General features: G+C 37.6%; 4 protein-coding genes and 1 pseudogene across 4 annotated transcripts; 3 read left to right on the top strand and 2 right to left on the bottom strand.

Annotated features, from left to right (window-relative positions):
- Nucleotides 1-29,450: 29,450 nt before the first annotated feature.
- On the top strand, nucleotides 29,451-30,937 carry LOC107799703 (protein SHI RELATED SEQUENCE 3-like). The gene is made up of 2 exons (XM_016622843.2): nucleotides 29,451-29,876; nucleotides 30,484-30,937. The coding sequence occupies exons 1-2, from the start codon at nucleotides 29,597-29,599 to the stop codon at nucleotides 30,816-30,818; spliced, it is 615 nt and encodes a 204-aa protein (XP_016478329.1). The 5' UTR covers nucleotides 29,451-29,596; the 3' UTR covers nucleotides 30,819-30,937.
- A 14,737-nt stretch (nucleotides 30,938-45,674) lies between these two features.
- Nucleotides 45,675-51,403, top strand: LOC107799705 (DNA replication licensing factor MCM4). Its single transcript, XM_016622845.2, has 18 exons — nucleotides 45,675-45,860; nucleotides 45,958-46,617; nucleotides 46,706-46,834; nucleotides 46,922-47,003; nucleotides 47,833-47,965; nucleotides 48,064-48,135; nucleotides 48,275-48,394; nucleotides 48,473-48,586; nucleotides 48,729-48,941; nucleotides 49,026-49,124; nucleotides 49,213-49,373; nucleotides 49,542-49,638; nucleotides 49,728-49,889; nucleotides 50,036-50,116; nucleotides 50,199-50,277; nucleotides 50,692-50,828; nucleotides 50,924-50,977; nucleotides 51,057-51,403. The coding sequence occupies exons 1-18, from the start codon at nucleotides 45,824-45,826 to the stop codon at nucleotides 51,129-51,131; spliced, it is 2,505 nt and encodes an 834-aa protein (XP_016478331.1). The 5' UTR covers nucleotides 45,675-45,823; the 3' UTR covers nucleotides 51,132-51,403.
- Nucleotides 51,404-53,118: 1,715 nt separating this feature from the next.
- On the top strand, nucleotides 53,119-63,313 carry LOC107799704 (V-type proton ATPase subunit a2). The gene is made up of 18 exons (XM_016622844.2): nucleotides 53,119-53,502; nucleotides 54,480-54,524; nucleotides 55,809-55,931; nucleotides 56,006-56,113; nucleotides 56,240-56,350; nucleotides 56,424-56,597; nucleotides 57,252-57,389; nucleotides 57,875-57,982; nucleotides 58,161-58,268; nucleotides 58,509-58,657; nucleotides 59,286-59,439; nucleotides 60,548-60,708; nucleotides 60,817-61,023; nucleotides 61,154-61,337; nucleotides 61,423-61,503; nucleotides 61,588-61,781; nucleotides 62,367-62,426; nucleotides 62,708-63,313. Exons 1-18 carry the CDS (start codon nucleotides 53,353-53,355, stop codon nucleotides 62,910-62,912), a joined length of 2,460 nt encoding a protein of 819 aa, XP_016478330.1. The 5' UTR covers nucleotides 53,119-53,352; the 3' UTR covers nucleotides 62,913-63,313.
- Nucleotides 55,079-55,220, bottom strand: LOC142174018 (U6atac minor spliceosomal RNA; annotated as a pseudogene).
- A 925-nt stretch (nucleotides 63,314-64,238) lies between the features above and the next one.
- On the bottom strand, nucleotides 64,239-67,156 carry LOC107799707 (cysteine protease RD19A). Its single transcript, XM_075238081.1, has 4 exons — nucleotides 66,594-67,156; nucleotides 66,374-66,493; nucleotides 64,991-65,237; nucleotides 64,239-64,659 (listed from the first exon to the last, which is right to left on the bottom strand). The coding sequence occupies exons 1-4, from the start codon at nucleotides 67,059-67,061 to the stop codon at nucleotides 64,385-64,387; spliced, it is 1,110 nt and encodes a 369-aa protein (XP_075094182.1). The 5' UTR covers nucleotides 67,062-67,156; the 3' UTR covers nucleotides 64,239-64,384.
- Between the last annotated feature and the right edge of the window lie 4,933 nt (nucleotides 67,157-72,089).

The following is a 72,089-nucleotide window of genomic DNA, read 5'->3' as shown; positions in this document are numbered from 1 at the left end:
CCAATTAAATCAAGTCTTTCAAATAAATATCTTTCACATATAATTCTTCCAAAACTCTCTTTCAAATATAATATCCTCAAATACTATCTTTCAAATACAATTCTTTCATATAATACTTTCTAAATAAAATTCCTTTATTTCCTCAAATACTATCTTTCAAATATAATTCTTTCATATAATAATTTCTAAATAAAAATCCTTCCAAATAAATATTTTGAATATAATTCTTTCAATTAAGAAGTCACCTTGTGACACCTCATTTCAAAATCTTAAAAATACGGGTCTCGGCCCATTTTCATATATTTTCATGGCACTTCGTGCCCATATTTAAATCATCATGTTTTTCCGGAACCTCGTGCCCTCATTTCATATCACAACTGCACGGACAATTCACGTGCCAAATATCATTATCATTTACTCACAGCACCTCGTGCCCACATTTCATATCACAACTGCACAGACAATTCACGTGCCAATATTCTCATTATTTACTCACGGCACCTCGTACCCACATTTCATTTTATAATCCGCCTGGCAATAGCCACATGCTCTCAATTTCAACATAAATCAGATTGTTATCAATTTAGCAACAACAAGACAAATTGCACAAGGTATAAAATAAACACAATGCAAATCACAACATCACATGAAAATCACCATCACAATAACTCCACATCATCATATATCATCCCTGACAATAGCCACACTTATCTCTCCTATATCCACCTTTATCTCTCCTATAGCCACCCTTATCCCTCCGTCCTGACAATATCAATAGCCAACCTTATCGCTCCTATAGCCACCCTTATCGCTCCTATAGCCGCCATTATCACTCCGCCCAGACAGTATTCCAACAAATACAACTACAATGAAATGCCACCCTTATACCCATAAAATATCAACGGTGAAATTCCACCCTTATCTTCTCAAAATAAGAACTCACGTAACACACAATTTACACGGGAAAATATCATGGCAATATAACAAAATCAATTTATATCACAATTTGCCTAATGGCTACAACCAAAATTCCAAAGATACAACCAAATCAATTAATTTAACAATAAATAGTCGAAGGCTTCACACAATGTGTATAACACCCCAAAAAATAATCAACAGAGATAGAAATTACTCAGCATAAAGCAAAGCCTTCATTAATCCAAACTTAGATAATTAAGTTAACACTTCTTTTTAAACTTGCTTAATTAATTATTTGCATAGGGAAAATTCATATTGAAATTAAATTACAAGAAATATCAAACCAACCATACTCACGAAATTTCATAAATTTCCAAGTAACAATCACATCAAATTGTCATATAAAAACAAATTCAACAACAAGGATTTAGGCATGGCATATAAATGATTTAATAAATATCCACAATTACCCAATTTACTATACAATAATGCCTAACACTTTAATCCAATAAAATTTACATATATAATCCTGAGTGCGTACTCGTCACCTCGCGTACACGGCTTTTCATATTTCACAAATGGCACATAAGACTCAATGCCTAAGAGGTAATTCCCCCACTCGAGGTTAAGCAAGACACTTACCTTTTTGAAGTTAGGCCGATATTTCAAAATAGTCTTCTTGCTTGAATTGACCTCCGAACAACTCAAATCTATCCAAATTAATTGCACAACCTCATTAAAATTCATCAAAAATAATTTCGGATAATAATACGTCGACTTAAAAATTTATTCCAAAAAGTCAACAAAAGTCAACACGGGGCTTGAAACCCAACGTAATTTTCACCAAATTCGAACACCCATTCCGATACGAGTTCAACCATACCAATTTTATCAAATTCCGATAACAACTCGACCTCCAAATCTTAAATTTATGTTTTTAGAAAATTTTACAAAAATCTTGATTTCTTCCATTTAAATTCGAAATAAATGATGAATATAACCATAGAATCATGAAGTATAATCAATTTAGGATATAGAACACTTACCCCAATCCATATGGTGAAAATCGCCTCAAGAATCGCTTCAATCTGAGCTCCATAGCTCCATAGCTCCTAATATGTTAAAAATGGCTGAAACCTCGAAATATAGCTACTGCCCAGGTATTTACTCTTCGCGATCGCGATCGCGACCATTTGTCTGCGATCACGATGCATACCTCTGTGGCCAAAAACCAGCAACTAAAAATGGCCTAGAAATGGTTTGAAACCACCCTGAAACTCACCCGAGCGACTCGGTACCCCGTCTGAGCATACCAACCAGTCCCAATACATAACACGAATCTACTCGAGACCTCAAATCACATCAAACAATATCAAAACTCCGAATCACACCTCAAATCAAAATCTATGAACTTTGAACTTTCAAATTATATATCTTGTACCGAAACACATCAAATCAATCCGGAATGAATTCAAATTTTGCACACAAGTCATAATTGACATAACGAAGCTATTTCAATTTCCAGAATTGGATTCTGACCCCGATATCAAAAAGTCAACCCCCCGGTCAAACTTTCCAAAAATTCATCTTTCGCCATTTCAAGCCTAATTCCACTTCAAACCTCCAAATAATTTTTCGGACACACTCTTAAGTTCATAATCACCATACGGAGCTATTGACATCATTAAAATTCCATTCTGAAGTCGTTTACTCAAAAGTCAACTCTCCAGTCAACTCTTTTCATTTAAGCTTCTAAATAAGGATTGTTCTTTTAATTTAATTCTGAATCTTCAGTAATTCAAACTCGACCACACCCGCGGGTCATAATACATATTGCGAATCTGCTCGAGACCTTAAGTCACTGAACGGGGCGTAAATTCTTAAAACGACAAGTCGGGTCGCTACACTCGGGTCACGGCCATCAGTATCACAGCCACTTGGTGTAACGACCCGGCCGGTCATTTCGAGAGTTATAGCCCTATTTTCCCTATTTCTACTTCTTTTGTATTATTCAGATGTATTATGTTATATCGGGTTAGTTGGTTCGGGACCGGAGTGGTTTCAGAGTGAATTGAGACACTTAGCCTCCTAAATAGAAACTTAAGTTAAAAAAGTCAACCGGATGTTGACATGTGTGTAAACGATCTCGTATTTGAATTCTGATGGTTCTATTAGCTCCGTTAGGTGATTTTGGACTTAGGAGTGCATCCGTAATGTGATTTGGAGGTACGTGGTAGAATTAGGCTTGAATTGGCGAAATTGGAAATTTGACGATTTCAGTCGGCAGTGGAAAATTTGATATCGGGTTCGGAATGGAATTTCGGAAGTTGGAGTAGGTTTGTAGTGTCATTTGTGACGTGTGTACAAAATTTGAGGTCATTCGGACGTGGTTTGGTTGGTTTTGGCATCGGTTGCCGAATTTGGAAATTTAAAAGTTCTTAGGCTTGAATCTGACGGTAATTTGATGATTTGATGTTGTTTTGAGTGATTCAAAGGTTCGACTAAGTTGGTAAGTTGATATATGACTTGTTGGTATTTTTGGTTGAGATCCCGAGGGCCTCGGGGTGATTCCGGGTGGTTAATGGATTTATTGAAGTTGGAAATTGCAGCTGGAGCTGCTGCTTCTGCTATTTCCGCACCTGCGGAAGAAAGGGTCGCAGGTGCGAGGCCGCTGGTGCGCGTGGGGAGTGCATAGGTGCGGGAGACGTTGGGCCAAGGCAGGGAACGTAGGTGTGAAGAATTGGCCGCATCTGCGAGCCCGCAGGTGCGAGGCCTTGAGCGCAGATGCGGAGATGAGGCGTTTGGACTGGTTTCGCAGATGCGCACCTGGGACCGCAGATGCGACTCCGCAGGTGCGAGTAAGGGGTTCGCAGATGCGGAACCTTTGTGATTAAGTGAGTTGCGCAGGTGCGCACCGGTGTCCACAGATGCGGAAGCGCAGGTGCGAGAAAATGGCCGCAGGTGCGAAAAACCTAGGCAGAAACCATAAATAGAACCCTTCGCGAATTTTGGTCATTCTTCACAATTTCAACTCGGTTTTTGGAGCTTTTGGGAGAGCTTTGAAGAGGGAATCAAGGGAATTTCGTTGAAGTAAGTTACTTGAGCCCTAATACTTGTATATATGGTGATTTCCCATTGTTTTAATCATGGTAATTTGTGGAAATGAGGGGTTAGGGCTTGGAATTTTTAGAGAGTAATTTAAGGATTTGAAAGACCAAACGATGTCGGATTTTGATGAATTTGGTATGGTTAGACTCGTGAGTGAATGAGCTTTCTAGTTTTGTAAAGTTTGTCAGATTTTGAGACATGGGGTCAGGTTTGAGTCAATTTCGGGTTTGGGTCTAATTTTGAAGCTTTTCTTGTGGAATTCATTCAATTAGTGTATATTGATGGTATTATACTGATTGTGAATAGATTTGGAGCATTTGGAGGCCTAGTCTAGAGGCAAGATCATTACGGGATAGAGATTTTACTGGTTTGAGGTAAGTAACGATTGTAAATCTACTCCTGAGGGTATGAAACCCTGAATTCCGTATCATTCTACTATTTTGAAGTAACGCACATGCTAGGTGACGGGCGTGTGGGCGTGCACTGTTGGGGATTTGTGACTTGGTCCGTCTCGTAGCAACTGTAAAGTTGCATACTTTGTTGAAACCATTGATACTTATATGTTTTAGAAAGATTTTCTGTAAATTGGGCTGAATGCCATGTTTGGGCCTTGCGCCAATGCTGTTTGGACCCTTAAGGGCTGTTTCTTACCATCCTCTCACTGTTTTCGATTGAAAATCTATACTCAGTCATGTTTATACTTGTTTACCACATAACTCAGTTTTATGACTATATTTTGATGTATATAAATGCTTTGGGCCGAGTGCCCTGTTTTATTGAAATGCCCGAGTGGCCTGATTTGTGAGGATGAGTGTGGATCGGGGCTGCCCGCCTACAGCATACTTTATGACTGAGTGAGGCCGAGGGCCTGATTTGTGAGGATGAGTGTGGATCGGGGCTGCCCGCTTGCAGCATGCTTTATTATTATCGCACGTGAGTTGTCCGTGCAGATTATAGCGCTTGGGCTGAAGGAGCCCCTCCGAAGTCTGTACACACCCCCAGTGAGCACAGGTACCTACTGAGTGCGAGTGCCCAGTGTTGAGTAACTGGGAGGCATGAGTGATTGTGAGGTATGCCCGAGTGGCAAGAGTGATTGTGAGGTATGCCCGAGTGGCAAGAGTGATTGTGAGGTATGCCCGAGTGGCACGAGTGACTGTGAGGTTTTTCCGAGGGGGTGTATATGAGTGATGTTTTGCCAGAGGGGTTGTTTATGATTTCATCATTTTTGCTCACCTTTGCATTGAGCCTTTGTTGGAAAAACTGTTGGAAAAATATCTTTAAATGAGTTTCACTGGAACTAGGTTTAAGCGAGATGTTTGATTCAAATCCTGATTTTAAAAGCATGTGATATTTTACTGAGATTTCCTGATGAACGTTATATGCTTTATTGCTCGTCACTACTGTTCAGTCTTTATTTATTGTTGTTACTTACTGAGTTGGCATACTCACGTTACTCCCTGCACCTTGTGTGCAGATTCAGGTGTAGCTGGACACGGTAGCGGTTACTGAGTGTTCTGGTTGCAGATTTTCTTGGAGATAGCAAGGTAGTTATTTGGCTATCGCAGCCCCTGCTCTTCTCCATCTTATCTTCCTTTAGTTGTATTTAGCTATTTTGCGGGCTGAGTTAGCCTTGATATTGTTAGATAGATTGTAGTATATGCTCATGACTAGTGACACCCCAATGTCGAGCTTTTCTTTTCCGCAATTCTATTTTTCTTTGATTTAAACTCTTTAAATGGAGGTTTTATGTTAAATAACCTTGAAATTTTCTTTGAAATGAAAATATTGGTTTGTTTTGAAAATGAGTTGGCTTGCCTAGTTCCACGATAGGCGCCATCACGACAGGGGTTAATTTGGGTCATGACAGATTGGTATCAGAGCCTAGGTTACATAGGTCTCACGAGTCATGAGCGGGTTTAGTAAAGTCTTGCGGATCAGTACGGAGACGTCTGTACTTATCTTCAGGAGGCTGCAGAACCTTTAGGAAACTTCACATTCTTGGATTCTTGTCGTGCGAATTTGTTGATTCTAGTAATTAAACATATGTTGTTTTATTCTCTCACAGATGGTGAGGACTCGTACTACCTGTCAGGAGGGCCAGCCACCAGTACCACCAGCCAGGGCCGCGAGAGGCCGAGGCCACGGCAGAGGCCGTGGTAGGGGCAGAAGTGCAGCCCGTACAGCAGTTGGGGCAGTACCTACAGATCCACCGGTTGTCCCAGATCAGGACCAAGTTACAGTTGTTGATGTACCAGCTCAGGCACCACCTGTGCATATTGTGATTTCAGGCCTTCAGGAGGCCCTAGCTCAGATTCTGATAGCGTGTACTGGCCTTGCTCAGGCGGTCTCTATTTCGACGGCCGCAACCACTTCTCAGGCCAGGGGAGGAACTCAGACTCCAGTCGCTCGCACATCCAAGCAGGTTATTCAGAGACTTCAGACACCGAAGGCACCATCAGCCAAGCCGATTGTTGTTGCTCAAGATGATGTGGTTCCTGCTATGCCTGAGGATGATCAGCGTAGGTTGGAGAGGTTTGGGAGACTTCAGACACCACCTTTTAGTGGTACAGAGAGAGAGGATGCTCATGACTTTTTGGACAGGTGTCAGAGGATACTCTGTACTGCTGGTATTTTGGAGACTTGTGGGGTCTCATTCATAACCTTTCAGTTTTCTGGGGCTGCACTCAGATGGTGGGAGACTTACGAGAGGTGTAGGGCTGTTGGCACAACACCCCCTTACTTGGCAGAAGTTCTTCGTGGTCTTTTTGGAGAAGTTCGTGCCTCGATCCCGCAGAGAGGAGTTGCGTAGATAGTTTGAGCGGCTCTGCCAGGGTGATATGTCTGTGATGCAGTATGAGATGCGGTTCTCTGAGTTGGCCCTTCATGCTATCTGGTTGGTTCCCACGGACAGAGAGAGGATCATGAGGTTTATTGATGGCCTCACTTATCAGCTACAGTTGCTCATGACCAGGGAACGGGTTTCAGGTGCTACTTTTGATGAGGTAGTCGACATTGCTCGACAGATTGAGATGGTTCGCGGTCAGGAGAGGGTTGAACGGGAGGCAAAGAGGCCTCGTGGTCAGGGTGGATTCAGTGGTGCTCCTTTTGGGGGTCAGTTCCAGCACAATAGAGGTCGTCATTTCAGGCAGGCTCAGTCAGCTCGACCATTTCATTAGGGTGCATCATCTGGCCATAGTTCTCACAGTTCTCATCAGGGGCACTCATCACTTAGTGCCCTTCCAGTTCAGAGTTCGTCCCGTGCTCCACCTGTTCAGGGCTCTTCCATGCCAGGTTCTTCTACCGGTCATCCCTGTACTAGGGGTTCCCTTCAGTTTCCGCCGCCAGCACCAGGTAATTGTTTTGAGTGTGGGGAGCTTGGGCATATGTGGAGGAAGTGTCCTCGTCGTCATGGAGGTCCATCTCAGTAGAGGAGTCAGACTCCGACTACAGCACCATCCACCTCACTACCCGCTCAGTCAACTCGGGGTGGAGGTCAGTCAGCTAGGGGTCTCCCTAGAGGGGGAGGCAGATCAGGGGGTGGTCAGACCCATTTCTATGCTCTCCCTGCCAGACCATATACTATTGCTTCAGATGTTGTGATTATAGGTATTGTCTTAGTTTGCCACAGAGATGCCTCAGTAATATTTGACCCTGGTTCCACGTATTCATATGTTTCCACGTATTTCGCCCATTTTTTGGATATGCCTCGTGAGTCCTTAGTTTCATCTATACATGTATCTATTCCTGTGGGAGATACTATTATTGTGGACCGCGTATATCGGTCATGTGTGGTGACTATTGGGGGTCTGGAGACCCGAGTAGATCTATTGTTGCTCAGTATGGTTGACTTTGATGTGATATTGGGTATGGATTGGTTATCTCCATGTCATGCTGTTCTAGATTGTCACGCTAAGACGGTGACGTTGGCTATGCCGGGAATTTCGAGGGTTGAGTGGAGCGGTTATGTAGATTATGTACCAAGTAGGGTGATTTCATATTTGAAGGCTCAGCGCATGGTTGAGAAGGGTTGCCTATCTTATTTGGCTTTTGTGAGGGATGTTAGTGCAGATACTCCTGTCATTGATTCTGTTCCGGTGGTACGTGATTTTCCGGATGTATTTCCTGCAGACCTACCGGGCATGCCGCCTGACAGGGATATTGACTTTGGTATTAATTTGGTGCCAGGAACTCAGCCCATTTCTATTCCACCGTATCGTATGGCACTGGCGGAGTTGAAAGAATTGAAAGAACAGCTTCAGGAACTCCTCGATAAGGGGTTTATTCAGACTAGTATGTCATCTTGGGGTGCACCCATTCTATTTGTGAATAAGAAGGATGGTTCCATGAGAATGTGTATTGATTATAGGCAGTTGAACAAGGTCACAGTCAAGAACAAGTATCCTTTGCCTTGTATTGATGATTTATTCGACCGGCTTCAGGTAGCGAGGGTGTTCTCTAAGATCGATTTGAGGTCTGGTTATCACCAACTGACGATTCGGGATTTAGATATTCTTAAAATAGCTTTCAGGACCCGATATGGCCATTATGAGTTCCTGGTGATGTCTTTTGGGCTGACCAATGCCCCAGCAACGTTCATGCATTTGATTAACAGTGTATTCCAGCCCTATTTGGACTCATTCGTCGTTGTATTTATTGATGACATCCCGGTGTACTCTCGTAGCCAGGAGGAGCATGCTCAGCATTTGAAGATTGCATTACAGAGATTGAGGGAGGAGAAACTTTATGCAGAGTTCTCCAAATGTGAGTTTTGGCTCAGTTCAGTAGCATTCTTGGGGCACGTGGTGTCCAACGAGGGTATTCAGGTGGATTTGAAGAAGATAGAGGCGGTGCAGAGTTGGCCTAGACCGTCCTCAGCCACGAAGATTAGGAGCTTTCTTGGTTTGGCGGGTTATTACCGTCGCTTTGTGGAGGGATTTCCATCTATTGCATCGCCCTTGACCAAATTGACCCAAAAGGGTGCTCCATTCAGGTGGTCGGATGAATGTCCACAGCTCCAGTGTTACTTCTGCCATCAGCTTCAGGTTCTTACATCGTGTATTGTGATGCCTCGAGGATAGGCATTAGCTGTGTTTTGATGCAGGAGGGTAGGGTGATTGCCTATGCCTCGCGCCAGTTGAAGACCCATGAGAATAACTATCCTATCCATGATCTTGAGTTAGCAGCCATTGTTCACGCCTTGAAGATTTGGCATCATTATTTGTATGGGGTTCATTGTGAGATCTATACAGATCACCAGAGTCTGCAGTATCTGTTAAAGCAGAAGGATCTTAATTTGCGTCAGCGGAGATGGTTGGAACTTCTTAAGGACTATGATATCACTATTTTGTACTATCCGGGGAAGGCTAATGTTGTGGTCGATGCTTTGAGTCGTCGGGCAGAGAGTTTGGGGAGTTTAGCATATCTTCCAGCAGTAGAGAGACCTTTGGCATTGGATATTCAGGCCTTAGCGGGCCAACTTGTCAGATTAGATATTTCGGAGCCTAGCCGTGTATTGGCTTGTGTGGTCTCCAGGTCTTCTCTTTATGACCGTATCAGGGAGCGTCAGTATGATGACCCTCACTTGCTCGTTCTTCAGAACATGGTTTGGAGAGGTGATGCTAGGGATGTGACTATTGGTGATGACGGGGGTGGTGAAAATGCAGGACCGAATATGTATGCCTAATGTAGATGGGCTTCGAGAGCTGATTCTTGAGGAGGCCCACAGCTTGCGGTATTCCATCCATCCGGGTGCCGCGAAGATGTACCAGGATTTGAGGCAGCACTATCGGTGGAGGCGGATGAAGAAGGATATAGTTGGGTTTGTGGCTCGGTGTCTAAACTGTCAGCTGGTTAAGTATGAGCATCAGAGACCGGGTGTCTTGCTTCAGAGGTTAGAGATCCCAGAGTGGAAGTGGGAGCGGATCACTATGGACTTTGTAGTTGGACTCCCACGAACTTCGAGGAAGTTCGACGCTATTTGGGTTATTGTGGATCGGCTGACCAAGTCCGCGCACTTTATTCCAGTTGGTACTACTTACTCTTTAGAGCGGTTGGCTGAGATATACATCCGAGAGGTCGTTCGCCTGTATGGTGTCCCAGTTTCCATCATTTCAGATAGGGGTACTCAGTTCACATCGCAGTTTTGGAGGGCTGTGCAGCGAGAGTTGGGTACTTAGGTTGATTTAAGCACGTCTTTTCACCCTCAGACGGACGGGAAGTCCGAGCGCACTATTCAAATATTGGAGGACATGTTGCGTGCTTGTGTCATTGACTTTGGGGGTTCATGGGACCAGTTTCTGCCACTCGCAGAGTTTGCATATAACAATAGTTATCAGTCGAGTATTTAAATGGATCTGTACGAGGTTTTGTATGGGAGGAGGTGTAGATCTCCGGTTGGATGGTTTGGGTCGGGTGAGGCTAGGCTCTTAGGTACAGACTTGGTTCAGGACGTATTAGATAAGGTAAAATTAATTCAGGAGCGGTTTCGCACGACGCAGTCCAGGCAGAAGAGTTGCGTGGATAGGAAGGTCCGTGATGTGTCTTTTATGGTTGGGGAGAAGGTTTTGCTGAAGGTATCACCCGTGAAGGGTGTTATGAGGTTTGGGAAGAGGGGCAAGCTGATCCCCCGGTTCATTAGGCCTTTTGAGGTGCTTCAGAGAATAGGGGAGGTGGCTTATAAGCTTGCCTTGCCACCCAACTTGTCGAGTGTGCATCCAGTGATTCATGTTTCCATGCTCCGGAAGTATATTAGAGATCCGTCCCATGTTTTTGATTTCAGCATGGTTCAGTTGGAGGGTGATATGACTTATGATGTGGAGCCAGTGGCTATTTTGGATCGGCAGGTTCGAAGGTTGAGGTCAAAGGATATAGCTTCAGTGAAGGTGCAATGGATAGGTCAGCCTGTGGAGGAGGCCACCTGGGAGACCGAGCGGGAGATGAGGAGCAGATATCCACGCCTATTCGAGACTCCAGGTATGTTTCTGGACCCGTTCGAGGACGAAGGGATATTTAAGAGGGGGAGGATGTAACGACCCGGCCGGTCGTTTCAAGAGTTAAATCCTCGTTTTTCCCATTTCTACTTCTTTTGTATTATTCAGCTGTATTATGTTATATCGGGTTAGTTGGATCGGGACCGGAGTGGTTTCAGAGTGAATTGAGACACTTAGTCACTTGACCTATAAGTAAACGATCTCGGATTTGAATTCTAATGATTCTGTTAGCTCCGTTAGGTGATTTTAGATGTAGGAGTGTGTCCGGAATGTGATTTGGAGGTCCGTGGTAGAATTAGGCTTGAATTGGCGAAATTGAAAATTTGATGATTTCAGTCGGCAGTGGAAAATTTGATATCGGGGTCGGAATGGAATTCCGGAAGTTGGAATAGGTTCATAGTGTCATTTGTGACGTGTGTGCAAAATTTGAGGTCATTCGGACGTGGTTTGGTTGGTTTTGGCATCAGTCGCCGAATTTGGAAATTTAAAAGTTCTTAGGCTTGAATCCGACGGTAATTTGATGATTTGATATTGTTTTGAGTGATTCGAAGGTTCGACTAAGTTGGAATATTGATATATGACTTGTTTGTATTTTTGGTTGAGGTCCCGAGGGTCTCGGGGTGATTCCGGGTGGTTAACGGATTTGTTGAAGTTGGAAATTGCAGCTGGAGCTGCTGCTTCTGCTATTTCCGCACATGCGGAAGAAAGGGTCGCAGGTGCGAGGCTGCTGGTGTGCGTGGGGAGTGCGCAGGTGCGGGAGATGCTTGGCCATGACTGGGAATGCAGGTGCGAAGAATTCGCCGCATCTGCGAATCCACAGGTGCGAGGCCTTGAGCGCAGATGCGGAGATGAGGCGTTTGGACTGGTTTCGCAGATGCGCACCTGGGACCGCAGATGCAACTCCGCAGGTGCGAGGAAGGGGCCCGCAGATGCGGAATCTATGTGATTAAGTGAGTTGCGCAGGTGCGCACCGGTGTCTGCAGATGCGGAAGCGCATGTGCGAGAAAATGGCCGCAGGTGCGAAAAACCTGGGCAGAAACCATAAATAGAACCCTTCGCGAATTTTGGTCATTCTTCACAATTTCAACTCGGTTTTTGGAGCTTTTGGGAGAGGTTTGAAGAGGGAATCAAGGGGATTTCGTTGAGGTAAGTTACTTGAGCCCTAATACTTGTATATATGGTGATTTTCCATTGTTTTAATCATGGTAATTTGTGGAAATTAGGGGTTAGGGCTTGGAATCTTTGGAGAGTAATTTAAGGATTTAAAGGACCAAACGATGTCGGATTTTGATGAATTTGGTATGGTTAGACTCGTGAGTGAATGAGCTTTCTAGTTTTGTAAATTTTGTCGGATTTCGAAATGTGGGCCCGGGGGCCGGGTTTGAGCCAATTTCGGGTTTTGATCTAATTTTGAAGCTTTTCCTGTGGAATTTATTCCATTAGCGTATATTGATGGTATTATACTGATTGTGAATAGATTTGGAGCATTTGGAGGCTGAGTCCAGAGGCAAGATCATTGCGGGATAGAGATTTGACTGGTTTGAGGTAAGTAACGATTGTAAATCTAGTCCTGAGGGTATGAAACTCCGGATATCGTATCATTCTACTATTTTGAAGTGACGCACATGCTAGGTGACCGGCGTGTGGGCGTGCACTATTGGAGATTTATGACTTGGTCCATCCCGTAGCAACTGTAAAGTTGCATACTTTGTTGAAACCATTGATACTTATATTTTTTAGAAAGATTTTCTGTAAATTGGGTTGAATGCCATGTTTGGCCTTGCGCCAATGCTGTTTGGACCATTAGGGGTTGTTTCTTACCATCCTCTCACTGTTTTCGATTGAAAATCTATACTCAGTCATGTTTATACTTGTTTACCGCATAACTCAGTTTTATGACTCTATTTTGATGCATATAAATGTTTTGGGCCGAATGCCTTGTTTTACTGAAATGCCCGAGTGGCCTGATTTGTGAGGATGAGTGTGGATCGGGGCTGCCCACCTGCAGCATACTTTATGACTGAGTGAGACCGAGGGCCTGATTTGTGAGGATGAGTGTGGATCGGGGCTGCCACCTGCAGCATACTTTATTATTATCGCACGTGAGTTGTCCGTGGAGATTATAGTGCTTGGGCTGAAGGAGCCCCTCCGGAGTCTGTACACACCCCCAGTGAGCGCAGGTACCTACTGAGTGCGAGTGCCGAGTGCCAAGTGACTGGGAGGCATGAGTGATTGTGAGGTATGCCCGAGTGGCAAGATTGATTGTGAGGTATGCCCGAGTGGCAAGAGTGATTGTGAGGTATGCCCGAGTAGCACGAGTGACTGTGAGGTTTGCCCGAGGGGCTATATATGAGTGATGTTTTGCCCGAAGGGCTGTTTATGATTTCATCATTTTTGCTCACCTTTGCATTGAGCCTTTGTAGGAAAAATATCTTTAAATGATTTTTACTGGAACTAGGTTTAAACGAGATGTTTGATTCAAATCCTGATTTTAAAAGCATGTGGTATTTTACTGAGATTTCCTGATGAACGTTATATGCTTTATTGCTCGTCACTACTGCTCAGTCTTTATTTATTGTTGTTACTTACTGAGTTGGCGTACTCGCGTTACTCCTTGTACCTTGTGTGTAGATTCAGGTATAGCTGGACACGATAGCGGTTACTGAGTGTTCTGGTTGCAGATTTTCTTGGATATAGCAAGGTAGCTATTTGGCGATCGCATCCCCTACTCTTCTCCCTCTTATCTTCCTCTAGTTGTATTTAGCTATTTTTCGGGCTGAGTTAGCCTTGATATTGTTAGACAGATTGTAGTATATGCTCATGACTAGTAACACCCCGATGTCGGGCTTTTCTTTTCCGCACTTCTATTTTTCTTTGATTTGAACTCTTTAAATGGAGGTTTTATGTTAAATAATCTTGAAATTTTCTTTGAAATGAAAATATTGGTTTGTTTTGAAAATGAGTCGGCTTGTCTAGTTCCACGATAGGTGCCATCACGACAGAGGTTTGTTTGGGTCGTGACACTTGGGTCGCATCCAGCTATGTCACAATCACAGGGATTGCAACCATCTTCATCATCGACTCCATCTATTGCAGGCCTTCACCTGCGAGGCAGTAGCTCTGACTCGCCTACACCGTCTACACATGCCTCTGATACACATGTTTCGGATGATGACGACGAGGTAGTACATTATGATCGATATGGCAGGATCATCATAGTCCCTGAGGGTGATGGGTAAGTGTTATTTGTTATTTTTGCGTCTATTGATTTGTAACATTTTTACTAAGATATTAATGTATTTTTATTGTTAAATTGCAGGTTCAAGCCGGGTAATAAGACTACGAAGATAATCACCAATGCCATCAGAAAGCTTTATGATGGCCCTTATGCAACTTGGATTGATTGCCCATTCTCGCTGAAGGAGAAAATTTTCAATAAATTTAAGGTATAAATGTTCTTTTAAATAGTTTAATAATTTATATTTATGATGTTTCCATCTAATATTTAATTTTTGAAATATAGAGCAAATGTATATGGGAAGACCGCTATAGCGCGAAAGTGACTGCAAATTTTTATCATAAAGCTCGCAAGAGATTGGCGGATGCTTTCTCGGATGCTAGAAAGAAGAACAAGAGGCCTGGATGGTTACTTGAGAATTTGTGGAATGATTTGCAAAGGAAGTGGCTTATCGTGGAGTTCTTAGAGAGGAGCGAAAAAGGAAAAAAAGATCGCGCATCCGAGAAGGGATGCTCCTTGCACACTGGAGGTGCGATCAGCCTAGGGACAATAAAAAGAAGATTGGTACGTAATTGCTTAAATTATTTTACTTTTCTAAGTATATCTATTCTGTTTATTAACTAAATTAATTTGTTTTCAGGAAAAGAAGTATGGGTGTCCAATGAGCCATGATGAGCTATTCAAGGAGACGCATATTGTGAAGAAGAAGAAGAAAGAGGGGGATCAAGATAGGTGGGTCGAGGACCGGGCCTCGACTGCATATGTAAGCTTTCAATTTTCTTTAAGTATTATAATTTACTTTTATAAAAATTTTGAAATACTGATTTAATTTAAAATAATATAGGGTCGCTACCAAAGTAACGTGGAGGAATTCATCCGTAGTCATCTAATTGGGGAATCGGGTGAGCCAACCCAACCTTCGGACGAGGATGCTGAAAGAATATGGTTGGAGTCTGTTGGTGGTCCAAAATGGGGGAAGGTATACAGGTTTCCTACTAAAACATTCCATCGCTATAAGTATGGAATACAAGGAATAGGGACTTCCTCACAAGGAGAACAACTTAATAGGGAGAGCCTCTCCACTATGCGGGTGTAACGACCCGACTTGTCATTTTAAAAATTTACGTCTCGTTCAGTGACTTAAGGTTTCGAACAGCCTCGCAATATGTATTATGACCCGCGTGTGTGGTCGAGTTTGAATTACGGATGATTCAGAGTGATTTGGGACACTTAGTTCCTAAAGAGGGAGCTTAAGTCTTAGAATTTTTACTGTAGTCAGAACTATATGAAGACGACTCCGGAATGGAGTTCTGTCGGTTCTGTTAGCTCCGTATGATGATTTTGGACTTAGGAGCGTGTCCGGAAAATTATTTGGAGGTCCGTAGTGGAATTAAGCTTGAAATGGCGAAACTCAAAATTTTAGAAAGTTTGACCGGGGGTTGACTTTTTGATATCGGGGTCGGAATGCTATTCCGAGAGTTGGAACAGCTCCGTTATGTTATTTGGGACTTGCCTGCAAAATTTGACGTCATTTCGGGTTGGTTTGATAGGTTTCGGCACGAGTTTTAGAAGTTGGAAGTTTTTGAAGTTCATAAGTTAGATTTGTGGTGCGATTTGTATTTTCGGCATAATTTGATGTGATTTGAAATCTCGAGCGAGTCTGTGATATGTTATGGGACTGGTTGGCATGATTGGACGGGGTCCAGGGGGCTCGGGTGTGTTTTGGGGTGGTTTCGGACCAAATTGGAGTTGTTTGGACTGCTGTTGCTGAAGTCTGGTTGCCTTCTTCGCGAACGCGAAGGGAGTCCCGCGTTCGTAAAGAGGAATTTGAGGGGCTGATGATTTATCCTTCGCGAACGGTTCGCGAAGCTGTGAACGCGAAGAAGGAGCATGGCAAGCCTTTGCGAACGCGGCCCAGGCAACGCAAACGCGAAGAAGAAAGGAAGATAGGGGCCTGGGGTCATTTGGTCTTCGCGAAGCGTGGAACGCGAACACGAAGGAGTTGATCAGCTGGTCATCGTGAACGTGACGAGAACTTCGCAAACGCGAAGAGGAAATGATAGGGAAGAAGCAGTTGGCCTTCGCTCACGCGAACACGAAGAAAGATTGGAGGCAGCTGGATTTTTGGCCTTCGCAAACGCGAAGGAATGGTCGCGAACGCGAAGAAGGTGTATCTGGGCAGAATTAAAAGTCCCAAAAACGGGGGGTTTGAGTTCATAACTCAAAAATCAAAGTTGGAGCTCGGTAGAAGGCAATTTTTGGAGAGATTCTTGCGTGGGTGTTTGGGGCAAGTGATTCTTATCCAGTTTTGATTAATTTCCATGATTATGTCTTTGAATCCATCATTTAATTCGGATTTAATGGAAGAAAAATCAAGATTTTTGTAAAATCTTCCAAAAACGAAAATTTAAGATTTGGAGGTCGATTTGTTATTGGAATTCGATAAAATTGGTATGGTTGAACTCGTATCGGAATGGGTGTTCGGATTTCATGAAAATTATGTCGGGTTCCGAGAGGCGGGTCTCGCGTTGACTTTTGTTGACTTTTTAGAATAAATTTTTAAGTCGACGTATTATTATCCGGAATTATTTTTGATGAATTTTAATGAAGTTATACAATTAATTTGGATAGATTTGAGCTGTCAGGAGGTCAATTCAAGCAAGAAGGCGATTTTAGAACATCGACATAACTTCAAAGAGGTAAGTGTCTTGTTTAACCTCGAGTGGGGGAAATTCCCCTTAGGCATTGAGTCTTATGTGCAACTTGGGTAATTGAAAACCATGTACGCGAGGTGACGAGTACGTACTTGGTTTATATGTGCAAACCCTTGTTGTTGAATCTGTTATTATATGACAATGTGATGTGATTGTTAGTTGATTATTTATGAAATTTCGTGAATTTGCTGGTTTGATAATTATTGGAATTTAATTTCATTTTGGATTTTTCCCTCTACGAATAATTAATTAAATGATCTTAAGAAGGGGTGTTTATATAATTATTGAAAATTTGATCTTTCATGAAGACTTACTTTATGCTGAGTAATTTCTATCTCTATTGATTATTTCTGGGTGTTGTACACATTGTGTGAAGCATTTGGCTATTTATTGTGAAATTAATTGACTTGGTTGTAGCTTTGAAATTTGGTTGTGGCCATTGGGGAAATTGTGATATGAATTGATTTTTGTTATATTGTTGTGATAATTTCCCGTGTAAATTATTGTATGTGTGAGTTGTTATTTTGGGGAGATAAGGGTAGCATTTCACCTTTGATATTATATGGTTATAAGGGTGGCATTTCACTGTTGTGTTTGTTGGCTATTGATATTGTCTGGGCGGAGCGATAAGGGTGGTTATAGGAGCGATAAGGGTGGCAATAGGAGCGATAAGGGTGGCTATTGATATCGTCTGGGCGGAGCAATAAGGGTAGTTATAGGAGCGATAAGGGTGGCAATAGGAGCGATAAGGGTGGCTATTGTCAGGGACGATATGTGATGATGTGGGGTTGTGGTGTTGACAATTTTCATGTGATGTGATTTTCTTGTATTTATTTTTATACCTTGTGCAACTTGTCTAGTTGTTAGTAAATTGATAATAATCTGATTTATGTTGAAATTGGGAGCCTGTGGCTATTTCCAGGCGGTTTATAAAATGAAATGTGGGCACGAGGTGCCGTGAATTGTGATATGAGATAGGGATATTGGCACGTGAATTGTCCGTGCAGTTGTGATATAAAAATGTGGGCACGAGGTGCTGTGATGAAATGATAATGATATTTGGCACGTGAATTGTCGGTGCAGTTGTGATATGAAATGAGAGCACGAGGTGCCGGGAAAATATGATGATTTAATTATGGGCACGAGGTGCCGTGAAAATATAAAAATGGGTTGAGACCCGTATTTACGAAAAATATTAAAATGGGCTGAGACCCGTATTTTGATGATTTTAAAATGAGGTGTCACATGGTGACTTTTTAATTGAAAGAATTATATTCAAAATATTTATTTGAAAGGATTTTAACTTAGAAAGTATCATATAAAAGAATTATATTTTGAAAGATATTTATTTGAGAAAATTGTATTTGAAAAGATTTATTGAAAGAATTATATTTAAAAAATAATTATTTGAGAGAATTATATTTGAAAGAAAGTTATCTGGAAGAACTATGTGGATGACATTTATTTGAAGGGCTTGATTTAATTGGGTGTAATTGTGTTTATTAATTGTTGAGTGATATTAATGGTGTTCTTGTTGTCTGTTGTGCATATCACTGGTTGTTTTATCCTGCCTTTATTATTATTTGTTTCCTATTATTTTGTATATTATATTGCACAGGTTATTAGACTAGTGAGTGTCTTGACTGTACCTCGTCTCTACTCCATTGAGGTTAGTCTTGATACTTACTGGGCACCGCTGTGGTGTGCTCACTCTACACTTCTGCACATTTTTGTGCAGAGTCAAGTATTGAAGATAAATGACTTGAGCAGAGTTAAAGCGGGATCGTAAGGATTCAAGGTAGAGCTGCTTGATCGTTGCAGTTCCTTGGAGTCCTTTCATTTCATTGTACTGTTAACTTGTAATCAAATAGTATTGTATATTCGGTCCTCGTAATCTATGTATTCAGTTAGAATTCGTGACTCAATACTACCAGTCTTGGGAAGGTTGTATATTGTAATTATTTTTGCTGTTAGTTTTGGTTACTTATTTAATTTTAAAAAAATGGCTTCAAAAATGCAATGAAAATCGGCTTACCTAGTCTTAGAGACTAGGTATCATCACGACTCCTGTGGTGGAATTTTGGGTCGTGACAGCGGGAGACAGTGACAAAGCTCACATCCGAGCTAGAAGCGTCCAAGGAAAGAGAAAGGCTTAGAGATGCTCAATTCCTTGGCATGCAAGCTTAGATCAGAACTCTCCTATCTACTGGAGCTTTTTCGTTACCCCGATCTCGTGAGTCATCTTCATAGGGTCGACCTCCACGTGGACGTTCCTCCCGTCCTCCCTGTGATCGTTCTTCCCGTCCTCCCCGTGATCGTTCTTCCCGTTCTCCACAAGACCATTCTCTATACCGTCTTGTAAATGAAAGTTCATCAGACGATGATGATGATATTGTAGAAAATACCTCTTGACTTTTATATACTTTGAACTAGACAAATAAAACCAGTTTTGAACTAGTTGTAATTAGTTTTAACTTGGTTTTGAATTTTTATGTTCAATTGAACTTTAATTTGTTAGTTTTAAAGTATTTATTGAATGTTTTGGTTGTTGTATTGTTGTTGTTGTTGTGTTGTTGTTGTTATTGTTATAATTCAGTTATTATTAGGTGTATTGGTATGCTGGCAGGTGGTGTAGCTGCCCAAACAGGCATTTTATGCCAAAATTAAACCCAGAATAACCGACCAAAGTTGGTCAGTTTTTAATTTTAAAAAAATTATTCTAAAATACCGACCAAAGTTGGTCGGTTAATGAACATTGAATTCCCAGAATTCAACATTACCGACCAACTTTGGTCGGTATTTTGTCTGCACTGTTGAGGTTACCGACCATAGTTGGTCGGTAATGTTTAATTTTAATTATTTTACAAAAATATATATATATTCAATTACCGATCAAAGTTGGTCCTTTTTTTATTTTATTTTAATAATTAATAAAAAAATATAATTTAGTTAAACCGACCAACTTTGGTCGTAAAATTAAATTAATAAAATATATTTCCAACCAAAGTTGGTCAGTAAGTAATTAATATTGGCAGATGGTCGTTTTAAGCTACCGACCAATGTTGATCGGTAATTTTCGACTAACTTTGGTCGATAATCCATTCCGACCATCAAAACACCGTCCACACCCTAATGGTCGCATTTTGGTCAGTAATTGGCTATAACCGACCAACTTTGGTCTTTTTTTGGGTCCGTTTTTAGCGTATTTCTAGTAGTATTTTATTAAGGGGCTCGTACTTTAATATAATATAGATATATATATATAAATAGATATATATAAATATGATAAATTGTAGTTTTTTTATTTATTGCGTAATCCAGAAAGAGCAAAAAGTTGTAGCAAATTTAATAGTAAAATCACACACTTATTTGGTCTAGAACAACATGATGAGCCAAATCTGGTGTGCAATCTTTAACTTGAGTTTTTGCACATTGATTAAACATTGATTGTAATTAAGTAAAGCAATCGTTATAGAAGAAAAAGAATATTATTTTTATAAAATAATAAAAGAAGAAGAAGAGTATTGCATAGAAAAGTAGAGCGGGAATTCTTATGGATTTTGGATTAATTACAATAGAATAAAACTCCTCTATTTATAGGGAAAAAGTAACTTAGCCACAAAGTAACAAACCCTAAAATCTCTCTAAAATATAGACATTCACCTTAAATATAATTCTATTTATAACACTCCCCCTTGAATGTCTATTCAACAAATAATGTGTCTCGTTAAAATCTTAACTAAAATAAAATCCGTTGGGAAAAAATTCTAGTGAAAGAAAAAGAGTACACATATCTAACAATACGTCTTTTGGTTGTCTCGGTAAAAATCTTGCAAGGAAAACCCAATAGAACAAAACCTTGTAAGGAAAAAAGAGTACAACGCGCATTAACTCCCCCTGATGAGACAATCAATTCACATTTTTGAACCTTCGCATTCTAATCTTGTACACCATCTTCAAAAGATCGTTGGTAGAGATTCGATAAACAAATCAGCCATATTAACTTGAATGAATATATTACAAATTGAAATCATCATTGTTGATAGATATATAATGTCTTCATATAAAGTCGTGGAATGGCTTTTCAATATCTCCATAGAGGTATTCTCGCTATCACATTATCATGCTTATAGTTATAGCAAGATACATATGTGCACAAATTGCACTTGGGATGTGGTACTTCAGGACTAAAAATTGTATATGCTTTAAGCGATTTAAATCTTCAGGGATTGTCACATAAGTATAGTTAAATAAGCCATATAAATAGACTTTAGATGCATATCAAGTTTTCATGTCATGCCAGACATATAAGATAAATAAAAGTAATTGCACACGTCATTGGCTTTATACTTAAGTGTTTTCATGTCTTTCATATGAAACCAATTCTATTCAAATTTGTCTATACGCTTTAAGCGTACCGTAGGCTTTGTCCTTCGAGGACTTATTATTCTAATATGAGTATTTGCAATGATAATATAGTTACTTTATTTGGGTCAGCAAATGCGTCTAGCATGCTTTGCAATATATTGCAGATGAATTATCTTTTTATGAACTTCAAGTTCGTATTATCTTATTCGAGGATCTAGATGTACAAATGATAATTCATTCCACGTAACTTTTTCTCAACTATTTATCATGTCTCCCTCTCATGTTAGAAAAACTAACTTGCTTCCTCAACATTGGAAACCCACCTTTGTGCGTTATAGTGTTAATCAAAATATACACCGCACATCAACAACAATAAGATGGGATTATTTGATTTCTGACCCTGAACCACTTGTGAATGGAGAATGTAATATATAGATAACTTTGTTCTCATAAGCAATAGTTTAGCTATTAAGTGGGGGCAATCAATAAATCATTTTGCTAAACCAACTGGGTGTAAACCAACTTATCAAGATGAACTTCTTGAATAGAAAATCTGAAAATTATGCTCTAAATTTAATTATTGAGCAACTTACCTCGCAAACACCAGGTTGCGGGTTAATAATAATTTTACATGTAACCATCTCATAGATGCATCTTATGTTGGTCTATTAATTAATGAGAACAAGCAACATAAGAGAATTCGTAAAACAAATTCTAGTTATTTAATATTTACCCATGTGAATTCTCTTTTATTTTTGCACATCATACTTAAATTAACATGGCTAATCCAATTATGCTAACTGAATAAATTATCAATACTGATAAACTTCAGGTTTATACCATGACGTGTGCAATTATCAATAAATTTTAAGTTTATTATTATATGAGTTTTTATATCAATAAACATCCACTTTATTATGTTATTCTTTTATTTGTGTAGTACAAACTCGAGAATAAAAGGGGTAGCTTTTCACATACATATTACCCCGTTATAAGTTATAGTAATAAAAGATATTAAATCTTTTCATTATTTATAGTCTCAATTTAACCAACCGCTTTCGCGACTACTTTAGAAACTCAATTAAGTTTCTTTCACACTTACTACAACATAATGCCATATTGATAATTAATTTTATTCCTCCAAAATAGTAATAATTGGCTCTTGCAGAGCTCTCATTTAATTTTGTACTACTACCACATATTCATCAACATCCATATGGTGAATATCTCTTTCAAAGAGAAAGTTATAACATTATGGTCATGGTTAAAATTATATGGAGGATTTGTTTGTTGTATTACTATTATCCATTAATAATCACATTTCCAAAGTATTTTGGCGTACAATAGGTACGCGGCCAATGACCATTCATGCCATAATAATGACATTATTTTCTTATATCATCTCAAAACTCCTTCTAGAGGTGAATGTGGTATATTCACTACCACTAATACGTCCATATTCTTCCAAGAATGAATATGTATTCATAAATCACATTTTGTCATATTCAAATTTTGAATGGACCATAATCATCTATATGTGCTTTACAAAATCTCATGTCAAATCGATGACAAACATTACTTTCACAGAGTAAAGGATTATTTTGAGAATCCTTATTATTCTCATTACCATAATGATGACGATCATAATTTCGTCTATTGCCACGTCCAAATTCATTGATACCTTCACGGTAATAACTTTATCTTTTTTGAGATTTATTACATATTGCTACCGCATTTTCATAAGGGAACGAGAGAATAAAGAAAATTCAATGGGACGGGTTTCGACTTCTTGTGCTCATAATCATACATGAATTTGATCATGGCAAGACATAGAAATTTTACCACTCCGGGTGTTATAATTTCTTACAAACTCTATTATAGTTATAATCAAAATTTATTGTCTTTGCTTGTATTTAAAATCAAATTATAGAATTTCAAGAATTTGAAAGAAAAAAATAAGGTAAAATACTTACCTTCATTCCAGAATTTATTCCTGAAGGAAGTTTATGCAACAATTGACAATTATTATGCTTAATATTATATATATAAGTTGAGCACCATGCATGTATCCCAAAGCCTGGTTGTAACGACCCGGCCGGTCGTTTCGAGAGTTATAGCCCCCTTTTTTCCCATTTCTGTTTCTTTTGTGCTCTTTAGCTATGTCATGATATACCAGATTAGTTGGTTCGGGTTCGGAGTGGTTTCAGAGTGAAATGAGACACTTAATCTCTTATCTGGAAGCTTAAGTTGGAAAAGTCAACTGGATGTTGACTTATGTATAAACGGTCTCGGATTCGAATTTTGATGATTACGTTAGCTCCGTTAGGTGATTTTGGATTTGGGGGCGCATCCGGAATGTGATTTAGAGGTCCGTAGTGAAATTAGGCTTGAATTGCCGAAAGTTGGAAATTTGGCGATTTCGGTCGGGAGTGAAAAATTTGATATCGGAGTCGGAATGGATTTTCGAAAGTTAGATTAGGTTCGTGGTGTCATTTGTGACGTGTGTGTAAAATTTGAGGTCATTCGGACGTGGTTTGGTAGGTTTCGGCGTCGTTGGTGGAATTCGAAAGTTTAGAAGTTCTTAGGCTTGAATCCGAGGGTAATTTAGTGTTTTGATGTTGGTTTTAGTGATTCAAAGGTTCGACTAAGTTTATATGGGGTTATAGGACTTGTTGGCATATTTGGTTGAGGCCCCAAGGGCCTCGGGTGTGTTTCGGGTGGTTAACGGATTAAGTTTGAAGTTTGGAGAATTGCTGAAGTTGGTTGTTGCTCGTGTAATCGCACCTGCGAGGGTAGGGCCGCAGGTGTGACGTCGCAGGTGCGGTGGGACTGACGCAGATGCGAGATTGTGTTGGACTGGGGAGAATCACAGGTGCGAGTGGGTGTGCACATCTGCGAGCCCGCAAAAGCGGGTAGGTGCCCGCAGAAGCGAAAGAGAGGAAGTCAGGAAGTGGCTGCATGTGCGAGATCTTTTCCGCACCTGCGAGGTCGCAGATGCGGATAGGGAGCGCAGGCGCGGAGTTGGTGATTTAAGTGATTTTCCGTAGGTGCGGAGGTTTTTGCGCAAATGCGGCACCGCAGGTGCGAATTCTGAGTCGTAGGTGCGAAAAGCCTAGGCAGAAACTATAAATAGAAGATTTCGCGAATTTTTGTTCATTTCCACCATTTTCAAGTTGGTTCTTGGAGCTTTTGGAGTGACTTTGAAGGGGATTCAAGGTTTTTTCAGTTAGGTAAGTTGCTTGAGCTCTAATACTCTTAACTATGGTGTTTTTTCGTTATTTTATCCTCTAATTAGTGGAATTTGGGAGTGAAAATTGGGGATTAGGGCTTGGAATTTTGGAGAATGTAATTTGAGGGTTTGAAGGACCAAATGATGTCGGATTTTGATGAATTTCATATGGTTAGACTCGTGAGTGAATAGGCTTTTGAGTTTTGTAACTTTTATCGGATTTCGAGACGTGGGCCTGAGGGCCAGATTTGAGTCAATTTCAGATTTTTGGCTATAATTTGGTATTTTTCTTGTGGAATTAATTCCTTTAGTCCATATTGATCGTATTGTATTACTTGTGGCTAGATTCGGGATGTTCAGAGGCCGAATTGAGAGGCAAAGGTATTCCGGAGTAGGACTTTGCTTGATTTGAGGTAAGTAACGCTTTCAAACTTGGTTTTGAGGGTTCGAAACCCCAAGTTATGTGTTATGTGATTGGTATTGAGGTGACGCACATGCCAAGTGACGGGCGTGCGGGCATGCACCATGACAATTATGACCTGGTGATTCCACGACACCGTTTAGTGACTTTATCCTGTTGATATCCATATTTTCATCAGGTGATAAAGTAGTTGAGCTGTAGATTGTGCTAGACATCATGTTTAGGCTTTGTGCCGGTATTGGTTGGGTCCTTAGCGGTCGTTTCTTGCTGTCATCTCACTAATTTCATTTACTATTTCATACTCAGTCATGACCATACATTTTTATATCATACCTCAGTCTCAGTTATTTATTTATTTATCATATTATTGTTCTGGGTTGTTTTCATGACATTGTGGGCCCGTGGTGAGAATTGAGAGGTTGATGACTGAGTGAGGCCGAGTTCCTGGTTATATGTGACAGTTATGGGATCGGGCTGCACGCCGCAGTGGTTATATTGATGATTATGATAACGCTTGAGATGTAGGAGCCCCTCCGGAGTCTGTAACACACGCCTAGTGAGCGCGATTGATATTATTGAGGGATGGATCTTTCTTGGACATGGATCTTATCTCAAGTACTTGATACCCGGAGATGGATCTTCTACACAGGGCTGGATTGGCCTTCCTCGGTACTGGGTGACTTATAGTCAGTGATGTATATGTTCTGGGATGGATCTTCCCGGGCCGTATGGGCCATATACAGTACCGAGTGGTTGGGCATTCGAGAGTGTGAGCACATGAGGCTGACAGCATGGTGCATCACATACAGCATGTGCATTGGCATGTAGAGATAGCAGAATTATATTCTTTACACTGTTCGGATCTGTCTCACTTTACTGTTTTGAGTTGCCTATTTAATTTGGAAGCATGCCTACGTTTCTGTTCAGTTATTTCTATTTTGTCTGTATCGGTTAAGTTCGTCACTACCTTTCAGTCCAAAGTTTGGACTTGTTACTTACTGAGTTTGATGTACTCACGTTACTCCCTGCACCTCGTGTACAGATCCAAGCATTTTTTGTCACGGCGGTGGTTGCTGATTGCGGCTTCAGAATTCGGAGACTACCAAGGTAGTTGCATGGTGTTCGCAAGCCTTGACTCTCCTCCTTTATCACCAGTTGTATTTTCAGTTTATTTCTCTAGACACTATAGTGGACTGTATTCTAAAGTAGACGCTCATGTATTCAATGACACCCTGGTTTTGGGCTGGATTGTATCACTTTGGGATTTTCATATGTTTTAAACAGTTTTTCTTTAATGTTAAATGCTTCCGTTAACGTTTTCAAACTTATTGTTGTTAGAGTTAGGTTATTGAGTTGAGGATGGCCTAGTTCCACGATAGGCGCCATCACGACGGTTGATTTTGGGGTCGTGACACTGGTGACCAAAGCAGATGCCTCTACTCAATTGGTTAGAGTTTTGTGTTGATAACATGTTATAAAACAATAAAAGAAGAAGAAGTAGAGTATTGAAGAGAAAAATAGAGTGAGAATTCTTATTAATTTGGGATTAATTACAATAGAATAAAACCCCTCTATTTATAGAAAAAAAGTAACTTAGCCACAAAGTGACAAACCCTAAAATCTCTCTAAAATATAGACATTCAACTTAAATATAATTCTATTTATAACAATTATTGCTTTGATTGTTTTATTTTTCTCTGTAGATATGAGTTGTAAGTTTGTCCAGCCTCACGGACCAGTACAAACCAACACTTTAAGCCAGCAGCCTAATTGAGATTAAATTGAAAAGTCTCGTTTTAAATGGATCGAAATAATGCTAATTTAACCCCGCTCAACTAGTGAAATGTATCGAGTTAGCATCACCAGATAAGTCCATTTCGACGGTTTTAAATGCTTTTAGTTTTATGGAAAATTAATAAATGACCGTTCATTCACCCGTATAAACTAAAATTAGCATGAAAATTTATTGTTGAATTTTTAATAAGGTGTGAATGAAAAAAAATACTTTTTGGGTGTCACCTCTTCATCTCACACTTTCATTGCTTATAAATTAGGATGTTTGTCCTCATTTGTATTATTTTTTGAAAATAAATATAAATGCCAAGCGTAATTTGTTACGTTTATTGAGTTCGATGCAATTTTGTAATTTTTATTACCAATACTACAAATGTTCCGTTTATTTTATTGCTTTATTTATTGAACTAACATTTTATCGTTTCTCTGATTTTCTGATTTTAAACACAAATAATTTAATGGATCTTGGTTGACAGACAACAGATGTCTCAAGTCGCAACCCTTCCCGCGCCCCTACAAGTTACATTATCAAACAAACACGTGGATAACTTAACCATGAAGAGAATGGTAATGGACCAATAATGTAGGCTACCACATTGACTCCCGTTTATCTATTTTTCTTGTGGTACCCATTGAAACCGAGCCACCGAATCAACCAAAAAGGAAAAACACAGAGAGATAGAGAACTGCCAAACTTGCCGGATCAACTAATATCTTTTGATAAATTAGGCTTTCTCAAATGCTACTTCCACCCACAATCGTTAGGTTCTGGATTCGAGTCACGCTGGAGAGATAACAATCTGGATTCGAGTCACGCTGGAAAAAATGTATGAAAACACTAAAAATCCTCTTAATTATGAGGGATTGAAAAATATATATATATAATATAAAAAAAAATATCTTTTGAAATTTCTTTTGCCAAAATATTTGACCATTTTACAGAATTTCATATAAACAGAGCTCAACTTAATTAGCACTAGATAATTAATTCTGCACTATCGTATCTCCCTTAATTGTCTATTATTATAGCTACGGCAATCAAATGGAACAAATTTGTAGTCATATATAGTTGGAGAGACATGTTTGTTAACCTCAAAACTCGCAATTTTGTTAGGAATGTGTTTATCTAGTTTTGAAGCAAAAACATGCTCCTTTAGCAAACCAACTAGCTAGCAGCTACTTGTTTCCCAAATTCTAAATGCCTTTTGCCCTATCCAGTTGTCTGGCTTTATCAAAGCAAACAACGAAGACTAGTGATGTACACATTCTATATACATATTATGTGAAAAAGAAAGATAGAGATAAATTAACGAAAATCCAAAAGAAGAAATGAGGGAAGGGTAAGTAATTAAAGATTTAGAGAGAAAATACACAACATGAAAAAGGAGGCTAAGCTTTCTAGATTTATATATATATATATATATATATATATATATATATATATATATATATATATATATATGAGTTAAATTAGGAGCACTACCAATGTCAAGAACTTTACTATCAGATTAAGTTGATTAGTATATAACAAAAAGTAGTTCTTTGTAGCAATCTAATATAGTAAGTTGAAAAAAATAGAGTAATAACATGTCGTAATTAAATACATAATTAAATATAATATTAAGTATCAAACTATAGATTTATTATTTATTCTCCCCGTTTGTCGTTAGTGCGGCTGGCAGATGGAAAGCAGGAAAGATCAAGGAAACTGAGGTTTTACGGAGTAACAAGGAGTAGTCCTCCTTTTCCTTTTCTTCAACATTTCTCGCTACTCATTATCACACCAAATAAGATAAGCAATACGGTAATTCACATAGAGCAGGTGAAATTCACGCGTCAATTGGTTTTGTGACTCTTAAAAATTTGTTTTTAGTTTTATGACTTTATCCCTTGTTTTACACATGAAAAATTTTCTTTTATTTGTAAAAGATCTGTCATATACACATAAAAAATCTAAAAAAATTATTTTCTTAATTTTAAATTTGTAAAGGGACAATGATATAAAATAACACGAAATTCACTCATCAGCTATTACATTATTTTCGGCAGCACTATTTGTAAGTTGTGTAATTAATATGGTTCTGTCCTTATCTTTTTTCTTCTTAAGATTATACTATCCTGAACAGTCAACAGTCAGTACTCAGTAATTATTTCTTCAACAAAGGAACACCCCTTGCCTTGGCGTCGTTACAACAGTGGGATATTAATTGCACCTGACTTGACCTAGATTTGATTCAGTAACTGTTAGCACTGTATTGTTGTAAAATGGCTGAATGAACTCCGAAGAGTGAAGGACAAATGATTCACACTGCAGTACGTGTACGTACACATAGCAAATTATTAAAATTTTCTTTTAGTTTCTTTTTCGGATTAAAAGGGGTTCCCATGAAATAACTACTAAAATTGTTTTCGTTTAGTCAGAAAATCACGGGTTCGAAATAGCCTCTCGTAGAAATACATGGCAGTACTACATACAATACACCTTTGTGGCAGGGTGATTTCCGGAATTCATAGTGCATACCTTTTTTTCTTTTTTGAATTAAAAACAAATTTGCTATTGGTGGAAAGGTGCCTGAAAAAAGCTAGAAAGGGGGAAAAAAGAATCCTCAACGCCCCCAACATATAGTACTCTAGAGCCATGAGCTCTCTTGGGAGGAAAAAAAAACAAAAAACACCAAAAAAACAAACGGACCTTCCCAAATTTAAGAACAGAAATTGGCTGAACAACATAGAATAATTCTTCAAAAGGAAAGCTCAAATGGTGAAATCAACAAAAATGAGTGTTATTCGGGAAAAATCAAAGAGGGTAATTTCAAGATGATGATGAGGGAAGTAGAATTAGGATCATCAAGTAGTAGGTGCCAAGATTGTGGAAATCAAGCTAAAAAAGATTGCACATATTTGAGGTGCAGAACTTGCTGTAAGAGCCGAGGGTTTCATTGCCAAACGCACGTTAAGAGCACTTGGGCCCCTGTATCCACAAGGCGTCCACGGCACCATCTTCACCAGCAGCTTTCCACTATTCAACAACAGCAATATCAGCTTCAAGCTGGGCCAAACCCTAATAAAAGATACAGAGAAAATCATGAAATTCAAGGTGCACTTCTAGTACTCTACTGTTGCCCCTTTTTTGTTGCTTATTTGTGCAGACAACATTTGAAACTCAAACACGGCGTAGGGCTCATACTCTTCTGTTGTCATCACAGACAATCTTTGATTACATAGTACATATATAGATCTCACACACTCATTGCATTTTGCTTGCCTCTTTTAAATCTACTATAGCTATGAACAGAAACTATGAAACCCTAGCTATTTGCTGCTTTCTTTTTATGCAGTACTATACCATGCTCACTAGCAGTCAGTGAATTTTCGTTTTATTTTTAGTTGTTAAATATAGCATGTTAATTAGCCACATGAAAGCTCCATGAGTTGGCAAAAGTGTTACACAATTAATTAGATCACTAATTATAAGCTAAAAGGGCAAATTCCTATGATAAGTATTAGAGTGGTCGGTAACCTATAAAAAATAGTAATTTCTACCTATGATTTAAACTAATTAAACCAATGGTGTAAAATAATTTCACACAGTTTACATAACCAACAAGCTAAGCACTAAAAAGAAAAAAGAAAGAAAAAAAAGGAAAAGACTGGTAAGCTATTTTATTTAATTATTATTTGTTGTTATATATATATATATATAGGTGAAGAAGGAGGTGATTTTCCGGGGGAAGTGAGTTTTCCAGCAGTATTTCGATGTATTCGCGTAAGTTCAATTGACAATGTGGTGGATCAGTATGCTTATCAGACATCGGTAAACATAGCAGGACATGTTTTTAAAGGGATATTATATGATCAAGGACCTGAGAATCGTTACAATAATATGGCCGCTGGGGAAAGCAGCTCCTTTCAGCAGCAGCAACCTCCTAATTTACTTACTGCTGCTACCACTAGTACAACTACAGCTCCTTCTTATCCCAATCCTTTTAGTGCTTTGATGCCTGGTACGCAATTTATTCAATACCCAAAATCATCTTGAAGCAAACTTAATTTTAACTTATAGTGTACACAAATAGTGTAAATTATGCTTATTAGTGTATTTAATAGGCATGTATTCTACGTCAATTTTTAGATTAAATAATTTCACTTATTATGGTTATAACCTATATTTACTTTTATCCTTTAAGTAATTAATGTGATACAGTCAAACATAACATATATTATAACAGCCACATTTGCTCCGAATATTTTTGGATGTTATAGCAAAGTGTTGTTATTGAGAACATATATTATAAAATAACATGAAAATTGGTTCCGGAAAAGCTTTGCTTTTATAGATAAGTGTTGTTATATAGGGAGGTTTGACTATACCGTTTGTTACGTTGTCCATATATAGAAGTTAATTAATCTCCTCTTTTATGTCTCAGCATTTGGTTTTGAGCAGTGCAAAGGTAAAAAACAATGCACTTTGAACATTGAACAAGAATGAAAATTAAATTACTAATTCCAATTATTGTATGGATAGGGTTGTATGTAGGAGTATCTTTTACTCCTATCTTTTAAGTAATTTGATAACATGAAAGATCTCTTTTATCTCTAGGTATTTTGTCATGTGTAGTGCAAGGGTAAAAGTTAAAGAAATGTACATTGAACATTGAACAAAAGGGAAAGAGAAGAAAAAGGTTAAAAAGGGATTTCCAGAGAAAAAAGAGGAGTAGTTTTTGTTTCGAACTTCAACGAAGAATTATTGGTCTTTCCTCTGCAAATTTAATATCGTTCCGTGTTAGCATATATTTGGTTCTGCTTCTGCAGTTTGTCTTATCATGGATTTCCCTCATCCCCATTGTTTTTTCTTTGTTTATGGGAATTAATTATGTCGGATTATAATCAACATCGAAGCCACTTTCTCTTTATTACTCGTTTATTTGCCGGCCCAACATGCATGTATCCATTTTGATGGACAGAAAAACAATTAAATGATAACCCTTGAATCATTTTTTAACGAGTTATAAATACTTTTACACCCACAAATCACTTAAAAGATATCTATACATGAAATTATGCTATCAATACATATAAATTAAATCTTATTTTTAATATATTTAGGGTGTTTTAGACTTTTAGTGACTTCATCCTCCCCCAATGACCAACCAAAAGCCAACGTGGGGAAGGTCCCTTTCTTGATTTCTTTTGGATTTGATCACATAAGGAAATCATGCAAGAAAGTAGGCAGTGATGCTTACCCACCACAGTTGTCCCCTTGTTGCACGTAAAAAGTTCAACACTAGCTCCAAGTCGTCAATAATCTAATTACAGCCTTTTAGATCCTTGCATCTGTTCGTGTTTTCTGGCATTATAATCACATAGATGCGAGGTTACACAAAGAAAAAAACTCGTTTTAGTGTTATACTGTGGTACAATATTTAATTTCTCATTGGGAGTTGTCAACACAAATATGTACCACTGTCTTTATACGTCTTCCCTAGTTAATTACGCGTAATGCTTTGTGACCATCTTATTAGAATTATTGATTAGTGGTATGTTTTTAAAAATTTTAAAGCATTTCTATGACATTATAACCTTAGCTATTTAAGTATCTCGTTTGGAGCTTTTGTCCTAGAGCAAATTAAAGGAGAGTAGTGATATCACACCAAATAGAGTTTTTCCTGCAATTAATAATGATTAAGAAAGCATTCGATAATAAGCAAGTCTTAGACATTGATCATTGCAGCACTTTGGACATGAAAGGGAATCTCTGATTAATATAAGGGAGGACGACCCTCAATATGATTACTTAATTAAATAAGTATCTTGAAGCAAAAAAAGATTGGGTGGGCATCTTGTATGTTAGATGATAGTGACTTGAGCTATAAAAAAGCAGCTATATAGTAACATGTTTAACCTTTTATACTAAAGAGATATTCACACACTAACCAAAGGAAAAGGTTGATGCCCCCATCAATGACATAATGTTGGAATATATCCCTCTAGTAGTACTGAGAAAAGAAACTAAATTAAAAACCTGCAGGAAAAGGTATATCAGCCCCTTCATAAATTAAAACATATATGTATGTAGCAAAATGTCTTGTGTTGTGTGTATATATATTGAAATGTACGACTGTCTCCTCACGATTAAGTGTTTAGCTCATGAAAAAAGAATAAGGTCGGCACATATGATGGACTTGTCTAAACATAATATAATTAAATAATTAAAAATATATTACTTATAATATAACGAACATCTTAAACTTTTAGACGCTTGCCACATATATTTCAACATAATGTAGATATAACAATCCATGCTAAGAAATCCCCAGAGTGCATTCCCACTCACGCCTAACTTCTAGATGACTTTCCCATTTAGTTCTCTTAAAGAACCTCCTTTTTAAGGAAGCTATAACTTTTTTGGAAGGAGCAATTTCCCCCCTTTTTTTCCCTGTATCTTAAACAATGACATTGGGGGCAAACCAATATCGCTTTAGGCGGAACAGATAGTGATGTTTCTTTAATTAAAATATGGTAAGAACTTTAACATGTATAATAAGTTAGTACTTTAGTGCCTTTGGGACCAGGCACATGATCATGAGCTTTTTCGAAAGGAATAGTATCTATAGTAGCAAGTATTTTTTAAGATTGTTTTACAAGTGATCTTTGGACTTATTGAGGAGGAGATAATGATGATAGAGTGCTTTTCTTAAGGCTACCACCACATGGGCGCAAATAAAACGAATCAGTACTTGTACGGAGTTCATGCATCTCTCAAGTTTTATGGATAAACGATGAGCTCACATTATGGACAAAATCATCTGTATCTTAAGCCTTTTTGTTTGTACTCTACATTTTTTGTATTATATTTTTCTTGTTCTAGCAAAAGGCCTGCTGAAGAAACTAAAATAGTATTTATTAGCCGTTTTATTTTTATTTTTTATTTAGCTATAGATTTATTAGATCTCTTGCAGAAATAAGACTGCATACAATAGACCTTTGTAGTCCGGCTCTTTTGTTGATCCCGCACATAGTAGGAGCTTAGTGCATCTAGAGGCAAATTCATAATTTAAATCTTATGGGTTCAACTTTTAAAGTTTTTAGCATTGCACCCATTATATTTTTAAAGTTATGGGTTCATATCTATTTATTTGTAATTTTAATTAATTTTTACATATAAATTTTTACTTTGCATCGAAAATTATGAGTTCAATTGAACCCGTCGGCAGAACACTACATCCGCCTCCGAGCGCACCGGACTGCTCTTTTTTAGCTATGGATTTATTTGCCACATGAAATTGTATTCGATTATTCTCTTTTACCTTTTCTGGCATCCAATTTTATGTTAATCCTTTCCGCAAGTTGAGTGTATGCCAGTTAAATGCTTCTGCTATCTTTCTCCAAGAATACGTACGATGGCGTTATGGTTGGGTTGGTTCATAAGGCGAAAACTATTTAGAAGATTGATACACTTGAAGTTTAAGACGAATTCGAATGGACTATCTTGAAAATAAGTTTATTTATTGATGATTACGTGGAGGATTGTAGGATTTTGTGTTTATTGTTTATCTGTGTACAATAAGACGATCCAAAGGAGGTCTTAACTTTTGTGCACTGAAAATGTAAAAATATATTTATATTGACGTTGTATATAATTAAACTTGTATATATGTACATTGTCTTTATCTTTTTATACCTTTACATTTTTCCAGAACATAAAGACCGCTCAACGTTGTGCCTTAACTTTTGTACATTTACTTTGCGACTGTAGAGGCGGATCCAGGATTTAAATCCTGTGGGTTCAATTTTAAGATTTTTAATATTGAACCCATTATATTTTTAAAGTTATGGGTTCATATCTACTATTTTGTAATTTTAATAAATTTTTACATATAAATTTTTACTCCGCGTCGAAAGTTATGAGTTCAATTGAACCCGTAGCTAATATGCTACATCCGCCTCTGTTTGCGAGAGCTTTAATAGCTACATATCAGATTTCTTGCACATTCTTTCTAAGGTCATGAAAAATCAAGTCGATACAAAGTTTTGTGTATAAATGTGGTGCAGAATTAGCTTCTTCAATCAGCTATTTGTTAAATTGTCATTAATTTGTTTAGCATCTCAAACATACATATATAAAGCCAGTAACACTTGTTTTTAGATATATATATATATGATCAAACTAAATAAAGTTAAAAATGAGAGCGCTCTACCGAGCTTGCTTTTATAGGAAGCTACAAGATGAGTTATAAGCATGGGACCAATATGTAATTATAAAAAGGGACTTTTTCGTATATATACAAGATTTTAAACTTATTTACCCGGTTTGTCTAAGTTTTTTTATTTACAGGAAGTAACAAAAGTTTTTTACAAAATATATACAAATCCGTTCAAAATTCACAATTTATCTACAACATAAATACATATTTTTTGTATAGAATCCGGTCAAAAACTACAATTTACATATAATTTATATATAAATTATGTAAGTTGTATATATTTTGTATACCGTTTCTATATTCGATATACAAAATATATATACAATTTGTTCATGTCTTCTTTTTCGAGTTTCAATCTGAAATTTTAACCAAAACCATCTCGAATCTTCACCAAATTATCTCAAATTTGAGATATAAACTCCAAAAGATATTCCCAATCATTTTCAACAACACCCAATTCAAACAAAAAATAATTTCATGAAATTCCATTTTTTGAATTCGAAGCTTTGAAGCTTTTTAATGGGTGTCAATGGAGTTTTTAATAGATTAACATAGTTTCTAATTCAATCTACTCGTTTTTAATTAATACTATTTTGTTTATTGATTCCAAAAAGCTAAAAGAATGATAACTAAAATGATTCTCTTCATGAGAGCTACTCGAGGGAAATCGGTAACGGCATGCTAGTTCTACCTTCCCACTAGCGATGGCTATAACGGTAATCGGTAATTACAAGGTGCACCAGGTGTCCAGGTCTAACGAACCCGCCGTTAGCTACGGGATCCTTCAAAGTCTACTCCCATTTATACTTGTCTCTATAATCCGTATATACTCGTAGAAAAATATTTTTTAACAATATCGGGCATTTCGGTTCTTATCAAATCATGTAATTTCGTTTGATAACGGTAAATCTTATCCCAAGTAACGGTAAAATATATTCAGTAACAATGAGAATATTCATATTAACTGTAATCATCTCAAATATATATAGTAGCATCATATCAAGTAAAGGACTTGTCCCACATGCAAATTCAAAACAGTCGGTAACATGCTCATATTAAAATCATAGGTAAATTATGCTAGTTGTAGAAACCCAAATTGCGGTAAGGTTACTACTCACCTCTTGATGCCTACTAGCCAAAGCTTGACTTCTTATCGATATAAACACCCAATTTGTGTGAAATCTATCAATATAAGCCTAGTGTTACTATCCATCAACTCCGTAGCCTATTCTCTAAATAAATATAATTCTCTTTTTTTCTTTCTTTCTAATTTCAAACCTTTCCAACTTCTTTATTAGTATTGTGGAATCTTAACGTCCAACTCAAACAATTGAAAGTGCAAATTTGATATTTATTCACCTAATTTATTATTCAAAACTTAATTTTGTTCCTTGTATCTTGTGCGACAAAACAGTCTAATAGATTGTTCAATAGTTAATCCACATGAAGATATTAATATAAGAATACTGATAGAGAACGAGATAGGGAGAGGAAAAGAGAGACAGTGAGAGAGAGAGATCGGAGAGAAAAGGTAAAGAGGTAATTCCCTATTCAATTCCTAATATAATTGGATACTCATTAATACTAATTCGTATATAATTGATAAATTATATATCAATTTGTAATTAAGTTAAAACCTAAACATTGAGGGTAAATAAGTTTCTAATGTAGTACATATATGTAAAAATCCCTTATAAAGATAGTTTATTTAGTGTATTATTTTAATTATTCCGTAAAGAGCATTCATAGTTATTTAATTAGTACATTGAATTTTAAGATGGAATTTTTACTCGAAGGTTTATTCAGATTTAACCAATTGATTTCGTATTTATTTGTGTTGGAATTAAACATCAATATCCAATTATCACTATATAAACTCCAAATAGTTAAGTTATTGTACGCGAGCCTTGGTAAACTTGAATTCTTTATTTGATGTCCTTTTTTATTACCCGATGAGTAAAGATGCAAGGTTCATTCTTATCCGTTCTTTTTTCTTGAGTATTTTGAGTTGCATTATTTTTTCGAACAACTTTATCTTTTACTTGCATTGTTACCAACTACTGAAGTAGTATTTTGTTAATCAGATTTTCTTTTACTGTCCCATTTGCTGCAAACTTGTTCATTGATTCATGTATTTAGTCTATCTAATATGTCGTTATTTTAAATGTCTATATGGCAACTCTCATTTCCTTGTTTGGTTTTGAGACAAAACAACCGAGAAAATCACTATTTGTCACAATTAAATTTGATAAATTTACAATTTTATTGCATGAACGTAACTCAGCCTAAATGTTATCCTTATCATGTGTTTTTCATTATAATGAAATTCGTATTTTAAGCTCCATCTTCAAGTATTCCAAAATCACAAAATTTAACATATTAAATTATAGTATAATCTAATGTCAAATTTGCACAAAACTTAAATGCAAATGTTGAACCCATATGAAAGCTAAAAAAGAAATAAAAGGGTGATAAGACTTTTGCTTCATTTCCTCTTCATAATAATTTTTTTATATTATGCACTCGTAAATTGTTATCAAGAAATACTTAGAAAGAAGCAGATTAAACAAAAATGAAAATACAGAAAATATTTTTTTCTAAAGAAGTGCTAGTTCGACGCTTTTGTCGTATAGAGTTTTCAAATTAAGTGCCTAAATAAAACCATATTTATTAATAAAATGCACCTAGAAGATTTTAGCTGACATTCAAAATTATTATGAAGATTCAATTGGTTTGAAATCCATACAAATACTTAAAGATTTGGCATACAAATTTAAATGGCATAGTAATATTTAAGGATTAGTCTTATGCAAATAATTTGTGGTATAGAATACATTTAGTTACTTGTTTACAATAGTTAATATTTTGCTTATTCTTATTTTTAATATTAAATAAAAAATTAAGACAATTTTTTTTACACAGCTTTAAATTGGTATATCTATCTCCAAACACTTCCAAATTTATATAATTATTTTGTAAAGTGAATCACACAGTTAGAAAATATATCCGATTTGGCCGTTATGTGGCTTATGTTTCTTGATTTTGTTAATTTTATTGAATACTTTGTTAATGTTAATGTCAAAAAGTTTTCTCGTTTTGTTGGGCCTAAAATATTGGAGTTCAAACTAGCTAACTAACGGTATTCTCAGGAGGAAGCACAAATTAAAGCGAAAAGACACTAATGCCCCCTAAATCCTAAGTAGACATATAAATATGAGCCTTTAACTTTTTATATCTAAGAGCTCAAGTTGCTCGGTAATTTTTTATTGTATCTTATATAGAAAAGTTACTAAATGACCAAAGACCCAATTGTTTAACCGATCTCTCGAAAGAAAAGAAAAATAGATTAGAAAAAGATCATCATTTTAGTTACTTAACGGACCGATCTTCCTATTGTGTTGTGGATTTATTCTTCTAATGGAATTTGAAGTAACAATGGATATATAGCTCCTATTATGTTGCAGATTTTATTCTTCTATTGAAATTTAAAATAACAATGGGTATACCACTCGAATAATTGCTTTCAGAGAAAAATAGATATATGGTTTAGGAAATGAACAGTTTTTTGACATCACGATTTTCATTTTGAAAAGAACCACCTGCTTTTATGTCGAACTATCGGAATAATCACACTCCCTCCCTACTAATACCATAAGAACAGGTGAAACGACCGCTTCTTCTACTCTCTATGCTTTAGGCGTAAGGTAGTTAACCTACACCGGTGTGTCCATGGCAGGGGCGAGAGGACGCGGAAGAGGACGAGGTCCCCAAAGAAAGTACCGATCATCACCTTCGGTAGCTCAGTATGAACACGCAACACATACCCCAGAAACACAGATGAGGAACTACCAGCAACCCCTCATGCGGCTGAATAAAAGGGATCTAAAGAGGAAAATCAAGGAGAATCATCAATTGGAGTGGTGAAAAACCTTCAATTGAGCCCAGCAATACTAGAGGAACGAGCAGATCCGAAAGTAGACAAAGCAAATAAAGTTGCAAATCCACCAGTGAAGCATAAAAATGGAACAGTACCAACAGAAGGGGAAGAGAACAAGCTTACAGAAAAATAAGGAACTCAGATATGTGTTAACCTATTTGCTAAAAATAGGGCTGCTGAAAATGGTATGGCTCTAACCTATATCCCACCACGGGTTATGAATGGTCAAGTGATTGTCAAATTGGACAAGGATGAAGTAGCTAGAGAAACTCAGAAATGGAAAGGGGCTTTAATTGCATATGCAATTGGGAGCATGTCGGGGTATAGTATTATGAAGAGGTATATAGAACTTAATTGGAATGTAATTGCAAAACTAGATGTGTATATGTACGAGGAGGGCTATTACATAATCAAATTAAAAAACGAAAGATGATATGCAATAGATTCTGTATTCATGCCCATATACTATTAATAACAGACCTATTATTCTTAAACAATGGACATCGAATTTTGATTTTGAGAAGGAGTTTCCAACAGAGATTCCTCTATGGATTAAGTTTCCTAAACTTCCACTGAATTGTTGGGGTAATAAGTCACTTAGCAGGATAACCAACTCAATTGGAATACTTATGCACACAAATTAGTGTACTGTTAAGCAAATTAAAGTGTCTTATGCAATGATGCTAATTGAAGTAGATGTGACTAAACCAATGGTGGATGAGATAAATGTGGAAGATCCTAATGGGATAATATTTAGACAACTACCCAGAAATCACTTCACTCCGGCGCCTCGTCAGTCTTCTTGCATCTTTTCCAGCTTACACCAAAGGCTTTGATTGAACTATTGAAGCTATCGAGAGAGTACCAAATGCTGACGGTGACGAAGGTTACTGACTTTCGGTGGACGTGGAGCCAACGAGTTCAGTCGAAGAGCGTAACGAGTCTAAGGTTACATAAGCCTTCACTCCTTCTAGTTCTAGTCAATTTTGCTCCAAATAGCATAAAAAGAAGCTTGAGTTCAATTAGGAGGGGAACCCTCTATAGTCAACCTGCTCCCAATGAAGAGGTAAGGGGCGTAGCGATGAAGTCGAACATGGTTGGTAAATTCAAGTTCCGCTTGATGCTTCTCATTTTGATAGGTCCTCTTCTAACTGAACAACTTCCAAGTCATAGGGCATTAATGCCAGCAGGAAAGAAGAAGACTAAAGCAGCAACATAAGTATCAAATGAAAGAAAAGAAGGGACCAAAGAAACCAATGCAACAATGGATTACCAAAGACAAAGGCAAAGCAAAGCAACATGAGGCAGAGGATCACCTGATAAAGCCTAGCTAAAGTAACCATCAACGGGAGGAAACAAATAAAAGGCCAAGTTCCACAAAAGCAGGGCAGAATTCAGGGGTGATGAAGAGCAATATAAAAGCACAACAGAAGGACACTACCCCTATAGCAGCAACTATGAACAAGGGTGATGAAAGAGCAAGTACAAAACTAAACTACATCAACTTCCCAATACTAGGATCAATACTAGTGAAGAATGGGTTTGAAGTATTGAATAAATATGGGAAATTGGCTCAGTCAAAACCTCTAGATATAGGAGGTAGAACAAAACGAACACTATGACTTGACTTGTTTGGAACATACGAGGGTTGAATAAGAGATATAAGCATAATGAAGTAAGGAATATATTGAAAACCAAAAAAATAGGAATAGCTGCAACTGCACTAATAGAAATCAGAGTCAAGGAGAAAAAGGCTGGGGCTATAAGTAAGAATATAGCCCGAGGATGGGGGATGTATGCATAACTATATAACAACTAGCAATGGTCGAATATGGTTATTGTGGGACAATAATATATATCAAGTGAACAAGAAATCAGAGGGAGCACAAATAATACACTGTGAAATAAGAGGAAGTAATGCAGAAATGGAGTGTGAGCTTACTGTAATCTATGGATTCAACACTAATGATCATAAAAAGGAGTTATGGGAATATTTAAAAATACTAGCTCAAGGCATTACAATACATTGGCTAGTGATAGGTGATTTTAATGCATTGCTTTATCCGCTGGATAGACTGCATGGAAATCCAGTTCATCAGTCAGATATACAAGTTTTTGCTAAATGTATTCAATCAACCAAACTGAGTAAACTATCATAGAGATGAGATTACTATACTTGGACGAACAAACAACAAATGAAGGATATAATTTTCAGTCGAATAGACAGAGCATTTGGCAATTATGAATGAATGATGAAGTGGGGCAATGTAACAATGGAGTATGATATGCCAGAAATATCTGATCATGCTCCAATGTTTCTTCCTATGGAATCTGATCAGATAACTATAGAGTGTCCATTTAGAATCTTCAAAACCTGGGCAGATCATCAAGAGTTTAAATAAATGGTAGCAGAAACTTGGAAACAAATAAGTTATCCCTAGATCATGAGAAGCATTTGGAAAAAATTGAAAGCATTTAGACCAAGACTGAGACAGTTGAACAACAGAGAATTTAGATTTACGAATCAAAAGATAGAGGATGCAAGGAATGAACTTAATGCAATCCAGAGCAAGCTACAACAATCATATAATGATGATATGTTTGAACAAGAAAATATTACACTACATAAGCTGGAAAAATGGTCAATGGTGGAAGAAAGTATTCTGAAGCAGAAAGCTAGAGCTAACTAGATACAATTGGGAGATGCAAACACAAAGTATTTCTCAGCGGTAATGAAGGAAAGAACTCACAGAAAACAGATAAAAGAGTTGACAACTCTATATGGAAGGTAGATTAAGGAGCCATAGGAGATCAAAGAAGAGGCCATCCAATTTTATAAGAGTTTAATGGGAACAACAACAACAAGCCTCTCAGCAGTTAGCGGGACTATAATAAAAAAAGGACCAATGTTGAATCAACAATAAAGGCGGATACTATGTGCAGAGGTGACAGAGAAGGAAGTAGTAGCAGGGTTGCAATCCACAGGGGATGATAAAGCTCGGGGAGTTGATGGATATAATGCTTTCTTCTTTAAAAAAATATGGCACATCATTGGAGAAGAGGTGACTGAAGCAGTAAGGGATTTTTTCTCAACTAGAGAATGTACAAAGCCATTAATTACACAACCATTACACTGATCACAACGACTGCAAATCCAGCAACAATCAAAGAATACAGACCAATAGCATGTTACACTGTGTTGTACAAATTAATCTCCAAGACACTAGCAGCAAGACTACAGAAGGTAATTGACAGTATCATTTGTGAGTCTCAGGATGGCTTTATCCCAGGGAGAAAAATTGGAGATAACATCATTAGGGCTCATGAATTGATTAAAGCATATACATGAAAACACGTGTCACTAAGGTGTATGATCAAAATAGACCTATAAAAGGCCTATGACTCGGTTGAATAGAGCTATTTGGAGCAAATTATGAATCAACTGGGATTCCATGGTAAGTTCATAGCATGAGTGATGGAATGTATAAGAACTGTGAACTACACTATAATGACGAATGGCGAACCAACTGATCCTTTCAATGCTGCAAAAAGACTCACGCAAAGAGACCCTATATCTCCCTTCATGTTTGCAATTGCAATGGAATATTTGAGTCGCAACTTAAAGGCCATGGCTAAGAAGAAAGTATTTCATTACCACCCTAGGTGTGCAAAGGTGAATATAACTCATCTATGTTTTGCTGACTACCTGTTAATGTTCTCAAAAGGTAATATCTCTTCAATAATTGAAGTGCAACAAGGTTTCAACCAGTTCTCAAAGGCACCGGGTTTGCAAGCCAATTTAGGGAAAAGCTCCATTTATTTTGGAGGTGTATCACATGTCAAACAAGAATTGATATTGCGCCAATTGGGTTCACAAAGGGAGCATTACCATTTAAATTTTTGGGGGTCCCCCTGTCAACAAAAAAGATGACACTTTTATAATGGCAACCCCTCATTGAGAAAATAGTAAAAAGAATTACACCATGGATAGCTAAAAAACTGTCCTGTGCAGAAAGAGCTCAACTGATACAAAGTGTGCTATTTGTGGTTCAATCCTATTGGGCATAACTGTTTGTACTTCCATCAAAGGTGATGAAAACAGTGGAAGGTTTCTGCAGAAGTTATTTATGATCGGGCAACAATGTAATAACAAGGAAAATATTAGTCTCTTGGGAGAAACTTTGCACCCCAAAAAGTAGTGGAGGATGGAATCTAATAAATCTAAGACTACGGAACAAGGCAACTATGATAAAGTTGTACTGAGATCTTGCAGGCAAGAAAGATAAACTTTAGATAAGGTGGATACATACATACTATATAAAAGGACAGCAGATGGAGCATGTAACAGTGCCAAAACAAGCAAGTTGGATGGTGAGGAAAATCATGGAAGCAAAGAATAATCGTGGAGCTGGAAGCACTACATATATGCACAGGGAAAAGTGTCATTAAGCAAATCTACCTACAGTTGATGGGAGAACAAACCCAAGATTCCATGGAAATGCATGATGTTTGGAAATGTAGGAAGACCAAAAGCTCGCTTTACACTTTAGCTACAAATGTATAATAGACTACTAACAACACATAGGCTAATTAGATGTGGTATAGAGATAGAAAGCAAATACAGCCTTTGCTAGTAAGTAGAGGAATCTAGAGATCATCTATATGTGAAATGTGAATACATGAATGCAGTGATGAACAAGCTAATGCAGTGGACGCACAACCAAAACATAACAGCAGGGGACTGGGAGCAGCATGTAAAGGAAATGATCAGGAGAGCTTAAGGGAAATCACGAGAAGCCCAAATTTTCAAGATGATATACACAGAAATAGTACATTGTATATGGATTGAGAGAAACAAGAGAATATTTGAGAAGGTAAGTGTAGGATGGGAAAGAATAGCCAAGGAGATTGCATGTGTATGTTGCGTTCGAGTCCCTCATAGAATAGATGAAATAGTACATAGATATAGATTATAGAGGGACTCCTAGAAAGTTTTTTTTTAGGTTCATATGTAAATATGATAGCTAGCCGAGGTAGCTAGCTACGACTCTTGTACAGTTATTACTGGTGATTAATATAAAAAGTTAGTTACCCAAAAAAAAAAAAATACGAACGTGTATAATTTTCATGAAACAACAATTTTAATACCATAGTATTATTTTTTGTTCTAAAAAACACATGTATAGGGTATGTCATAATCGTGAAACGTTTGTATTAGACTCGAAAAATGATCGCTTTAATTTATCCATTAATAAAAATTTCAAGGACGGACTTATTGTTTAACAAATTCACATTCTCATGATAGCTTCACATCACTACCAATTTACAAGCACGTTATTGTCAAGCTCTAATATCCTCGGCGATGCAACCGCTACAACAGGCTATAATATAAAATATGTGTTTGTTTTACCCTAGATAAGTTAGAGATAAATTAGAGACTCAGTGGCGGAGCTAAAATTTTTGTTAAGGGGTGTCAAAATATATAAAAGTAAACATATCAGAAAATTAAGGGAGTCAATACCTATAATTTATTTTTTTACCCAACTACAAAGTGTATTTTTCCCGCGCTACACAGTGTATTTTTTCCGCGAGGCGGTGTCATTTGACACCCCTTCCTATAAAGTGGCTCCGCCACTGGTTAGAGTACACTTTCGTTTCTAATTTTAACCTTAAATGTTTTAATAGACTAGGGGAGAATGAAGGGCATCCTGATCATATTGGTGTTTTATCCCGATATTAGTAATCCCCGATTATTATCTCATATCATAGGTGGTATAAAAATAATACTTCAATTTTGATATAACTAATCTCAAGATTACTGATCCATGAATATATTCAACCAAATGCGTGATATAATAATCTCCCATTTTATCTCGAGATTATCATCCTGTATTTAGGGGTGGGCATAATTTGGGCAAATTCGAAATCAATTTTTTTTTGGATTACGGATTGGATTTTGGGTTTAATTATTAAAAATTTTGGATTTTGGATTGGATATTGGATTTGGTAATTCGGAATTTTGGATATCCAAAAATTCAATTTTTTTATACTTTATATTTAATCCATTTGCCAATAGTAATTAGTTAAAACACCATACTTATTAGATATTATCTCATATATTCAACACTAATTAAAAAGTTACTGTCAAAATACTTTCTATTTGGACATGATTTTACTATTGCTACTTCTTGTCGGCCGTATTAATGTCTTTGTTATATTTCTTTGATAATAATTTAATTACTTGAATATTATTTTTGGATGATTGCGGTGAGAAAGAACTTTTCGGGCAATTTAATATGAGTACTTTATTTGAATATTTATTTTTATAAAAAGAAGAAACATCTCAACTTATAAGCTCGAAACCAAAAATTCAAAATATCTGAACCGATTAATCCGAAATCGAATTTAAAAAATTCGATCCAATCTGAGCTTATTTGGATTGAATTTGGATTGTTATTTCTTCAATCCGAAAAATCCAAACCAAAATTTTGATTTCTAATCTAAACCGGCCGAACGCCCACCCACCCCTACCTCGCACAACCAAATGACCCCATAATGTTTTAATGAAGATTTGACCAAAAGAATCAAAGAAATAGAAGCCCAATGGACTCAATACCGCTTCATATACGACTTTATGAAATACAATATTATTGGACCCAGTCAATTTTCAGCTAAACTTCTTCAATGACCACAGAATCGTAAAGCCCAAGCCCAATTGAGAGCCCATATCTGACTCCACCTCACTGACCAAATTGGCGCCAAAAGGCACCGCAATTTCCCGCCAAAGATAATCATCATATTTACATTGAAGTCTTCCTCCACAAACTAAGCCCTAAACATTCTATTCCAACACCCCCGCCGGCGATCCTCGCAGTATCTCAGCCAAGCTCAGGCGAATAGATTATGGCTTCCGACTCATCTCCGGTCAACACTCACGGCGGTAAGTCTACTGCACCTTATGTCATCAGCTCCTATGCTTAGATTTTTCTATTTACAAATAGTTGGAAATGTATAGTGATATATATTGAGCAATACAGGTCCATCTACACCAGATGACTCAACTTCAAGCCCAATTGGTAACACTTACTCATCTCCCGGTGACAACACTCGCCGGAAGCGTGGCCGCCGCTCGTCAGCCACATCCACACCAGTTGCACCGTCAAATCGGCGATTCACAACTCCTGATGCTACACCGACGCCTTCCAGTACTAATTCCCGCCGTGGCCGAAGAAGAGCATCCTCCACCACCCCTTCTGGTGCAGCCGCCGCGACTCCGTCTTATGCGTCTGATGTTCCGCCGTCCTCAGAGGGCGGGGAAGGTGATGATGCTGATGAGGCCCCACCAATGTATGTGTGGGGCACAAACATCAGCGTACAAGATGTAAACGCTGCTATTCTTAGGTTTTTGAGGAATTTTCGAGAGGATCCTTCTCAAACTGAGGGGAAATACATGAGGGCAATTCACCATGTAATTGAGATGGAAGGCGACTCACTTGACGTTGATGCACACGATGTGTTTGATTATGATAATGATTTGTATACCAAAATGGTCAGGTTCCCACTTGAGGTTCTAGCAATTTTTGACATTGTTTTAATGGACATGGTTAGCAGAATTAACCCACTCTTCGAGAAGCACATACAAGCTAGAATTTTCAATCTTAAGAGTTCTACTTCAATGAGAAATCTTAATCCGTCAGGTTAGTTGCATTGTTGTAGTATATGTTTTGCTTTTCAGAATGTAAGATTGATACTTGGAATTAAATTGTTTTGTTTCTCTTCTATTAGATATTGAGAAGATGGTGTCACTCAAAGGGATGGTTATTCGATGTAGTGCAATTATTCCTGAGATAAGGGAAGCAATATTTAGGTGTCTTGTTTGTGGGTATTACTCTGATCCAATTGTTGTCGATAGAGGTTGGTTGACTGGACTGAGCCTGCTACTTTTTGCCCTATATGAATTCTGGTTTCTGCATGCTAAGTATAAATTTTGACTGTTATCAGGAAGGATTAATGAGCCAACAATATGTGGCAAGCAAGAATGTCTAGCAAGGAACTCAATGACTTTGGTCCACAATAGATGCAGGTAAAAATATGACTACCATTACTTCTGGATTGATCATTCTTGTTTAAGGCGGTCATTGATATTTTTGTCCTAATTGATTACCTGAAGCCAGTGTTCTTAAGTATCTCTGTTCCCATCTCTCTCTAGTTCAAAGCTGATTGCTTAATAGTCATCCGTCAAGGTTGAATGGTCGTTTTTCGTCTGTTGTTTGCGTGTGGTCCAGCGGAGATACATGTGATCTTTGTTTAAGTTGTTCAGTTTGTGGTGTAGAGTTATAAGATTCATACTTGCTGCTTGATGTAACAAAGTTATAACTTTATGCTTGGAAAATAGCAAGCGTTTCACTTGGGCTCGGAAAGATTGCAGTGAGGAGGGATTCGACTTTCTAACTTATCATCACCAATACACAGCAATGATGTTAAAAAGAAACTACCAACTATTCCTGATGATTCCTTATAATCACCAATTCACAGCAATGATGCCCTTAAAAACTTTATTGCCTTTCTATACCTACACCTTCAATAGATCTGATCTTGTACCTGAGGCTTTTAGCTTAATATCCTTGGACTTTATCAGTGGTCCTTGGCTTTTACCTAATTATTGTGATGGCAATTGAAAAAGTAATTTGTGTTTTAACTCAGTTAAGATACATAATACTGTAATCTGGAAGAAACAACTTCTGCCCTTGGATCAATTAGTTTGCAATTTTGATTGTAGTCCAGAATAACGTGACCCCAAATATCGGCTAACCTTATAGCCTGCAGCATTTTAAGTGAGATTTCTTTTCAAAATGTGCTTTTTCAAAGACTCAATTTACTTCAATTTTATCTAAACCGTTCCCCTGGCACAGGTTTGCTGATAAACAAATCGTGAGAGTTCAAGAAACACCAGATGAGATTCCCGAGGGAGGAACACCTCACACAGTAAGCTTGTTGATGCATGACAAGCTGGTGGATGCTGGGAAGCCAGGAGACAGAGTTGAAGTAAGATTTTTCATATTATATGTTGTTTCTCGTTGAATTTTTATGCTAATTCAACTTCCAGTTCCTTATAGCCCAGTGGTAATTCGCTTATTGGTCAGGTCACTGGAATTTATAGGGCTATGAGTGTCAGAATTGGGTCAACACAGAGGACAGTAAAATCATTGTTCAAGGCAACTCTCTTTCTGTATCTTGTGATTGTTTTGGCTGCTCTGATGATTTAGGAGTTCACCAATTTTAAAACCCATCATATGTTCAAATTAGACTAGCAATACAATATTCAGAAACTGATTGGGTATATTTTGATTCCAGACTTACATTGATTGTCTTCATCTTAAGAAGACTGACAAGTCAAGAATGAATGCAGAGGATCCGATGGAAATTGAAAATGGAGTTGTTGGAAATGATGACTCTCTTGGCTATGAAGAAAAGGTTACTCTAATCTAACCTTCTTCTGGGAGGATAAGAATGGTCCAGTCTTATTTTATGAATGGTTGTTTTGAATAACAGGTGGAGAAATTGAAAGAACTATCTAAACAGCCTGATATCTATGAAAGGTTGACTAGGTCCTTGGCGCCAAACATCTGGGAGTTGGATGATGTAAAGAAAGGTCTTCTTTGCCAGGTACCATGATAGTTTCCTCTTTGTGCTCTTTACTGTTTCGTTCTTTTTGATTAACATAGTAAACTTGATTCATCCAAAAGATTTATCTGAAAGTCTGGGACATAGTTTGTGTTGTACTGATAGTTAAGTGGTTTCCGTGTAGCTCTTTGGGGGGAATGCTTTGACGTTGCCATCTGGAGCAAGCTTCCGAGGTGATATCAACATTCTTCTTGTTGGTGATCCGGGGACCAGCAAATCGCAGCTGCTTCAGTATATTCACAAACTGTCTCCCCGTGGTATATATACCAGTGGACGAGGAAGTTCTGCTGTGGGGTTGACTGCTTATGTAGCCAAAGATCCTGAGACTGGTGAAACTGTATGATGTCTATTACTGCTGTTTTAATTGACTTGGTAACATCAATGGTTCTATGAAAATTTGACTTGACAATTTACTTTACAGGTCCTCGAGAGTGGGGCCCTGGTTCTGAGTGACAGGGGGATCTGCTGTATCGATGAGTTTGACAAAATGTCTGACAGTGCAAGGAGCATGTTACATGAGGTAAGACTCTTACCTCCTACTTCCTATATTTTAAAGCAAATACGAGTTCAATGATTCTTCTTCCTTTTCTCCCTTTATTTCTCCTTAGGTCATGGAGCAACAAACTGTTTCAATTGCAAAGGCTGGAATTATTGCTTCGCTTAATGCTAGGACTTCAGTATTAGCTTGCGCAAATCCAAGTGGCTCTCGTTACAATCCCCGTCTGTCTGTCATTGATAATATACACCTTCCACCTACCCTGCTGTCACGGTATAATTTTGCAAAAACTGCTGGAGGCTAATTTGATTTATCATTTTCTTTAGCATAGTGCTATTGGAAATTAATCTATATCTCGGAATTGCCTATCTGCCACATTTCTCTAGTAGTCCGTTGGTTCTTAAATTGGATCCTTCTCTGACAATTGTTCTCTTCTTTCAGATTTGATTTGATATATTTAATTCTAGACAAGGCTGAGGAGCAGATGGACAGGCGCCTTGCAAAACACATAGTTGCATTACACTTTGAAAATCCAGAGGTTTGTTGATTTTATCTTCGTAAACTTTCCAATATCTGTCGCTTGGCAAGGTGTATTCAGCTAATTAATTAATTTTCCATCTTTTGCAGAACTCAGAGCAAGGAGTGATTGACCTTCCAACATTAACTGCATACTTGAGCTATGCTCGAAAATATATACATCCACAATTATCTGACGAAGCAGCTGAAGAATTGACTAGAGGGTATGTGGAGATGAGAAGAAGAGGGAATTTCCCTGGCAGTAGTAAAAAGGTCAGATTTTTCAATTGATCAATCTTTAAGTTTCATTCTCATATTTTGCTTCTTAAAGCTACTGATGCAGATTATTGTATTGCATTCCTCAAATATCCACCATAACTTAGTGCATTCCCTGGTATCTGATATATTACACTTTTCAGGTTATTACAGCCACACCAAGGCAATTAGAGAGCTTAATACGCCTTAGTGAAGGTCTCGCCCGGATTCGTTTTTCAGAACGGGTTGGTATAGCTTTCCAAGTGTTCGAGTCTTTGTCTTTGGAATTTGCCTCAGTTAAGATGCTATTGCCACTTTTGCCTGTAGGTTGAGAAAAGAGACGTAATGGAGGCTATTCGTCTTCTAGAAGTTGCACTGCAGCAGTCTGCAACTGACCATTCTACAGGTATGCCTTTGACAACCCTTCTACAGTAACCATTGTGTTTTTATCTAGTAATATGCGAGGATATACCAAATCATCATAGTAATTGAGTATCCGGTGGCATTTAGTTCTTTACTACCTACTAAGCATTCTGTAGAGCATTTTTCTTATCGCTCAATTGAAAATTTCACACATGAAATGACCATGCAACAATTTCGCCTTATATCTAGCCATTCACATTACTTGCTAAGTTGCTAGCACTGTCATTTTTACTGTGATTCCAAGTACTTCAAAGTAAACGTCTGCTTGAGCAAATTCCAAAATCCCATCAACTTAAAAGTTACCTCCTCCTTGTCATGCTCCACTGAAAGCTCATCTAATATTCATTCTTTCAAGTATTCTGAGCAATATTAGATGAATAGTATGTTTCTTGAGCAGGAACCATTGACATGGATCTCATCACAACTGGAGTATCTGCAAGTGAAAGGATGAGAAGAGAGAATTTCGTGTCAACCACCCGCAACATAATCATGGAGAAGCTGCAGCTGGGGGGACCATCAACTCGGATGCTGGAGGTACATAAACTTGTTGAAATTATCTGCAGTAGCATTTCAGAAATAGGGAAATAAAAATAAATTCAGTACTGACTTCTGCTTACGTCAATGTGTAGTTACTAGAAGAGCTGAAGAGGCAAAGTTCTGGTGGTGAAGTTCACCTAGCAGATGTAAGTTTCTCTCCCACCCAACCTCTCTACACATTGATTGGAAAATTATCTGATTTTGTTTTCCCTTGTGTTGTATCAGCTGCGAAATGCACTTGCTACTCTAGCAAGTGAAGGATTGGTTTCTGTTCATGGTGACGCTGTGAAGAGAATATGATGAGTCTAAATCAGGAGTGAGGCATTCTCAAATTCATTGCTCAGGGAGCAGAAGTTGATATGTAGATTGCTACTATTTGCAAGAGCACTTTCCTGGCATGTTAGTCAGAGTCATGTTTTTTGTTCCTGATCAGCAGTCTTCTTCACTATCTGCCCTTTGAAAGAGTTAGCCATACGTTAGAGCAATGTGTACTTTTCAATGTTGGATATTTATTTGAACTTGATCTTAAGAACTTAATTGAAAATGAAACTTGAAAACTTGTATATTCGAAATTAGAAGGTATGTAACGTGCGCAATGGCGCTGGCTTTGGGGTATATCTTGCGAGTTAAATGGAACCAGTGAAGCCCCCTTCCAGAGTCACCATCCTTGGCATTTCTTGCATATAAATCCTCCAAAAATGGCGGACTTGTTGCTCAACCACCCATTATTTTGGAGTAATACTTATATAGAAAAATTAGCGAGTCATACAAATATTTAGATTAAAAATAATTGACCACCATGACTTAAAAATTCTACTACTAGAGTCAAATTCACAAAACTTGCCGACAAACCAAGTCTTTGGACTCTTAACGTGTTCTGGAATTTGAAATTTGACTCCGCCTGTACATGACACCTCTAAAAGTGGAACTTCTTTTGGTCCTAAAAGAATGGAGTAGCAATGGTAAATACTCGTGGAACTGTTACTTTGTGCGCTGCATATATAATATTCATGCTTACGTACACTTTTTCCTTCCCCTTTTTTGGATTTTGTCCATCCACAAATTTTTTATTTATTTAAAAGAAAAAAGAAGGTAGGAAATAGAAAAAACGAACGAGATGTGAATGAGGTAATATTATCAACAAATGGATGTGGCCGGACACTTGGAACGTGCAAGATTGTTTATTTCTCTATGTGGGGCCATCTACACCTTCATGTGTTCATTACTTGTCCACACGTGATCCTACTCCGGAAATTTCGACTACAGATTTTTTAAAGGACAATCATCGGTTGTAATTGATTTACCAAAGTAGATATTTCATTAAAATATGTCCGACCAGATAAAAACTAATGAATATGTCAAAAATTGCACAGATAGAGCATTCAGTCTCAACATTAATATATTTTTCAACAGATCTTATAATTCCCATTTCCTAAGTGTCATTTGACCATTACGAACTCCGTGCTTGATTTGCCATACTATCTTGTGTGAATTTTTGCACTTATAACAATTGGTGGTGCCCCAACCTATTCCACTTAGCACGATATGGCTTAATATAAAAGATACGAAATTAATCGAAGTATTAGCTGAATTATATATAAAAAATATTCTCATAATAGCAACAACAAAGCCAACATCTAATATAAAAAGGATAGCAATATATAAACAAAATTTTAACATGAGAATTTTTTCTAGCTTGCTGCATTCAATTTGACATGTCCCTCAATTCTTGCCTCTAGAGTTATTTTGAGAGAGCAGAAAAAATATTCCTTTCCCCCTTACATTTTATTGTGTATTTACCATTACATTACTAGTAATGATAGATAAAGATTTTTTTAAATCGAAACAATGGTTATTATGCAAAAGTAAAATTTTAAAGTTTTGTGTGTCGGTCGTACCCGACAAACAAATTAAATTGAACAAGCTTAAGTGATAAATATTTTTTTATTTATTAAAATCCTAAAAATTACAACTTAAAATACTATAAACATGACAAAACAACAAATTAATATACCTTTTGAATGTTGAACATATATCCTAAAAAATCACATTTTGACAAAAAGTTTCAAATTTCAAATGATCTCTATAATGAAGTATAGTGTTTTAAAATATGGCAAGGTACTTTTTTCATCTACATATAACATTATTAATCACGGTATTCTTAATTTTTATATCACAATTACTGCATAACTTATTTTAAACCAAATGACTCTTAAGTTGAAGCAAAGTTAAGATACTTTCTTTTCCCCTCCAAATGTATAGGGGTATAGATGCATTTATAAAACTTAAGTTGAAGCATAGTTTAAAGACAGACAAAAAATTGGGTACGAAATATGAAATAACAAAACACAATAATAAATCCGACTAGCGTGAATAATGCGGAATGTCAAGGCGGTAAGAAAAGAAATAAAACACAGCTACTCTTTCTTTACTGTGTGATGTGATCCATATATCATTGCAGAGGAGAGAAGAAAGTCAGAACACAGATTCAAAACTCTGCAGAGCAGAAAAAAGAACTACAATGGCGGAGCAAGGCGGTAGAGGATGTTGTCCGCCGATGGATCTGTTCCGTTCAGAAGCGATGCAACTCGTGCAAATCATTATTCCTATTGAATCTGCTCACCGTACAATCGATTACCTTGGCGAAATCGGTCTTATCCAGTTCAAAGACGTGCGTTTGTTCATCTCTACTTTTATCTGTGTTAATTTATGTGATTTATGATTTTTGTATTATTATAGTTTCGGATAATTGGGTAGACTTTGTGTGGCTAGGGTTTTAGCTGTTGTTTTCTGCTTTATTTCAGCTTAATTTTGGACGAATTTGAGATTTATGATTCAGAACAGTATTAGAATTGAGTTAATTATTCCGACATTAACATTATGAAGTTTGAACCCCTCGTTATTAATTCTAGATGCCGTTGTTTTACTCCATTATTTTCATTTAATTTTTGCGATGCCTTTATATTGCAACATGAGATTTTGATTTAGTCGTAGATTTTACATGGTTTCTGTATGACAGAACAGGACTTTGATTTGGTAGATTTGAGCTTTTTATGTAACTTAGATTTGTAACAGTAGATAAACTGCTTTCAGTATTGAGTTAGTTTGTAATGACAATACTATTTACTATTTTTCCATTTTGGCTTCGTTCTGATTTTAGAGCTGGTTCTATTGACTGATTTATTTGAGCATAGAGTAATATATGTAGGTATATTTCATTCAAGTAGAAGATAAAGCTAATTCTCTTTTAATATGATTTGCTGTTTCAGAAAATGTTCCATTTAAAGTTGACTTGTCTCTACTGCATCGAATTTATTGTGGTGTAGAAATTTAAGGAACAGCATACTAAAAGAAAATGGCCCGGCAATCTAATATATAGTCTGGGGTTACGTAGTTTTATATACATCTTGGATGCCTCCGCAATGACTTTGTTAGAACTCAATTTTCATGATTTTGTTTTCGATAAGTTGCTTATGAGGCTTTTCTATGTAATACTTGTATTGCTGTAGGGTCCTTGGACTTTCTTATTAAAATCAATTCAGTGGAGTGACTACTTATGCATATTGTGCTGACTGTTCACAGTTCAGTGAATTATGAGATTTTACCTTTGCATTTTAATTGATTTATCCAATTTCTGCTTTCTTACAGTTGAATGCTGAAAAGAGTCCATTTCAGCGAACATATGCTACTCAGGTATTTCATGAAATAGTTAATAAGCCCTTTGAATTCCACCTAAGTTCACTCTATTGTACTCTCGTCTTTCTCTATTTGAGCCTTGAAAGCTACAACCTGCTCTTACTTTACTTTCCCATTCAGTCATATTATACCTATCAAAATCTAGCTAGTTATTTTGGGGGTAATCAGCCCTATCTAAAGATAGGGGTAGGAGAATTATGTTATTTATTGTTTTGGGGAAAAAAAAGAAGAAATCCTCTTATGAGTAGAGAATCTTATCATGTAACTTTTACCTTTTCTATTTACATTTTTTTTTTCATAAATCAGAATTTTCTGTTTCTTGCTTGATGGATTATTCCACTATCACTCATCAGGACCAATTTTTCCTCAGGCTTAGCATTAACTAGAGGGGTGGGTGATATTAACCCAATTAGTAAAATCCTGGTCTGAGGGGGCATAGATGTACTCAGGCCCTCCATGTTGCTGTCTTGCTAACTTCTTTAAAGAACCTGAATTGTTTGGCACTGAAAAGAACTTTCTTTTGAATGACTGCCAATGCTATGAGCTTCCACAAAATATCCTCGTCTATTATTTGGTCTTTCTCTCGAGCCATACATCAAATGTCATGCCCTTTTGCCTGACAACAGGTAAAGCTCAAAAGATGTTACCGTCCCTGTCTGGGAGATGCCAATCATCTCTCCTTTCTACCAACACAATAGTCACACCCTTTTGCATTCTTCTCATGTCTGTTCCTCACTGTGAACGGAAGCAAACAAAAACAGGAACAAGGGAAGGATGTGCAATTTCTGCTGCATTCTTTACTTTAACTATTGGGATATGGGAGGACTCAAAATAAATAAGCTATCTATTTAAATTTGATCTAGCTATTTGCTCTTCTCAATGAAGTAGCTAACTAAACCTTAAGTGTCTGTTCAATTTGAAATTGGAGACCTTAAAGTTCCTGCTGTGCATAAACACATTTTACAACTACCACAGCAAAGATGTTGGAACTTCTGAATTTTCCAATAGAAACAGTCTTGTGAGACGTGCTCATTTTTGTATCAAAAGAACTTTTTTTTTTTTTTTTTTGGTGTTAAACTGAAAGCTCCAGCGATGCTAGTAACTTGAATGACTTTGAGCATAGATGTCATTGATCCGCATATTGCTAGTGCCTGACACCTTTTTTAATTGTGAAATATGTGTCTTTAAAGATGCTTGTTTATCTTCATTTGCATAAACTCTTCTCTCCTTTTGCTATTCAGAACTAGTAACACTATACGTAACTCTGTGTTTATTGTAAAGATCAAAAGATGTGGAGAGATGGCTCGTAAATTACGGCTATTCAAGGAACAAATGTCCAAAGCAGGCTTGTTATCTTCTTCTACGTCTTCCACACAAGTCGATTTAAGCTTTGATGACCTTGAGGTATGTTTAATCTATTTGTTTATATATAAATTGCTTTTGTTCAATGAGGTCAACACAGCTTATTTGTGTACTAGGTCAAGCTTGGAGAACTTGAAGCAGAGCTGATTGAAATAAATGCTAATGGCGATAAGTTACAACGTTCATACAATGAGCTTGTGGAATATAAACTTGTTTTGCAAAAGGTGCAGTCTCTTGGTTTACTAGTGCCAGAAAAATTTCTAGAATTGCTTAGTTTCCTATTCGACTTCCAAATGGATAGCTGATTGCCAAAATAGTATACATTTTTGAGCATTCTATTTGTTTTCTAGGCTGGTGAGTTTTTCCGCAAAGCACAGAGCAGTGCTGAAGCTCAACTACGAGAACAGGCATCAAATCAAACTGGTGAACAATCATTAGAAACTCCTCTGTTAACAGACCAGGTAAATTTTGATATTTAGCAAATTGTATATTTTCTTCCATGGAGTAACCTTGTCGTTGGCATTGTATTTTTAGGAAGCAGTGGCTGACCCATCGAAGCAAGTTAAGTTGGGATTTATTACTGGACTTGTTCCCAGAGAAAAATCGATGGCCTTTGAAAGGATTCTCTTTCGTGCTACCCGGGGTAATGTGTTCTTGAGGCAGGCTGTAGTTGAAGAGCCTGTCACTGATCCCGTTTCTGGAGAGAAGGTATTCTTCATCTATTTTCTTTTGTGACATATTATGCATGGCAACTGTCAATTAATCTTGGGAAGATTCATGGACAAAAATTGATTCACAAAGCATGTCCTGTTATCTAGTAGTTTTGTCCTTGTTAGCTACTCAATGAAGAGTTTCTGATAACATAAATGGATGGACACCTCTAGAAAACTGTATGTTCTTGATATGACTTTTGGTATCTATATGGTCTAATTGGATGGATGTGGATTTTCCATAGTTTTATAGTGTCTCTGCCAGTGAAATTTAAATAGTACTTATTCTTTTTAGAAACTTGAATCAGTATCTTCTTTTTGTGAGAAAGAATACTTCCTTTTGGAGCTCTATTTGTACAAATGTCTTATTGTACATATTTATATTTCCCGATATATCCATATACTTGAAGAAAAGAATACTGTTATCAGCCATTTGATAAGAAGATGTTATCATATCTCAGAGAAAAATAAATAAAAATGATTTCAAGCAGAAGTTCTGCAACTTTTAATTTGATATGAAGCAACTGTTGGTTATGGCTGCTCCCTATTAGCTGCAATCAGAAACTTTTTTGTTTTCATTTTTGTTCGAACTAGCATATATTGGCTAACCAAAGTATGATTGATTCTTCATTTCTTACTTGGGTAATTTCAGGTTGAGAAAAATGTATTTGCAGTCTTCTTTTCTGGTGAAAGAGCAAAGACCAAAGTTCTCAAAATATGTGAAGCTTTTGGAGCAAATCGTTATTCTGTCACCGAGGACCTGGGTAAACAGGCTCAGATGATTACTGAGGTATGCATCACATCCTTTATTTTTCCCAGGCCATCCTTGCTCCAGTTACTTCCTCCTGCATCATATCCTTTCTCTGCTTCTGTAAATTTGCTGACTTAATTTTGAGTAATTGCTATCATAATAAATTCAAACTCGGGGCTCAAATCTTGGCAAATTAGCATTTGCAAGTCAAAGAAACATTAACAACAACAACACACCCAGTGAAATCCCACAAGTGGGGTCTAGGGAGGGTAGTGTGTACGCAGACCTTACCCCTACCTTGCGAAGGAACATATTCTTGTATATGAGTAGAACAGTATCTGACACAAAACCACCTATTTGTTGATGTTAACTATATTTCTCATAGTGTTATTGTGTAGATGAAGTTACTTTCTTAATAACCTGGCATCTCTGTGCAACTATTTTGTGAACGTCTGTCTGGTTGATACTTTTCATATATTTGGAATACTAATGGAATGAAGTATGACTATAATGTTCCTTTGCAGGTTTCTGGAAGAATCTCAGAGCTAAAAACGACCATAGATGCTGGCTTGCTGCACCGGAGAAATTTATTACAAACTATTGGTGAACAATATGATAGATGGAACATTTTGGTTAGTTATTAAACTAGGAGAAATATTATCATTCTGCATTTCGAGTTTTTTTTTAACTTGAAGAAGAAAAGTATTTGGCAAGTTTTGTTGTTTGTAGAGAGCTTTCATTCCATACGTTGATATGTATGGTTTAATGTTAGCTTTTGTTCTATTGAGCACATTTTTTTGATTATTTTAGGTGAGGAAGGAGAAATCAGTTTATCACACACTCAATATGCTTAGCATTGACGTGACCAAAAAATGTCTGGTGGCTGAAGGTTGGAGTCCTGTTTTTGCAACCAAACAGGTGACTATTTTTGTCTTTCATTTGTTGGTCATGGTATGCGGTTTCACGCATAAGATGAGAGACTAACAGGAAGAGGAGAATGTAACGTCTTATGATGAGATCTGATGATATCATGTTGTAGTACAAGACTCCTCTCCCTTTCCTTGATACTTTCCTTTTCAATTTGGTACCAGAAAGAGGTTCACTTCGGCATGCTATATATAAGCATGTTGACTCATTAAATGATATATGATTGTGTAGATTCAGGATGCACTGCAGCGCGCAACACATGATTCAAACTCTGAAGTTGGTGCAATCTTCCGAGTTCTGCGGACCCGAGAAATGCCACCTACATATTTTCAAACAAATAAATTTACTTCTTCGTTTCAGGAGATTGTTGATGCATACGGGTGGGTCTCCAGTCCCAGATTTTGGATTCCTTTTACGAAAAGATTAAGCAAGGATGTCTCCTTTTGTAATAAAGAGATCTGGATGTTACAAAGTTAAAGAAACCATCCTTTCCCCTATGTACCTTTTAATATCTATCCCCTAAAGAATATTTAATATCTACAGTCATTTAGAAACACAAATGTCATTGCCTACTGATTGTGAACAACTATAACTTAGCAATTAAATTGTCATCATCTAAAAATGAAAATGATTTGACTCGGTAAAACTGTGATCCCGGTACTTAGTATTTATGTTACATTGATCAATCATGCTTATACTTTATATCCTTGCATGTATTTTACGGATTAGCATTAAGATTTCTCGAACCATATCTATATATGGCCTACAACTATTTACTCTGTAGAGTTTAGGCAGTGAATTCTGTTTATTTTTTGTTATTGACAAATTAAAATAATAGGACATATGAGGTTATAGGTGCTTGCATTTGGAGAACTTCCCATCTTTCTTAAGTAATAGAAGTCCTCACTTGGAATATATCTTTATAAGTATCTAGGTGTGTTGATTTGTAATACTTTCTGTATGATGTTATTAGATTTCATATTCATGCTGTTTGATTAACTGTTGCAGGGTGGCCAAATATCAGGAAGCAAATCCTGGTGTTTACACTATCGTCACATTTCCATTCCTTTTCGCAGTTATGTTTGGTGATTGGGGTCATGGCATCTGTTTGTTGCTTGCAACTTTATTCTTATTAATCAGAGAGAAAAAACTGTCCAGTCAGGTGATTGCTGCATTTTTAGCTATTTATGGATTACAAATCACCTAGTTAGAATAGCTTATAGATTCAATTGGCTATATCTTTACTGACTGTTGCATCAGTTTGCTAAAAACGTAGGACACCCGTTATATCCCTTTTTTTAGAAGGAATCATCCGTTATTTCCCTCGTAACAAACTTTATTAAAAAAAATCCTTTGTAATAAAGCTCAGGAGTTCTCTTTTGTTGTGTAGTGACTGCAACATGCTAAGAGCTAGGTCAGCTTCTTACATTCAATCATATAAAATAGATGTATTCAAAATTCATTATTTTGGTTATATGAAGAGCAAGGGGGGAAGTTCTTGGAGGGAGGGAGCCGAGGGTCTATCGGAAACAGCCTCTCTACCCGAGGGTAGGGGTAAAGTCTGCGTACACACTACCCTCCCCAGACCCCACTAGTGGGATTATACTGGGTTGTTGTTGTTGTTGTTGGTTATATGAAGACTTCTCCACTGATGTTGATGTAATGCTGGAGTTTTTTGGAGTCCTTACAGCTTTAAAGGATTCATACCCAGCAATTCTTGTGTACAATATCTCTATACTAGCTATGAGCTTTTATTATTAATAAAATGCCGTATTCATCAAAATTAGGTCAGCTTCTTAACTAAGCAAGGGATTTGGTATATGTTCATCAGACAGGTGTTACATTAGGTACCTTTAAATGACAGCCTTTTCATAGTTTCAACAAAGGAAAAAAGATCTATGTGGGTTATAGTTATTAAGGAGACAATGCATAGATCAAATGCAGTCGCTCAAAGTTTCTTCGATGTTAAGAACTCTTTTCTTGGGAGATTGCAGAAAATCTGAGTGTGTTGATCTAGTAACTCGTCCACTAGGACTACCATTTCTAGTTTACTTTTCTTGTACAATGTTCTGATATATTGGGGTATACTTGGATTAAGAATATTATTAGAACTATTAGTTTGCTATAGTTTATGGTACTGGTGGATTTGTTCAATTGAAATACGCACAAGGCATATGTTAGTGCTTCTACCAATCTGTAACCTTTCTGCCAGAGCATGAATTTAAACCACTTTAATTTGAAACATGATAGATAATGCTTCATGAATGCAGAAACTTGGAGACATCATGGAAATGACCTTTGGAGGGCGATATGTGATATTTATGATGTCCCTCTTCTCAATATACACGGGCTTGATCTATAATGAGTTCTTCTCTGTGCCCTTTGAGTTGTTTGGTCGATCAGCATATGGGTGCCGCGATCCTTCTTGCAGGTAGATTTTTTTGTTATAATTAATTATTGATAGGTTAGAGTTGTTCCTTTTAACATCTTTAGTGTCTATTTATTGCATGTTATCTAATCATAGTCGACTTGATTGTAGGGACTCTACCTCTGCAGGCTTAATTAAAGTGCGTGACACTTATCCATTTGGTGTGGATCCAGCGTGGCATGGTACACGCAGTGAGTTGCCATACCTCAATTCATTGAAGATGAAAATGTCTATCCTTCTTGGGGTGGCCCAGATGAACCTGGGGATATTTCTGAGCTTTTTCAATGCTCTGTTCTTTCGCAGTGGTATAAATATTTGGTAAGTTTCATTATATTGGGATTACAGTCCCTAGATTTCTGGCAAGTTCTTTTATAGATTGGGATACCGTTTAATCATTTTGGATGTTGCAATCAAAATATAGGCAGTTAACCAAACTTTGCAATGTCAGGTGTCAGTTTGTTCCACAAATAATATTTCTGAATGCTCTGTTTGGATACCTGTCCGTCCTTATCATTGTGAAGTGGTGCACCGGATCCAAAGCTGATTTATACCATGTAATGATATACATGTTCCTTAGCCCGACAGATGAGCTTGGTGAAAACCAACTTTTTGCTGGTCAGAAGACAACCCAGGTTAATATCCCTTCATAGCCACACTTTTCTCATGATTTCTCATGTCTTTCCTGATTTTACTTTGACTTTTGTTAATTTTTGCCAGCTTGTCCTGCTATTCTCGGCCCTTGTTGCAGTCCCATGGATGCTTCTTCCAAAGCCCTTCCTCTTGAAAGCTCAACATGAAGTATGTTCGCTTGCCTTGTTTCTTTTTCCTTTTAATTTATTCATAGGCTTCTGCTTAATGCTATTTGGTTTGCTACTTCTTTAGAGGCACCAAGGGCAGTCCTACACAGCGCTTCAGGAGGCAGAAGAGTCTTTATTGGTGGAAAGCAGCGATGATTCTGGTCATCATGAGGAATTCGAGTTTAGTGAGGTTTTTGTTCATCAGCTCATTCACACAATTGAATTTGTACTTGGAGCAGTCTCAAACACAGCTTCTTACCTTCGTCTGTGGGCTCTCAGGTATGCTCGAGGAGTTAAGATGTGTTAATCTCTCCTGCTTTACTCTAGTAACATATTCTTTTGTGTGGGAAACCTCACTAATAATAGATGTTGAATAGATTTTAGACAAAATGCTTTGTAGTTAGATTTTGCAATCTTGATTATTGAGTGGAATTATTAGCTATAATGTGTTTGTTTGGTTATCGAAGAATGGAAGCTCTTCTTAAATCAACAAGCGCGATGCTTTGTGTTTGACCACTAGGGGTTTGTTTAGAGTCCGTGTGAGAGGATGTATTGGATAGTTGGCTGAGTGGTACTAAGAGTTCTGATTTGATATATTATTAATAGGGGAGATGATATATCAAATCACCTCATTGGAAAAATTGCCCCATGCTGCTAAAACTGTATATCCCGCTTACAATCGAAAAATTGCCCCATGCTGCTAAAACTGTATATCCCGCTTACAATCTGCATATTACTTAATCCCCATAATATAAGCTTACCCTGTATTATATTATCTATGGACCAACTACCTCATAAATGTTATCACACGTCTTTTTTTTAATAACAAAGGATAATATTCTATGTTGCCTTTCTTTTTTTCAGCCTTGCACACTCTGAGCTGTCCAGTGTATTTTATGAAAAGGTTCTTCTTCTAGCCTGGGGGTAAGTCACTCATTCTATGTTCATTGGCAAATAGCTTTCTGTACTAGTTTTGGTGTTCGTTCAAATCGATCAAACCTTATGCAGTGAATCTGGCTTAGGAAGTAGTACAGGTTTGGTTCTCTGTGACTCTGTGAGTGACCTGTTATGTATTGAGTTTATATTTGTAGGGTCCAATATATAACCTGAATGCTCCTAGGATTTAGCTAGTATGTAGTGGGGTGAGAATATGCCAGAAGAAATTAATCTAATATTAATACAATTGTTTATTTATTTATGCTCAGGTTCAACAATGTCTTTATTCTCATCATTGGTATCATTGTATTCATCTTTGCCACTGTCGGAGTGTTGTTGGTGATGGAAACACTCAGTGCCTTCCTACACGCATTGCGACTTCACTGGGTGGAGTTCCAGAATAAATTTTATGAGGGAGATGGTTACAAGTTTAGTCCTTTCTCATTCTCATTGATTGACGGGGAGGATGAATGAGGAAGCATCAAGGATTATAGAAGATGAAGCTCGCTGTTTGTAAGTTGATGTAGATGTGTTATTCTTTTTGTTTGAACGGTCATCTTAGTGGAGGGGATAAGATTGTTTCTCCTTTTCATTTTTTGGTGAGATGGAGCACTATTCCTTGAGCACGCTCCACTCTATTTGTTTTATTGGCACCGAGAGAAATAAGCATTCTGCATGTGAGGTTCACAGCAATGAAAGCAGCATCTCTGCCGCTGCAACTTTTAGATGGTATAATAAGTTATTTATAAATTGTACTATTGTTATGTTGTGTGGTCCTGAAGTAGTCACGGTTTTGTGCAACAGATGCTGGGACAGTTTGGTTGTAAATGTATCAATATCACCTATGTGTATGAGCATTTCTATCAGTAACGAAACCATGTGAACAGGTTCATTCTTGGATACTTACTCCCCATGCCCCCAACCAACGTTCCAAAACCCAAAATAAATAAAAAACGATATTCATTTCTTATTAAAGAGATAAATTTGTTTGTCATTCTCGTGCCTTGATATAAATGCCTATTTGCCCACCAACTGTACAGTTTATTGGCGTTTGCAAAGTATGAAAAAGGGACTTTCGGCCGTGAGTCTGCACGTGTTACTTGCTTCCTATTGTGATGGAGGAGGTTTTAGTAATTCTGAATTTTGGATACCAATCAACTATAGTTAAACGTTTGGCAGTTTAACCCAAAAAGAAAAAGCACCTTGTGGTGCTTCTCCTAGATGGTCCTGAAGGAGACGCACTGGAAAGAGTCGAACGAACTCTTGTTATATTCACTCTGATTTCTAAGGTTGATAGAAGATGCGAAAATCAATTTTTTGTCACTGTTTGTCTACTCTTTGCTTAAAATACGGAAAATTTGATGGCCTGAGAGCAAGTGACTCTTTAAGTATAGAGTTTCCATCAACAAGTTCGGTTTTGACAAGGTTGACTTCTCACTCGCGCTGGAGATATTGTTGGTAAGACGTTCTAGTTATTATCTGGAGGGCTTTGATTGGAGAAAATAGGATTCCGAGTTGATCTTTCTGAATGGTATGTTGCAGAACTCCCAAAGCTGCGTTAATAAGAACGGTGATAGGGACAGCCACGTTCCTAGTGTAAAACAAAATTTAGCTGCTGCAGATGAAAGTTACCTTCCCATTATTGGGGAAAACATATGCATATGAATTATGGAGTTTTATTGACGTGTTCGGGAAATGTTCAATAGAGAGCGAAAAAACCAAGGGCGTCAGCTGATATCTGAAACACATCAATTTCCTGCATCCTGAACACCTATCCAGTTAATGAGTAAAGAGCCGAGGGGACGAAAGTGCTTTATTTCGGAGTTTTGGTATAGGAAATTAATGAAATACAAATTGTCTATTTTCTTGAAGCAATAACAATTCGAATGGCCCAATTGATTGATGGGTCCTGGAAAATACTAGCTACACTTAATTTACAGTGATTTTCAGTGTGAGCTGGTACTAACAGCTGCAACTGTTGAAACCATTGAATCCACTCCGCAAACATTGCGTCCTCTACAGATTTTGTAGTATCCGTTTTCACCCCATTTCTTTCCCCATGAGTTCTTGATGATCCAGTATGGTTTCTCTTTCATTCGAATGGGAGAAAAGCCAGTACCATAACCCACTAATAAGACACCATGATCCAACCTCTTAGAGCATATATATGGGCAGGAAACTCCGCCAACGTATGTCTGCATGAACACTGCATTGATCGCCACTGCAAGCCAAGCAACAAAAATGCTTTCAGAAGTTTACATCAGTGAAAAATTGAAAACCATTAGCATAAGAAGAGTAGTACATAAAATTCAAAATCCCAAAAATGCAGTTTCAAGCTACATAATTGGGTCTTTCACATAATTTTTGTTGTTTATAAAAAAACAAATATTTATATTATATATATTAATAGTTAAAAGATTTTGTTACGGTACCTTTTACATTCCGGTGCATAAATATGACAATCCAAATATGTACTTTGACAATATCAAGTAAGGACAAAGAAAGAAGCATAATGATAGGCAAATTGAAAAGTGTTTTGAGAGACTATTTACCAGCGAGAGGACCATTCTTGACAAGATTAGCAGCGATTTGTTCTTCGTCAAGGGAGACAACGCTAAAGTTAGCAACTTTAGCAGCAACCTTGGTGTTGTCAAATTTGCAGGTTCCACGATCGGTGCCAGTGTATGGATAATCTCCTTCTCGCATAAGTCCACCAGCTTTGAGAGTGTATTCAAAGGCACTATTCATTAGGCCACCATTGCACCCTGCGTCACATGAACCTTTTTCTTCTGGATCACACTGCAGATAAATGGAAGGCCAAATTATACATTTTTCATATGACACGAGAGAGGTAAATATGGCGAGCTAGTGGTCTTATTAACTCTGTATTCAATCCCATTTCTGATTATAAATTGGCAGACACCGCAAATAGCAACAAATTCAAGCCTAAACCTTATTGTGAGTTTGAACAGCTTTTTCCAAGTTGGAAATTATGCTATACAAACAAATGATTATATAATGGCAGTCAAACAATGGAAAATTTGAGAAGAGTTTTATAAACCTATCTCAATAACTCAACACCTTTCTATTTATCCTTGTACATCTCTCACCAAGTTGGCATACACGAGCTTAAACTTGAAACTTCAAGTAATGTTAAAAATATATTCAGATGCAGACAATTTTAGGATGCGATTTCCTCATCATCCACACAATTTTGTCCGTGGTCATCCTCAGAGTATCAATTAGTCGAATTTCACCACCAACCATAAACTAATCATAAAACAACTCTTCCTCCTCTCCCTTAAGATGGGTCCCCCCTCCCCAACCCCCGGCCATCCGCCAAACAAAGAAGAGGAAATTACTCTTATAAATTAGTGTCTGTTTTTTACATCAACAAAGACAATCCTCAATTCTAAGTGGGGTTCGTTAACTCTTATAAGTTAGTTTGACTAGTACTTTTTACATTTACGTTACCTTCCTTAGTTTCGGCATGCAGAGTCGATGGAATAATTCCTCCTCTATAAATATCTTAACTAAGTGTGTTCCATACTTAAAACTTTAAAGTGAGACGGAATCAGAGCAAACACTTTAATTTATGCTGTTAGTGTCCTTCACGCTATCAATTTTCTTTAACTAAGAAAAAGATGACAGCTATGGACCAAATCGTGTGACACACTCAACCTCGTAGCTAAGACGCACCATTAAAAGTTACATGAAGGAAATAAACAAAGGACTTTACAACATTATCAAGTCAAATTAAGTTTTTTTTGCTAAATAGTAAGTTCCAACAGAAGAATTTCCATTACTGAGGAGAAAATTAGGTCGCCTATAATTATAATTTACCACACAACGTCCCAGAAAAAAAAGAAAAACAGTAACTCTATTGACAATATATTCATGATTTTAAGCTAAGATAAAGAGGAAGAACGTCAAACCTCGTGATCACAGTCCACAAGTTGTTGCTCGCTGAGGCTTACAAGCTTCCCTGTAGAAAGATAGTTGGCACCTTCTAACGCACCAGTGGTACTAAATGACCAGCATGACCCGCATGAACCCTAGTTTCAATCAAACAGTAAAAATTAAGTACCTAATTATCAATTAATCACAACCACTTCACGTATCAGAATGTATTAGCATGAAAACACTGATATATACCTGATTCTTCACTGGCGTGACGGCACCGTGATCTCTCCAATCGAAATCTGAAGGGAGATCCTCAGTAGGAAGAACAGGAGCTTTATTGGCATCAGAAGGAAGCCGGAGCCGGCGGTTAACTCCTAGAAACTTCCGGCGGAACTCGGCCGGAGTCAAATCGGAAAACTGAGTCACACCGTGAACCGCGGAGGGATCAAGCTTCTGGTGGCGCATTGCGCGGCGCAAGTTAGCCTTGAACACCGATAATCTGTAATGATGCTCCTCATCGGACGCGTAGGTTTTTCCGAACCTCTTCTTGAAAATCGTGAAGTGATGATCGACGTTTAGCAAGTGATCGTCGTCGTTGCCTATGACTTGACGGATTAATATGCCGTCGTCACCGCCGTTAATGTAGCCGTTAGCGGACACCAAAAACGACGTCGTTAAAAAAAGAGAAAATAGGAAAATTAAAGAGAAACGAAGAGCCATTGTTGATTTTGGAGTTCTCTTTTCTCTTGTGTTTCGTTTGCTATATATACATACAGAAGAACATGTATCTATCCACCATTCTCCGAAAAGTAGAAGGTTGCTTGAAAAGGAGGTGATCAATATCCAATAAAAGAACGCCACGTGGCGGATAGTCACTCGATCAAGGAATGGTAGTTGCTTCTCGGCGTGGTTTTGGGCAGTTTTTTTTAGTTTTGAGTCGTTTCTGAAAAAACAAGACCGAAAGGCAAAAATTATCCTTAAAGTTGTTGGCTTAACAAACAAAGGTCCTTAGTCCTTACAAAAGCAAAGATCAAATTAAATAAAGAATAAAGATTATTTATATTGATTTAATATGATTTTTAATTCAAATGCTGTCGAAGAATTCTATGTCAGAATTTTTGTTTTGTCCTCAATTCTTATCATCACTTAGTCAGCATCAAATTTCAAGCTTCGGCCAATAGGCTTATCTACATAGATTTTATTCGACGTGAATTTTTTAAAACAGAATGGTTATGAAAGAGAATTTTAAATTTTGTAAGGGCTTGAAAAAATACTAACTACTCTCTCTTGTCTCACGTTTTCTTTTTTTCAATTTATTATTCCAAAAACTGATTATATTTCCTTTTTTGAAAATTATTAATCTTAACATTCTTACTTTACGCATGATTTGTTGGAAACTACTTGGTATAAATTTCATTCAAATAAGTAAAAGACATGTATATTGTACCTTGAATATATTTGACTTATTTCTTAAGCTCCGTAAAATGGGAGAGAGAGTACTCTCCCGTATTTAATCTCTTAAACACTTAACATCAAACACAATTTGATATGTTTTAACTTACCAAATGCGGAACTCCTATCGAAATTTTAATACGGAAATTAGTCAAATTTTTTATAGTTTATAAATTGATACAAGCTATAGAGGTCGTCATAAATTAGTTAGCAGTTGAGACAGCTTCCACGAAATTTCAGTTACCTCTTTGGATTACATAAGCCAATTCCATAACTACATCATTCAACTTTCCCAGAAAACCAACCTATTGATACTGCACCAAACAGATTATATTGACAAGAAAAACAAAAGGGATGTTCCATTTCTGGAAAAATTATTCGCGAATTATAATACAAAGATCATAGTACAATGTCTAATAGTTATAGGATTATTCGCTAGAGTTTAGACTTGTTCTAGTATAAGATATTAGTTCATCATACTTTTCCAAAAATACCTTTAATTTGACCTGCATTATGTAACTTTATACCTGCACTGTTTGTTTTATTATTATCTATTCTAATTATTCAATTAAATAGTGATATTAAGTGGGTAACTAAACTGAGGTATAGGAAAACTTGAGATTTAATACCAAAAAAAAGTTGAATTCTTTTCTAAATGAGAAAAGTTTATTTAAGAATGTATATGGTAAAAACCGAGTTTTTCCTTCGTATGACTAATCGAGATTGGAACATGATAGACCAAGATTCAACTTCATGTAATATCGAGCCATGATGCGAAGTTAGGTTGCCAAGCTCGTGACCCAGAGACCGATCAAGATCGAGATCGGCTAAGATCGAGGTCGAGCAAAATAGAAACCGATCAAGATCGAGATCGGCCAAGATTGAGGTCGAGCAAAATAGAGAGCGGCCAAGATCGAGATCGAGCAAAATAGAGACCGATCAAGGTCGAGTTCGGCCAAGATCGAGGAAAGCTTATCGAGCCAAAAAAACAGAAAGCCGGAATATCCGCAATTGGGGGAGAATCTCGGCGGAAATCACGACGCATATCAAGGAGAGGCCAATTAATTAATCTATCATGGTATTCCTTGATGTATTTAGAAATTATATTAAGAATAGGACTTCCCTACTATATAAAGGGGGTCTGATCATTTGTAGAATGGATTCATGGATAGAATAAAAAAAAGCAATATACTGCCTTTCTTCTCGTTTCAATATTCAGTCATTCTGTTCTTGTATTAGTTTACCCTCCATTTACTTGAAGGGTGATCAAACTTGAGGGCCTGTGCGAATTGATTCATTCGGTTTGCAGCCAATTTCGATACAAATATTTATATTTTCTCTATTTATACCAAGCTATATATCACGTATCCTTAAAATCACGTACAAATTCAATTGTTATCCATTTTTCGGGTAAACAGTTTGGCGCCCACCATGGGGCTAAGGATAATAGTGGTTATTTGGTACAAATCTCTATAAAACACACAATTTTACACTTGCTCTTTGAAGTGTCTTTGATTTCAGGCTAAAGATGACAAACTCTCAATTACTCCCCATGTATATCGTCAACAGATCTGGCCATCAAGGTGAGAATAACAACGTGACGCCCGGTGATGTAAGGTCACCCGCTGAACCCGTTGGGACTCGGGCCGTGGATCTAATTGACGTTAATTCACATGTGGTCATCGACGCAAACCAACATACTGGTCCCGAAAACAGCGTCCATGGCAGAACCCGATCTGCAGCTCGAAATACCCAAAATATCAGAAAAGACGGGATCAACCTACGAATGATCTTCGAAATACTGCAAGCTTAATAGGTGGCAATAGCTCAGTTGCAGAGCCAAACCCAGGTATCGAGCAGGGCTGAGCCCGGTCCACCTCAAGAGGTCACCCACAGAACGGGGCCAGCCGTGGTAAGATCAAATGAACATGAATCGGGGACTAATTCCGAAATCATAAAAATGCTCGAGGAATTGACAAAGTGGATAGAGTCAGGGGAAAAGAAGATCGAAGCAAACGATAAAAAGGTCGAAACCTATAATTCCAGGGTAGACCAAATCCCTGGGGCGCCCCCGATACTGAAGGGACTGGATTCAAAGAAGTTCGTGCAAAAGCCTTTTCCTCCGAGCGCGGCTCCAAAACCGATCCCTATAAAATTTTGTATGCCCGAAATACCAAAGTACAACGGAACGACCGATCCAAACGAGCACATAACCTCTTATACGTGTGCTATCAAAGGGAACGACTTGGAAGATGACGAGATCGAGTCTGTTTTGCTGAAAAAAATTCGGGGAGACCCTGTCAAAGGGAGCGATGATATGGTACCATAATTTACCACCTAACTCTATCGATTCTTTTGCCATGCTTGCAGATTCTTTTGTAAAAGCACACGCCGGAGCCATAAACGTCGAGACTAGGAAGTCAGCTCTTTTCAAGGTAAAGCAGAAAGATAACGAGATGCTCAGAGAGTTTGTGTCTCATTTTCAAATGGAACGAATGGATCTGCCACCGGTCACAGAAGATTGGGCCATTCAAGCTTTCACTCAAGAACTAAATGAACGAAGCTCAGTGGATTCACAGTAGTTGAAATAGAACTTGATTGAGTACTCGACTGTTACCTGGGCCGATGTGCATAATCGATATCAATCGAAGATTAGAGTCGAAGACGACCAGCTGAGGGCTCCATACGGGTCTGTTTATCCTATCAGGCCCATTGACAGAACCAAAAGGGACATTGATCAAGATCCAATATTGAACAGGGATCGATACCAGCCATATAACGAAGATCATAGGGGCAACGGACCCGGGCGCAACCCTGCACTAGGTGAAAAGAGAAATGATCAAGGCCAGAGCTCTCGAAGGCTCATGATCAAGAATATTTTCGATCAGCATACCGGACCTAAAGAAGCACCATGATTGTCGGAATATAACTTCAATATTGATGCACCCACTATCGTATCGACTATCGGATGCATCAAAGATACTAAATGGCCTCGAACTCTACAGACCGAACCGGGCCAGAGAAATCCCAACCAAATGTGCAAGTATCATGGCACCCATGGTTACAGAACGGAAGATTGCATGTAGTTGAGAGAAGAAGTAGCCCGGTTATTCAATGAAGGGCATCTTCGAGAATTTCTAAGTGATCAGGCCAAGAATCATTTCAAAAATAGAGAGTTCAATAGACAAAACGAGCAAGAAGAACCGCAACACGTTATTCACATGATTGTTGGAGGGATCGATGTTCCCCAAGGGCTAGTGTTAAAACGCACTAAGGTGTCGATTATAAGCGAGAAGCGATCTCGGACTCGAGATTACATACTGAAAGGAACCTTGTCCTTCAATGACGAATATGCAGAAGGGATCATGCAACCCCATAATGATGCACTAGTAATATCTGTACTCATGAATAAGACTCAAGTTAAACGTGTGTTAATTGATCCAAGTAGTTCGGCCAATATCATTCGATCGAGGGTCGTAGAACAACTCGGCCTACAGGACCGGGTTATGCCCGCTGCCCTAGTGCTAAACGGATTCAACATGGCATGTAAAACTACTAAGGGCGAGATAACTTTGCCAGTAAACGTGGCCGGGACCATCCAAGAAACGAAGTTCCATGTGATCGAGGGAGACATGAGGTATAACGCCCTATTCGGGAGATCATGGATCCACAACATAAGAGCAGTGCCCTCGACCCTTCACCAAGTTCTAAAATTTGCAACACCCGAGAGAATCAAAACCATCTACGGGGAGCAACCCGCCACAAGAGAAATATTTTCCATTGAAGAAGTGACCCCGATATCGTCACTCTCATCGATGAAGGAGTCAAATTTGAAGGGTAAACGAGAGGCCAAATAGCAATCACAAACGCCGGCCTCGACCCAACTAGAGAAGCAGGGGACTGACGAAGATGATGATTATGGGGTCCCTCGATCTTTCATAGTCCCCGATGACTCTGACGCTACCAAGTCAACAGTCAAAAAGCTAGAGCAAATCATACTAATCAAACATCTCCCCGAACGAAAGGTATACCTGGGCACAGGGCTAAATCCCGAACTCAGGAAAAAGCTTATTCAATTTCTTATAACTAACATGGATTGTTTCGATTGGTCCCATCTCGACATGACAGGGATCCCACCGGAAATCACCACCCATAAACTAAGCTTGGACCCGAAGTTCTATCTGGTGAAGCAACAAAGAAGACCCCAGTGTGAGATCAAACATGATTTCGTCAAAGACGAGATAACCAAGCTTCTTAAAATAGGATCTATCTGCGAGGTAAAATACCCTGAATGGT

The sequence above is a fragment of the Nicotiana tabacum genome, chromosome 19, assembly GCF_000715075.1.
Source record: "Nicotiana tabacum cultivar K326 chromosome 19, ASM71507v2, whole genome shotgun sequence".
NCBI lineage: Eukaryota > Viridiplantae > Streptophyta > Magnoliopsida > Solanales > Solanaceae > Nicotiana > Nicotiana tabacum.
This window is presented reverse-complemented; position numbering and strand designations above follow the sequence as displayed.

Coding starts and splice junctions, on each gene's coding strand:
- LOC107799705 (XM_016622845.2), top strand. CDS start 45,824: ATGGCTTCCGACTCATCTCCGGTCAACACTCACGGCG. Junction 47,004..47,832: donor TTGGTCCACAATAGATGCAG/GTAAAAATATGA, acceptor CCCCTGGCACAG/GTTTGCTGATAAACAAATCG. Junction 50,829..50,923: donor CATCAACTCGGATGCTGGAG/GTACATAAACTT, acceptor GTCAATGTGTAG/TTACTAGAAGAGCTGAAGAG.
- LOC107799703 (XM_016622843.2), top strand. CDS start 29,597: ATGATGATGAGGGAAGTAGAATTAGGATCATCAAGTAGTAGGTGCCAA. Junction 29,877..30,483: donor AGAAAATCATGAAATTCAAG/GTGCACTTCTAG, acceptor ATATATATATAG/GTGAAGAAGGAGGTGATTTT.
- LOC107799707 (XM_075238081.1), bottom strand. CDS start 67,061: ATGGCTCTTCGTTTCTCTTTAATTTTCCTATTTTCTCTTTTTTTAACG. Junction 66,494..66,593: donor TCACGCCAGTGAAGAATCAG/GTATATATCAGT, acceptor GATTGAAACTAG/GGTTCATGCGGGTCATGCTG. Junction 64,660..64,990: donor CAAGAATGGTCCTCTCGCTG/GTAAATAGTCTC, acceptor CTTGGCTTGCAG/TGGCGATCAATGCAGTGTTC.
- LOC107799704 (XM_016622844.2), top strand. CDS start 53,353: ATGGCGGAGCAAGGCGGTAGAGGATGTTGTCCGCCGATGGATCTGTTC. Junction 59,440..60,547: donor AGAAAAAACTGTCCAGTCAG/GTGATTGCTGCA, acceptor TCATGAATGCAG/AAACTTGGAGACATCATGGA. Junction 61,024..61,153: donor CGCAGTGGTATAAATATTTG/GTAAGTTTCATT, acceptor TTGCAATGTCAG/GTGTCAGTTTGTTCCACAAA.